The 71,094-nt window shown below is 30.8% G+C and overlaps 8 protein-coding genes and 1 long non-coding RNA gene across 15 annotated transcripts in view; 3 read left to right on the forward strand and 6 right to left on the reverse strand.

The window, feature by feature from the left end:
• LOC105772947 (phosphoinositide phosphatase SAC2) overlaps positions 1-58 on the reverse strand; it is an 8,178-nt gene extending 8,120 nt beyond the window's left edge. For both annotated transcript variants that reach the window (XM_052632729.1, XM_012594472.2), the window contains exon 1: positions 1-58. This exon is cut by the window's left edge and continues 270 nt beyond it. The gene's annotated coding sequence lies outside the window, so the exon portion shown is untranslated.
• A 12,717-nt stretch (positions 59-12,775) lies between these two features.
• Positions 12,776-15,985, reverse strand: LOC105772948 (ethylene-responsive transcription factor RAP2-12). The gene is made up of 2 exons (XM_012594473.2): positions 15,553-15,985; positions 12,776-13,889 (listed from the first exon to the last, which is right to left on the reverse strand). Exons 1-2 carry the CDS (start codon positions 15,845-15,847, stop codon positions 12,994-12,996), a joined length of 1,191 nt encoding a protein of 396 aa, XP_012449927.1. The 5' UTR covers positions 15,848-15,985; the 3' UTR covers positions 12,776-12,993.
• A 2,889-nt stretch (positions 15,986-18,874) lies between these two features.
• Positions 18,875-22,558, reverse strand: LOC105773910 (uncharacterized). The gene is made up of 5 exons (XM_012596108.2): positions 21,996-22,558; positions 20,402-20,554; positions 19,789-19,930; positions 19,415-19,656; positions 18,875-19,296 (listed from the first exon to the last, which is right to left on the reverse strand). Exons 1-5 carry the CDS (start codon positions 22,458-22,460, stop codon positions 19,090-19,092), a joined length of 1,209 nt encoding a protein of 402 aa, XP_012451562.1. The 5' UTR covers positions 22,461-22,558; the 3' UTR covers positions 18,875-19,089.
• Positions 22,559-24,569: 2,011 nt separating this feature from the next.
• On the forward strand, positions 24,570-29,373 carry LOC105774256 (uncharacterized protein C23H3.12c). 3 transcript variants are annotated; one of them, XM_012596679.2, is made up of 8 exons: positions 24,575-25,201; positions 25,292-25,356; positions 25,472-25,570; positions 26,667-26,714; positions 27,621-27,690; positions 27,810-27,881; positions 28,880-28,942; positions 29,031-29,366. In XM_012596679.2, the coding sequence occupies exons 1-8, from the start codon at positions 25,007-25,009 to the stop codon at positions 29,172-29,174; spliced, it is 756 nt and encodes a 251-aa protein (XP_012452133.1). In that variant the 5' UTR covers positions 24,575-25,006; the 3' UTR covers positions 29,175-29,366. The 3 variants fall into 3 exon arrangements, with proteins under 3 accessions (XP_052487899.1, XP_012452134.1, XP_012452133.1); XM_052631939.1 differs by lacking the exons at positions 28,880-28,942; positions 29,031-29,366 and adding an exon at positions 28,423-28,703 and having other exon boundaries at positions 24,570-25,201; XM_012596680.2 differs by lacking the exon at positions 25,292-25,356 and having other exon boundaries at positions 24,571-25,201; positions 25,485-25,570; positions 29,031-29,373.
• Positions 29,374-30,043: 670 nt separating this feature from the next.
• On the reverse strand, positions 30,044-33,658 carry LOC105773952 (26S proteasome regulatory subunit 7A). Its single transcript, XM_012596185.2, has 10 exons — positions 33,493-33,658; positions 33,108-33,189; positions 32,017-32,108; positions 31,848-31,925; positions 31,693-31,754; positions 31,356-31,500; positions 31,035-31,253; positions 30,771-30,952; positions 30,450-30,625; positions 30,044-30,357 (listed from the first exon to the last, which is right to left on the reverse strand). The coding sequence occupies exons 1-10, from the start codon at positions 33,577-33,579 to the stop codon at positions 30,200-30,202; spliced, it is 1,281 nt and encodes a 426-aa protein (XP_012451639.1). The 5' UTR covers positions 33,580-33,658; the 3' UTR covers positions 30,044-30,199.
• A 1,302-nt stretch (positions 33,659-34,960) lies between these two features.
• Positions 34,961-39,102, reverse strand: LOC105773385 (uncharacterized). Of its 3 annotated transcripts, none has more exons than XM_012595221.2 (7): positions 38,945-39,102; positions 38,118-38,304; positions 37,284-37,523; positions 36,997-37,108; positions 36,734-36,908; positions 35,930-36,170; positions 34,961-35,550 (listed from the first exon to the last, which is right to left on the reverse strand). In XM_012595221.2, the coding sequence occupies exons 2-7, from the start codon at positions 38,299-38,301 to the stop codon at positions 35,261-35,263; spliced, it is 1,242 nt and encodes a 413-aa protein (XP_012450675.1). In that variant the 5' UTR covers positions 38,302-38,304; positions 38,945-39,102; the 3' UTR covers positions 34,961-35,260. The 3 variants fall into 3 exon arrangements, with proteins under 3 accessions (XP_012450675.1, XP_052488616.1, XP_012450674.1); XM_052632656.1 differs by having other exon boundaries at positions 34,961-35,544; positions 38,118-38,341; XM_012595220.2 differs by having other exon boundaries at positions 38,118-38,341; positions 38,945-39,101.
• A 1,755-nt stretch (positions 39,103-40,857) lies between these two features.
• Positions 40,858-43,335, forward strand: LOC128041806 (DNA-directed RNA polymerases II, IV and V subunit 12). Its single transcript, XM_052632209.1, has 4 exons — positions 40,858-41,024; positions 41,883-41,956; positions 42,050-42,142; positions 43,035-43,335. The coding sequence occupies exons 2-4, from the start codon at positions 41,917-41,919 to the stop codon at positions 43,055-43,057; spliced, it is 156 nt and encodes a 51-aa protein (XP_052488169.1). The 5' UTR covers positions 40,858-41,024; positions 41,883-41,916; the 3' UTR covers positions 43,058-43,335.
• Positions 43,336-48,574: 5,239 nt separating this feature from the next.
• LOC105774753 (uncharacterized) lies at positions 48,575-49,613 on the forward strand. Its single transcript, XR_001127528.2, has 2 exons — positions 48,575-48,897; positions 49,174-49,613. It is a non-coding gene; the product is annotated as an uncharacterized LOC105774753 (long non-coding RNA).
• A 5,732-nt stretch (positions 49,614-55,345) lies between these two features.
• LOC105774569 (transcription factor JUNGBRUNNEN 1) lies at positions 55,346-58,709 on the reverse strand. 2 transcript variants are annotated; one of them, XM_012597101.2, is made up of 3 exons: positions 58,420-58,709; positions 56,988-57,292; positions 55,346-55,836 (listed from the first exon to the last, which is right to left on the reverse strand). In XM_012597101.2, the coding sequence occupies exons 1-3, from the start codon at positions 58,634-58,636 to the stop codon at positions 55,420-55,422; spliced, it is 939 nt and encodes a 312-aa protein (XP_012452555.1). In that variant the 5' UTR covers positions 58,637-58,709; the 3' UTR covers positions 55,346-55,419. The 2 variants fall into 2 exon arrangements, with proteins under 2 accessions (XP_012452555.1, XP_052488184.1); XM_052632224.1 differs by lacking the exon at positions 55,346-55,836 and adding an exon at positions 56,321-56,495.
• Positions 58,710-71,094: the final 12,385 nt, after the last annotated feature.

A 71,094-nucleotide genomic window follows, 5' to 3' on the forward strand; every position in this document is an offset into this window, starting at 1 on the left:
AGAAGGAGGCAGAGCTCTGATGGAGACTGTAAACTCAGAAAGTAACAAAAAATGATTATGAGAAAATATTATTTTCTGAAATTAATAAAAATAGGAGAAAATATAGGGGTATTCTCGTCAATAGGAATCTCCGTTTTTCGGTTTCTTTTTTTTTTTTTTTCCTTTTTTGTTTGGTTTAATGATTGGTTTGACGAGTAATGACTCGTCAATAGAAATTATTATAACTCGGTTGAAACAGTCCTCATTTTTACATATATTTGGTAAATTTACCGTTGAGACCCCTGTATTAAGAGTTTGATTGAATTTTATCTTTTTTATTTAGAAAATGAGTAAATTAGTCATGTTATATTAAATCAAAGAGCAAACTAGCCCTTATAATTGCAATTTTCATTCATTTCTATTGTTAAAAACCGACATAGTTGATGTAATAACTAGATAATTACATATGGTGTGCCACGTGTATCTCGTATTGATGTATAGGGACCAGTTTTTAATTATAGAGATAAATGAAACTTTTAATGGAAGAATCAATTTGCTCTTTAACCTATAAGAACTAATTTGCTCATTTTCTGAATAGAAAGACAAAATGCAGTCTAACTCCTATGTATTTTTAATTGGTTAAAAAATGCTCCAAATCCTCGTATTCTTCATACATTTGAGATTTAGTCACTCTATTTTTCAGATTTTAATATGCAAATTCAATCATTCTCTTAAATTCGTCGGTCTGACATTTTGGAACAGAAAATTTTTAACGATGTTAACAATTAAGCTCGCAATTTTAAATTCAAAAGGTATAGGGATCAAAATTCAAATATAAGAAGAGTAAAGGGGCTTTTAACCTTTTTAATATTATATATATTTAAATATGTTTCAATAAATATATTATTGATATGATATTTAAAATATTTTTTCGAACTATTAAAATAATTTTTAGAGTAATATGATATTTGAATTTGTATTAACTACTATCTAATTTGAATAAATCTTTAGAAGTTATTTAGTTTAGATAATACTTAAACATAATAATTTGAATTTTTTATTTTAATATTATAAAAATAAAAAATATTTTTTATTTTTAATATATGATGTTGAAATAAAATTTAAAATAATAATTTATAAAAAGTGATTACATCACTAAATAATTGACTCTTAAAACTATTGAAAACTTAAAATTTTAAATTTTAAAAAATAATTAATAATAAATAAGTTGGGAAAATAGTGTTTGAAAGTGAAATCTTTTAAAATAAAACAGAACTATGACTAGCTGGAAAAAGGAAAAAAACTATAATAAATCAATATTTTCAAAACTTTACCTAAAAAGTAAAATTTAATTGATTGCAACATTAATTAAATTTATTGACCATTAAATCATATATGGAATAAAAAATATGTTTAAATCTCCAGTTGATATGTATTTCAGATTCAATCTTTAATTAATCTTGATTCCTTATTTAATATAAAAATATTAAAATTATCATTTAATTTCGAGGAAAATATTAAATTATGTTGATTGATACCAATTAAGAATTTATGATTTTTTAAAATTTAAATTTAAATTATTTTGATTGATATCAATCAAATCATTTAAATTTTATTTAGAATAATACAAAACATTTAAAAATAAGTAAAAAATTTAATAATTATATTTCATACTTAATTTTGAATAATATATTAAAACAAATTTTATAAGTTAAATTTAATAAATATTTTTTTATGTCCAGAACTGCCTTTCATTATAGGTTCTGTTTATATCTATTTTGTTCTTTTTACATAATGCCATACTAATCGAGCTCACATCCTCCAGCATTGACAACAATATCTATATTAATCGAGTTAAGACTAAATCGGTAAACACGATGGGATTTAAATATGAATATTTAAAGACACGAAATCATTGACTTAATATTTATTTTAAACTTACACCAAAAAAATATTTATTTGAGGGTCAACTACAAAAATAGTCACTTTTGTTTGCCTCAGATTACATTTTAGATATTTATATTTGCATGTTACGTTTTAGTCACTTACGTTATTATTTTGTTATGAAATAGTCACTTTGCCGTTAAGTTTCATTACCTCCCTGACGGCAATCTTACGTGGCAGTTTAAATGGGTTTTAAATGTCAACTTGGATGTCCAATTAGGATGAGAATAGTTTTTCAGTCAAAATGGAAAAAGAAAACTAAAAGAAAAAAGAGATGAACTATTTTCTTTTATCGTGTAATTAATTTAAATTTTTTAAGTAATTAAATTTATTTAATTAAAAACCTATTCTCGTCCAAATAGGACATTCAAGTTGGCATTTAAAACTCATTTGGATTGACACGTAGGATTGCTGTTAGAGAGGTAACGGAGCTTAACAACTGAGTGACCACCTTGTAACAAAACAACAATGTAAGTGACTAAAACGTAATATTTCAAACATAAGTGACTAAAATGTAATTTGAGGCAAATAAAAGTGACTATTTTTAAATTTACCCTCTATTTTAAAATAAAAATAATATTTAAATAAAAATTATTAAACCAATTAATAAATTATTTTTAAAATTTGAGGATAGACATGAACAAAAAGCAAAAATGGCTTGTGATGATCTTTGCATGAAAATTAAACAAACCCCTAACATGGGGCTTAGCTATTTCCAACGTCACAACCTTTTTTTTCTTTTTTTTTTCTTTTTTAAATTAAATTACTTTTCTCAGATAAAGACAAATTTTTAATTTTTACACTTTTTTAAAAAAGTTAAATAAAAAAATTACATTTATTAATCTTTATGTTCAATCACAAGAAAGAAATAAAAGAAATAAAAAAAAAGTCGACAGTGAAATAAAATAGACTATGGGGGAAAGCGAAGTGGCCAAAATTCAACGTGGCAATGATCTGTGGCGTAGCTGGGGACAGCTGGCATTATGACGTGTGCAAACGTGGATGTTTTACTTGCGAGGCACGTGATATTGTGCTATTTCTTCTTTGGATTAACTATGCCGGTCGTCCTTAAACTATTGATTATGTTTTAAATTGATCCTTGAATCTTAGAAATGTTTCGATCAAATTCTCAAATTAAAGGTATTATTTCAATTAGATCTTTTCATTAGTTAATTTTATTGGTTTTAGTTGTAAGTGCTTGATTGAATCTAATGTGGCTTTGTTTTTTAAATATGTTGAGGGTCAAGGGAGAAATTAGACATTTTATAATGGTGGGCCGAAATTGAAATGAAAAAAATTGGGAAGGGCCAAAATAGAAATCTTATCATTTTTTTACTTATAACATTACAAATTTTAGTGTCCTAAAAAGTAATTCGACCAAATCAAATAATTCTAAGGCCTCAACTTGCTCCTTTGGTGTCAACTATAACCCATGTTAAAGATTGCTAAGTCAAGTGATAGCATGTTCCTATTAATGATTTATATGTCATAGGTCATTGAGTTGAGTCAGATAATTTGCACATTGTTGAGGGGAATCGACTCTTTTTGGAAAAATCTTCGAAGTATCATTCGTCAGGTAGTTGATACTACCCTCAACAATTGATGGTATTATCTTGTGTTGGGATTTTGCCTCTCGACTTCATAAAGAGCCTTATGGGTTCATAGAGTGGGAGCATATTCGGTTAGTGGAGGTATGTATTTGGAAGAGAGGTAGAATATTAATCATAGAGAATACACGCTTTGGAATTCGAATCACCAACGAAGGCATAAGTAGCCTTTTCCTTGGGAGCATGGTACCACATGGGCAAGCACTACGGAGTACTCTCGCTTGGTGAACTCGTTAGGCCTCTCAAAAGAGTAAGAAGTTAAAATCCCAACCAAAGACAATATCAAACTTGTTAACAGAGGCAAAGCTAGAAAATTTTTCTAGGTGACAAAATTAAGTCGTATAATTTTATGAGATCTAAAATACAATTTCATCACGTTTGGGGGGTCATAGTGTAACTTTACCATGTACTAACTTAAAACTTTTTAAAAAATATTAAAGGGCCAAAACTTAAATTTTCTATTTTAGGGAGGACCGACCTTGCTAGCCCCTTGCTACCACCCCTACTTGTTGGTGCACCCTCAACCTGTGAACTAGTAAGGTTCTTGAAAAAGTCAGGGCATATAAACAAAACACGTATAAATTAATAAATATTTTAAAATATATTAGATCTAAATTGATATTTAACACCAAAGATTACTAATAGACTAATGAAATGAAGGGATTAAATTGAAATATTTTAAAATTTAGGGACTAATTTATAATTTTGACTTAATATAGTTTATAAAGGAAGTTAACCTTTTTGTTGTATTTTTCTTGAGCCGACAGTGACGCCCCTTGTCCACCACGTGATTGGTTTAAATGATTGAAACAAGTTTACAACACAGAGCACGTGCATTGTCGGGTTGTACACTCGCAGGTGTTCTTGGATGCCTAAACTATCGCTTTCTTTTTTACGTTAAAATGCATTTTTAGGATAAATTTCAAAATTGGTCCTCAATTTTCATAAATTTTCATTTTAGGCACAAAAAATAAAAGAATTGCAAAAAGGGTACCATCGACAAACTGTTTTCATTTTGGTCACTTTTCTGTTAATTTGGGGTTAGACAATGTTATATTATTCATTAATTTTAGTCATCTAATTTTAATAAGTTTTCATTTTAATGGCTCATTTTATCTTTTTAATTTTTATTATTTTTAGCTTTTTTGGTAAAGGGGAAATCTAGGTTTTATAGAGATAAACTTGAATTTTTATGAGGAAAAACATGAATTTTTACATGAAAAAGCATTTTATTTTTTTATTTTAGAATTAATTATAGTTTTTAATAAAAGGAAAAACTGGGTTCTATAAGAAATTACTTGATTTTTATAGGAAAAATATTTTATTTTAATTTCCTTTTTTTCCTTCTTTAGAATTAATTTTAGCTTTTTTCAATAAAAATAGAAAATTTTGAGATTTTTACAAGAAAGGAAAAAAATTAAATTTTATTTTGCATCTAAATAACTTGATTTCCATAAATCACAGGTCTCCCCATTTTCCTAAAAAAAAAAAAATCTAAAAGGAAATAATCATTTAATTTTAATATTTTCATTCACCGACGTGATAAAATCTAGTACTAATAATGTTGTTGACTGAAATTGTGTCACAAATTAACTCGACATCAATTTAGGGTTGATGACAATATTATGATAAATAATTGTATTCATTTAGTAATTTTGCTATGATGTATTCATGTGTTTTAATTTCGTTTTACTCACAATTTAATCTATTTTTTATTTTAATATCGTACATATTTTATGTGTTATTATTAGTAGTATTTAGTTTCAAACCATATGTTTCATTATTTATTATATGTTATTTTTAAACACATATTTGTGTTCTAAATACTTGGTTTCCCACGCATACGCATGTGATAGAGTTTCTAGTATATCTAATAATCGAAAGTTTTTTATATAAAAATAATTAAACATTTTAATTGCGTTAATAGTTTGTGAGAATTGGATCAAATCAAAATTTCTTGTATAAAATTGCATGTTAGACCAAAGTTAATGTATAGTTTTGAGATTTATCCCTTTAATAAAATCTTATATACTACAAATATAATATATACTTGTAACGGGATGAACTGGCCAATATATATATGAATTGGATTTTGAATGAACTGTTCGAAACCAATTAAGTTGGACTAAAACCGATTGAATTAATTTTCTCTATTTTTTATTTTTTATGACTTTTAAATAATTAATTTAATTAGAAATGGCACCAATGATTTAAATGATTCCACGACTACCATTACAGAAAACTTGATTGCTTTTACGGATTGAGATCCTCTCCATTACTCTTTTACCAAATGGGAAATTATGGTCATTTTAATTATTAAATATAAATTTTTTTCTCGAAATTATTAAATATAAAATTGTTATTTAATCAAATATTAACATATATAAACATATTGAACTATAAAAACATTTACATTATTATTTAATTATACAAATTTTATTTATTCAAAAATTATAATTACAAAATAACCTCATAAACAACAATATAAATAAATTTTAAATGAAAAATTATGACCCTAAATTTTAATATAAAATCATAAACTATTAAATTCAATTCAATTGACCTCACATTTCTCTCCCTCATATTTTCTCCTTTACTCGTAAATAAGGTAATCTTCGAAACACTAAACTTAATTTGAAGATTTCTACTTGAGCAATGAGATTCTGAGTTATTTGCTTCACTTTCATATTTAATTTTCTGTTTTCGTTATTACTCTACCACCATTTGAAACCCTAAATAGTGTAATTTTTTTTGTACTTTAAATTAATTAGGGTTTCGATTGTTTCTGCGGTCATCTAATTACTATTTTGTGATAACATGAATAAATATCTAATACTTTTCATAATGTTCATTTGTTTAGAATTCTGATTAGAAATAAGGAATCGCACAAGTTGGGGGTGAGATGGTTCCTAATAGATGGCTTGGCGTGGGATCGAGAATGTGGAATTCGAGATATTATGACCCATCCGTGGCTGATGCTAGATTTCCTTTGGCCGGACAGAATCAATCATTTTGTCCCGTAAATGAACAAGCTGCGAGTCATGGTTATCTTCCTCCGCTTCCTTTACAAGAATCGCAGGCAGATGGTAATAATCGGTTGAATCGAGCTATCCAACGGAAGGTTTTACTTGCTTATATCCAGTACAAGAATTCAGCGGCAGTTTCGGGGAATGACGCTCCGGCTTGTTTTGCGAACTATTTGCATTCGACTGTCTGCTGTCGATATGCCTGTAGATGCACGAAATTCTTCTCACTTGCATCCCATTATGACGGCTGTCATGATGCTAGATGTGACATTTGCAACACTGTTGGGTATAGTGCTGTCGTCGATACATTCCATCCTGACTTTGAACATGTAGAAGGAGGTAGTGGAGACTCTGGCCAGCCCACATATGGTAGTTCAGAAGCCATGCAACCTTTGCCGAAGCGTTTGAAGCTGGAAAACCCTACTGCTCCTGTATCTTATAATTCTGAGGTGGGAGTTGAATTGCTACCGAAGGTTTTAGATGATTGGACCATTGCCAACAGGATGGGTATGAATATGGAGCTGAAACTGAATTCCTACCATATCCTACAGAAGATTCTACAAGTGCTAAAGAAATGACTGCTCCTGTATCTTATAATTCTGAGGTGGGAGTTTAATTGCTACCAAAGGTTTTAGATGATTCGACTATTGCCAACAGGATCGGTATGAATATGGAGCTGAACACTGAATTGCTACCATATCCTACAGAAGATTCTACAAGTGCTAAAGAGATGACTGCTCCTGTATTTTATAATTCTGAGGTGGGAGTTGAATTGCTACCAAAGGTTTTAGATGATTCGACTATTGCCAACAGGATGGGAATGAATATGGAGCTGAACACTGAATTCCTACCATATCCTACAGAAGATTCTACAAGTGCTAAAGAGATGAACATTGAATTGTTACCAAAGCCTAGTGAAGATTCTACAGGTCCTAAAGAGATGGAGGAGTGGAGCATGGAATGGATATCAAAGCTTATAGAAGATTCTTCAAATGCTAAAGAGATGGCAGAAAGTTTTCCTGGTCCTCCAGAGGTGGCTATCGCTGGTTATAAAGTGGTGGAAACTGATGGTGTTGGCAGTCATAGAGAAGAGGATATCGGCTTCATAAATGTTATTGATAATGCAAGAGGCCACTTCAACAATGCTTTGCCCAGCTTCTCTGAAGAACTTGCAGCTGGTTGTGAAGAGGGAGAAACATGAGCTTAGTGATCCACATACATTTATATCTTTTTCATGAATAATATTTTAATAGTTTTGTGGTTAAATTTATTAATATAATTATATTTGTAAAATTTTATATCCATTTTATATATCCTTCAAAAATGTCACTTATATATATATACTATTAATAAAATCTCACTCACTTATATATATATACTATTAATAAAATCTCTGAGTGAGTTGGTCGGGGTTTAAATGTATAAATCAAACTTTAATTTGATTCAATCATACATATTTAAAGAAATAAATACATCAATTTATTTTTATATTGAATAAATTAATTACTTACGTATGCAATATGTAAAAACAAAATGATGTTATGTAAGTAATTGCGTTAATAGTTTGTGAGACTTGGATCAAATCAAAATATTTTATTGTATAAAATTATACATTAGACCAAAGTTCATGTCTAATTTTGAGATTTATCCCTTTAATAAAATTTTATATACTACAAATATAATATATACTTGTAACGGGATGAACTGGACAAAATATATTTGAATTAGATTTTGAATGAACCGTTCGAACCAATTAAGTTGGGCCAAAAACCGATTGAATTAATTTTTTTAAATTTATGACTTTTAAATAATTAATTTAACTAGAACCGGACTGATCAATTTAATTGGAACCAATAATTTAAATGATTCAACGACTACCATTATAAAAACTTGATTTCTTTTACGGATTAAGATCCTCTCCATTACTTTTTTACGAAATGAGAAATGGTTGACCATTTTAATTATTAAATATAAATATTTTTTTGAAGTTATTAAATATAAAATTGTTATTTCATCACGTATTAACAAATATAAACATATTTTTTCGAAAGCAACAAAACATATTAAACTATAAAAATATTTACATTATTATTTAATTACATAAAAGTTTTTATTTAAAAATTATAGGTACAAAAGTAACCTCATAAAAAGCAATAAAATAAATATTAAATGAAAAATATCACCCCAAATTTTAATATAAAATCATAAACTACATACATCCTACATATTTTTCTCTCTCGTGTTAAATAAGGTAATCTTCAAAACACTAAGCTTAATTTGAAGATTTCTACTTGATTTTGAGTTATCTGCTTCACTTTCATATTTTATTTTATGTTTTCATTTTTGCTGCTTGTAACTCTCTCTCCTTGTGGTTAAGTTTTTTCTTATCATGACTGTTTACTCCACCGCCGTTTGAAACCCTAAATGGTATTTTTAGAGTTTTGTGTAAATTTTTTTATACTTGAAGTTGACTGGGGTTTCTGTTGTTTTCTCTTTCATCTAATTAATTACCAATTTGTGATCATCTGAATGAATGAATATGAGGTGCTTTTGATAATATTCACTCTTGTAGAATTCGATTGGGTCAAATTAAAATTTCTTGTATAAAATTACACATTAGACCAAAATTAACGTATAATTTTAAGATTTATCCCTTTAATAAAATTTTATATACTACAAATATAATATATACTTGTAACGAGATAAACTAGCCAATATATATTTGAATTGGATTTTGAATAAACCATTCAAATGTACTAATATTGAATGTAATATTCAATATACCATGATGTTAACAGCAATATTAGTACTATGGACAGTACTGTCACATAAAATTTTATTACACATGAAAAAGATATAAGCTTATGTAAAATTACTGAATCAGTACTCCTCAATAATATTTATACACTAATGCAATTTTAAAATTGTGGCTTCTGTTTCTCCCTCTTCACAACCAGCTGCAAGTTCTTCAGAAAAGCTGGGCAAAGCATTGTTGAAGTGGCCTCTTGCTGTATCAATAACATTTATGAAGCCAATATCCTCTTCTCTATGACTGCCAACACCATCAGTTTCCACCACTTTATAACCAGCGATAGCCACCTCTGGAGGACCAGGAAAACTTTCTGCCATCTCTTTAGCGTTTGAAGAATCTTCTATAAGCTTTGATATCCATTCCATGCTCCACTCCTCCATCTCTTTAGGACCTGTAGAATCTTCACTAGGCTTTGGTAACAATTCAATGTTCATCTCTTTAGCACTTGTAGAATCTTCTGTAGGATATGGTAGCAATTCAGTGTTCACCTCCATATTCATACCCATCCTGTTGGCAATGGTCCAATCATCTAAAACCTTCGGTAGCACTTCAACTCCCACCTCAGAATTATAAGATAAAGGAGCAGTAGGATTTTCCAGCTTCAAACGCTTCGGCAAAGGTTGCATGGCTCTGAACTACCATATGTGGGCTGGCCAGAGTCTCCACTACCTCCTTCTACATGTTCAAAGTCAGGATGGAATGTATCGACGACAGCACTATACCCAACAGTGTTGCAAATGTCACATCTAGCATCATGACAGCCGTCATAATGGGATGCAAGTGAGAAGAATTTGGTGCATCTACAGGCATATCGACAGCAGACGGTCGAATGCAAATAGTTCGCAAAACAAGCCGGAGCGTCATTCCCCGAAACTGCCGCTGAATTCTTGTACTGGATATAAGCAAGTAAAAGCTTCCGTTGGATAGCTCGATTCAACCGATTATTACCATCTGCCTGTGATTCTTGTAAAGGAAGCGGAGGAAGATAACCATGACTCGCAGCTTGTTCATTTACGGGACAAAATGATTGATTCTGTCCGGCCAAAGGAACTCTAGCATCAGCCACGGATGCGTCATAATATGTCGAATTCGACATTCTCGATCCCACGCGAAGCCATCTATTAGGAACCATCTCACCCCCAACTTACAGCCCTAGTATCTATTAGGAACCATCTCACCCCCAACTTACAGCCCTAGTCGGAGTACTCCTGATTTCAAATCAGAATTCTAAGCAAAAGGATATTACAAAAAGTATTAGATATTCATTCATGTTATCATAAAAATGGTAATTAGATGAAAGTAAAAACAATGAAACCCTAATTAACTTAAAGCATAAAGAAATTTGCACAAAACCTTAAAAATGTCATTTAGGGTTTCAAATGACGGCGGAGTAAGAACATGGCAGAAATCAAATATAAAAGTGAAACAGATAACTCAAAATCTCATTACTCAATTAGAAATCTTCAAGTTAAGTTTAGTGTTTCAAAGATTACCTTCTTTATGAGATAAGAGAAAATAGGAGAGTGAAATATGAGTTAATTGAATCAAATTTAGTAGTTTATGATTTTATGTTAGAATTTGGGGTCATATTTTCTCATTTAATATTTATTTATATTTTATGACGTTACTTTTGTAATTATAATTTTTGAATAAATAAATTTTATATAACTAAATAATAATTTAAATGTTTTATATAATAATTTCAAAAGAAGAAGTTTATATTTAATAATTAAAAATGGTCGATCATTTCTCATTTGGTAAAAGAGTAACGGAGAGGATCTCAATCCATAAAAGAATTCAAGTTTTAGAAACGGTAGTCATTTAAATTATTGGTTCCAATCCAATTGATCGGTTCGTTTCTAATTAAATTAATCATTTAAAAGTCATAAAAAATTTAAAAAATAGAGAAATTTAATTCAATCGATTTTTAGTCTAACTTAATGAGTTTCAAACAGTTCATTCAAAATCCGATTCAAATATATATTGGTCAGTTCATCTCGTAACAAGTATATTATATTTGTAGTATATAAAATTTTATTAAAGCAATAAATCTCAAAATTATACATGAACTTTGGTCTAATGTGCAATTAAAGGAAAGTATGAATATTAATTTTAAAATGAAATATTTTGTATACTTTCAAAAGAAATTTAAATAGTATGTAAAAAATATTATAAGTATTATTTTGTTAATTATCTATTTAAAATATTATTTTAATTACAAATTTAAAAATATTTATTATTTCATTTTTACTATATATCATTAATTTCGTTTAAGGATAAATTAGTCACTTTATATGTATTCCTTATCTATTCTTTAATAGCATTCTAATCAACCAAACAATGCATCAGTATTTTTTACAAAATTAGCCTGTAATGACTATTAAAAGAATAGGCCTTACAGCCAACCGGACAATTGAATAGTTTTGCCGTGTTGAATAAGGTAGGAATAGCTATCTTATTCATGTAAACCAAATTTTGTAAACATTATCGAATCGAACTCAAACTTAGAGTTGAATTTGATTACCCAATTGAATGGGTAATTTAGATCCTAAGTCACTAAACAACAATTTTCATGTAGGTCGCAATACTTTAATTCATAAATTATATCATTGGAATTTCATACATATTCAACCTCTTTTTAATGGGAAAAATCCGAATTATTTAATGGAATTGGCATTAGTGACTTAATTTGTTCCTAATATATTATTTAATTATGTAAAAGGTTTAATACCCATCTGAAATTTGTGACCTCAAATGTAGAACCACATTATTGAATTAACGTCCAAATCACCAATTTAATTATAAAACCACAAAAATATATATCATTTTTAATAAAATGATTGAAAATTATAAATTCAAAATTACAAAAGTCATGTTATGTGATTTTTTTTTTTGTCTTTGACACTTACTATATTAGACTTTGAAAATGATACATTATTTAAAACTTAATAAGAATAGAGACGATGTATAAATATATCGAAATTTATATATCAACAACGTGCCCGAGCCAAAAAAAACATACAACCCAATGTAAGAGAAAACTCGATCCAACCCGAATCTGAACTCGACCCAACCCAACCCAACCCAAATTAGCCATTTATGGTTTAAGCACTGAGCACGAAAATGACCCAAACCGAAATGACTCGAACCAATGTGAAGACAAAATAACCTGACCTCAAAAACTTGATTGCCAAACTAAAATGACCCACACCCAACCCAAATAGATCATTTATGGTTAAGGCCTAAACCCGAAAATGACCTAAACCAAAAGCCGATTTGATCTGACCCAGATTAACTCGATCCAAAACCAAACCAACCAGCTCGATCAACACTCGAATGTGTAGTCACAAGATCATTACACTTTAAGGATAAAACCCTAACTTTATAAAAAATATGCAAGAAACAAATAGCACAAGGTTAAACATTCATAGGAGTTTCAAAATTTCATCATAAATCACACATAATCAATGTTCTAAGTTCTAACAGTCACTCGAAATTTAAATTCGAATTTTTCGATGTTAGAGATATCAAAATAGAAACAATAGTCAAGCAGTTGCCAGAGGGTCGAAACTCGCTAACACGATGCCTTATTTATGGAAACGGATAATAAGTAAGGAGAGTTTGTTCAGAAAACACCTCCATCTATGGAAGGGAAGTCATCAAAGCTCCAAAAACCCATTTCGTTTCCGCCATCCTGAGTTGCATCTCCATTAAGGAAGTCATCGATCGAAACATCCCAGTTCTCATCAATAAATGGTGTCTGAAAGTAGTTCACATGATTGTCCATAGCTAATAGCTCATCGGATAAACTCTTTACCATATTGTCTCCTCCAGTAGGCATGACATTATTCGAGCTTGGTTTCAACTTCTTTGTAGGGTTTGCGTTGTCCAGAAACTCGTGGACCTCTAGAGTTGGTCCAAGAGAAGATGATATTTCAGGAGTCTTGGCACCCTGTTCACCCCAGACAAGGTCGGAACTGTCGAAGTTGTTACTTCCCTGGTCTGAGTTAAAATACGAAGCGCTATTCTCAGGTTCAGCAAAGGGTTTTAACCCATCATCTACAGCAGCTCTAACAGGGTCTGCATATGCAAACTGATCCATTAGTGACTTCTCTTCTATGAAACCCATGGTATCATAATAGCCCTGCTCATGTTTGTTTGAGTAACTGAAATCTGGGTTGAGACTTGATTGAACAGAACTCAAATTTGACCCAGAAAGAGGTTTCTGGGAATTCATTTTAGCAGCATTCTTTGGAGAGGTACGTGGAGTCTCATCAGGGAAGTTCACCTTTGCTTTCTTACCCCGAATTCTAAGTGCCTCAGCATCATAAGCTCGTGCAGCTTCCTCAGCGGTATTAAAAGTTCCAAGCCACACCCTAACCCCTTTCCTTGGATCACGGATCTCAGCAGCCCATTTACCCCATGGACGCTGGCGAATTCCGCGATACTGGTTCTTCCTCTTTCTTTTTGCAGATTTCTCAGCTTGACCATTGAATTCCACAGATTTTATGGAGTTTGAACCTTCAATATATATATTTAAAAAATCATTATATAACATTAAAACAATGAAAATGTATAAACCACTAAATCACTTTCACCAAGCAATAAAAGAAAATTTATCAATTTCACCATTTGGACATTAGAAAACATGACCCTTCTAAGCTATGTTACTCAGACACAAGTGCAAGTGTATGATTTAGGTATGTGTTCAACACAGATATGGTTAGGTTTTTCTAAATTTATCTACGTATTTAAAGCAACCTTAACAGATCAGATCCCTATTCAAAAAAGTGAATAACCGGAGCAAACTTATTATGATTTCAAATATCAATAGACAAAAAGGAAAGTAGAAATATAAGAACCATACTGATTAAAAGTTAATCTTAACAAATTGTATGTAACAGGAAAGATCCTTTTAAGCTATGTTACTTGGACGCAAGTGTCCCATTTAGGTATGTGTTCAACACAGATATGGTTAGGTTTTTCTAAATTTATCCATGTAAATTGAAGCATCCTTAAAAGATCAGATCCTTACATCCAAATGTTGAACATGAGTACTTCAAAAAAGTGAATAATCGGAGCATCATAGACTCTACGTATTATGGTTTCAAACATCAATAGACAAAAGGAAAGCAGAAATATAAGAACCATACTGACTAAAAGTTAATTTGAACAAATTTGTACGTGACCTGAAAGATTCCAAACAAATAATTTACACAAAATGATGTCAAAAAGGATTGAACAACATAAATTACAATTCCCTATATTAAATTCTCAAGGAAAGATGAAAAGAGAAACAAATGATCGTAACATAAAAATATGCATTGATGCACCTAAAAATGATCATGAGTGCTTACCTATAAATCAGATCATATGTGCTTAACTATGTTACACGAGACTCCCCGTTTTCCACGAGTAATACATATTCAGACTCCGGTTACACAACTCTCCAATAATATGAAAAAGCTTCAAAAAAATTATGCATAGGCGTGACTCGACACTCACCCGAGTTTTTGTTCGAGTAACATAGATGCTTACATAAAAGCTCAACATTATTAGTTACTACAGATCATTACTTGTCTTTTTTTCTAGACAATTTCCAGCTAATAATCAAATCTTTAAGGGCATGAGGGACATTATCAAATAAATAAAAGCATATAAATAGAGCAGGAAAAGGAAATGAAAAAGAAGAAGCAAAAGCTTATATATTTACAACTGAAAAAGAATCCATTGTTTTTAAAGAAAATATTAGTAAAATTTAAGAATATTAGTCAATGCATTCAAAAGGCCTAGTTCAATCTTCAAACAATAAAACAATCCAGGTAAATTTAAGAATTATTCAACAAAATTAAAAAGAAGTAAAATTCATGTAATCCAATATTACCCAATGACCTAACCCAAATAAACCTTCAAAGTTTTCCTGGAAAGTTCACAATAAATTAACTAATTTTGACCCCAAAATTTACATATTTTGCAAAAAAAGGAATAAATTATTAGTGTCATTATTAATATTTTACCATGATAAACAGCAGTAGCCGATGATCTAACACATATGAACCTTCAAAAATTTTCTCCAAAATCAAAGAGAAGAAAAATCGCAATAAATTTAATTTTAACCCAGAAAGTCACATTTTTTGCAAAAACAAAAGGGATAAATTATTAGTATTATTAATAATATTTTTACCATGAGAAACAGCAGGAGAGGGTTTCTCTGTAGCAGAGAAAGCAAAGGACTTAACATCAGCCAAAACATCATCAACATCATCATCGAAGTCATCGACATCAGAATCCTCATCCTTAAACACCTGAAAATCAGCCTCGAAGTCATCTTCAAAGCCGACCGCCGGCTTCTTCGAGTGCTTTCTACCCGACCGCTTTTTAGAGCCGGATTTTTTCAGATCCGGCCACAAATAATTCGCCGTCACCAGTCGCGACCGCGCAGGCGGAATGAAATCGGAGATAATCGCACCTCCACACATGGCGAATTGGATTTAAAGTATGGGATTTACGAGATTTTTTAGAGAAATTTAGAGGGCAAAATTAATTTTTTTCTTAATTGCAAATTTTTCTTTTGGTGATTGGTTTTTGTAGGCGGTGAAACTGAAACGAGGGTATTATTATTATTATTATTATTATAGGGGTTTTAGAGTGGGTTGGTGGCCGCAATGGCCGTAAAAATCGCTGATTTTGTTTGTTATCATGTGGTTTTATTGCGCTTTCAATCCCTCTATTTTTTTCATACTTTTAAAACTGTTTTTTCTCTTGGGTAAACTACATAAGTAGTCACCCAACTATGATTTGTTTCTTTTTTCTTCACCCAACAATGATAAGTTACAAAATTGTCACACGACGATTAGAAATTTTCTTTTTGGATCACCTAACTATGAAAAGTTACAATATAATCACTTAATTATTCAATTTTGTCTCTTTTGGTCACCTAATTATCTTGGGTTTTTTGGTGTTTTCATTTTTACGTTAGCCAGTTGGATGACCAAAAAAGATAAATTTGAATGGTTGAATGACCATTTTGTAACTTTTTATAGTTGGGTGATCAAAAAAGAAAAAAAATCATAGTTGGGTAATCATGTTATAACTTTTCATAATTGAGTAACATCTACTGAAGTTTATAGAATTATCATAATTATTAGAACTACTACTACTATCTATAGTGTCATAGTTTAACATATAATGATAATTAAATAATACAAATAGGTCTTTATGTTTTCATAAAGTTATTCAATTAGTTTTAGATATTCTATTCTTTCATTTTTATCAATGTTTTAGTGAATTTATTCTTCCAATGCTCTATAAGTTGTTTATAGGATTGGAAATCATATTTTGTTTATAAGTATATTTTCTTTTGCTTTTTGATTTTTTGTCTTTTATTTTTGGAAGATGATTCTTTAGAGGAAGTGTCTTATTCTTCTAACAAGGCTAATATTATGTTACTATTTCCATAATATAAAGGTCCTAAGTCTATTTTTCATTCTATATTTTTAATAATAAGAACTTGTTCTAATTTGTTATTAACTTCAGATAAGATATCTTTAGATTCGTTGTTCAAATCTAATTCGTAACTTTCCTAAATTGTTTATTTGTTGTTCTATTTTGCTTGCTTTATTATATAACTTATGAAAATATATAGAAGTAATATATATTAAACTATTAAAACCCTTACTAAGTGATGAAATATTGTTTTCATTCTTAGAGTCAATATGCATAGCATGAATGCAAATTTTATAGACAATCATTTTCTTCTATGAAATTGATTTTAGGTACCTAAATCCGTCTCATTATCTTTATATTTTCTTACTTTAAAATGCCAATAGTCTCACCCAGACATAAACAAGCTATAGTAAGACAAAATAACAAATATATGAGTTTTAAGATAAACCAATATGAAATAAAAGAACTAAAAATAAATGATAAGAACTTACAATGAATATTAATATATTATTTCTCTAAAAAATGTTATACTGACGCTCTGATACTAATTACAGTGGATACGGAGACAATAGATAGTTATACAATTAAAGAAAGAAACTAGTAGATAGTAAGGGAAATGTTTTTACAAAGTAGGGGAGGATGGTGGATGAGAAGTAACTTGGAGAAAATTTTCTAAAACTAACTTCGATGCCTTTCTTAGGCTTCATTTCTTTCTATTTATAGGAGAAATTCTTAACTTTGTTTATTTTCTTTGAATCTCGTAAAGTTTTTTCTGATAAGGATCATATCTCTTCATTGATTTGATGATTTCTTTTTATCTTGATGTGATTGCTTTCACGTTGCTTCCTTTTTTGTCTGGACATAGATCTGGTTACTTTCTCACGTTACTTCCTTTTTTTAATTCTTGAAATTTGATATTGATCAAATCAATCTCTCTTAATAAATAAGGTAATTTAATCATTGCCAATTTTAAAAGTGAGAAATACAAACAATAATTCACAAAGTTTAGTTTTTTCGTCGATTTATCCCACTTTGGGTTGGTATAATAACAAGTTTAATATTCAATGTTTACAAATTCTATCATTTTCATCATGACTCTAGAAATTTCAACAAATGTAGTGCTCATTAGATACCAACAAATTTAGAATCAAGATCAAATTGATGAATATGCAAATGTTTAGAGTTAAATTTTAAAAATTAAGACAAACTTAACAAAATATTTAAACATTGCCGATCGAAAGCAAGATAAATTGACAAAGAGGTGAACACCATGAATAATTATCCTTAATAGCTCACTTTTGAAATTGAAAATAGATTAATATATGAATAATTATTTTGAAAAATATTTGAGCCTAATCCAACATGATTAATACATTATCAATTTAACCAATGAAATTAAAGGGATTATATAAGTTATGAGCTCTAAACTTGACAATTAAATTAAGTCTATTTTATTGTACAATATTCAAACAATCAAACCAATAGTTGAATTGATCAGACTTGATCAATTTAACTACTATATCAACAATAATAAAATAAATAATTAAACTTTTAAAAATAAAAATATTATTAAACCGATTACTAGTTTTTGTCATAATTTTTATTTTTATCAATGTCATATAGATTTCAATTCAATTGGTTCAACCCCTTTGTCTGAATTAATATACTAGTTGATTCAGATGATCCGACCAACCAATCTAATCATGTTCCAAAAACACTCTACACATCATCAAATATTGATAGAATGCAAATCCAAAAACAAAAACGAATCTCCTTGCCAAATTTAAGTACCAAAGTGAACAAAAAGAACACAAATACGAAAGTAAACCTAGTTGACAAATTCAAAACAAAAAATTATATTATCCGTAAATTAACAATTAAAAATTTTATAAACGAATTCAACATTGGTTTTTTGTTTCAATTTTCGTTTTCGGGTTCAATCCCATTGTTCTTAACCCAACCAATTCAATTCCAACAACAGCGCATAATAGATGATTACACTACAAACAATGCTTGTGCTTTACCTTTTCATTGAGCTTTAATTTTTCATTCATTCCATGTAATAAAAAATGGCAATCTTTGCATTCTTCAAAATGTTGTGTATATACACACACACATATATATAAATATAGTTTATTTTTTCCTAAACCAGATGCATGTCATGCAAACTAAGTGATCAAATCGGATTGAAACGAATTTTATAGCATTAAAACACAACACTCTCACTTACTGCATATGGACCTAAACCGTAAGGAGCTTCGTCTGCAATTCGACACTATAAATATAGCTGAATAAGCTCATCGCTAACGACAGAAGGAGTAAGCACACCTAAATCTGTAAAGAGTAGAGTCAGATATTGAGGAGGCGTGTAATCTCGAGCAGATTTTTCGACCTCGACCTTTGATGGAATAGGTACCCCGAAATCAATAGTGCGCAAGGCAGGACCCATATCCTTTTGGTCCAACGGATAAAGTCGGGCAAACTGCAAAAGAAAATAATCAATTCGATATTTGATTCCTTCTTAGGTTTGTTGTCTATATGTAATTTCCTAGTTCAGGTGCTGCCGAGAAAACAAGAAAAAGAAATGAAGCTTTGATTACCTTGTAGCTTTCGGCGGCCACATAAACGGGTTTATTCATGCTATGTGAGACCAACGCAATCTGGTATGTTCCCATCATATTTATAATACCCCCACTTTCAACAACTCCATCAGCTCCAACAAGTACCATGTCTACCTCGTCCATTGTATATGCCACAGCCGAGTCTATTAGAAGCTTTACGGGAACATCAAGCTTGGCCAGCTCATTAGATAAGCGTAATCCTGTTCTGTCGGGCCTTCCTTCTGCATTGATAGCATGGATAAAAGGTAAGACGGACTATTACATAATCGCATCATAAACATATGCAAAAAAGCTGACTCCTTTTACAATGACAGCACATTTGACTTAGTCCTGAGGTATGTAGAAAGTCAAACCTGTGCAGAAAACTCGAAAGTGTTTCTTGTTTTCCGCGGCTGTCTTCAATACTTCTAGGACAACTCTAGAGAAACCGTGTACCAAAATGGTACAACCATCGAATATAAAATCTTGACTTAGCATTGCAATAATCCGACGTGCCTGCAAATTTTTGGCAATAATGTCTTCTGGACAGGAATGATCGAAGTATAATTTATGTGAACAACATGGCAATGAAGGGTAAAAGTATCATGAAAGCCTTTATACTAGGAGTAAGATTGCATTTTGCCTCTACTAAAAATATCAGCAAATTAATCCTCATACATTAGACCAAATAGCAAACTGGTCTTTCTATTTTACTGTTAAAAACTGATCCCTATACGTCAAAATGAGGTACATGTAGCATGCCACGTGCAATTGTTTGGTTATTCCGTTAATTACACCAGTTTTTAACAGCAGAAATGGATAAAATTTTTAATAGCAAGGACCGGTTTGCTCTTTAATCTAACATACATGGACTAATTTGCTCATTGTTTGAGTAAAGGGGGCAAAATGCAATCCGGTTCCTAATAGAGGAACCTTCATGGTACTTTTACCAGTAATGAAGTGGTTAGCCACGATTATTTGAAATACCTTGTAAGATATTTCCCCAAACTTCTCTGCACGTTCAATCAACCGATACCTAGCTGAATTAAAGTCCTCATACTCTAAAGCTGATGTTCGAGTCACATATCGCATGAAGAGATCGCAACCTGCTGTCAAAGAGATTGAGGTCGCGTCCCATGCCTGGAAAGCAAACATCGGGTGAGCAGTGATGCAAACGAAGATACATTTAAACATCAAACTAAATGAAAATGGTTAGCAGATGGCAATTTAAATTTCTCAAGATTAAGTCAGGCAAAAACCGAGCACAATTTGACATTAACTGGGGTAACTTCTACATGTTACCCTCTAACATGCAATGGCAACGGATAAGGACAAAGCATCCTTGTATATTTATCATGCCACCCAATCTTTTCGCTCAAAACCATTATATCATCTTGCCAAGCACCTAATAACTTATCCTTTAAACATTTCAGACATGTTTTCTCATAAATAAACAAATGCTAAACATATAGAAGTAACATAAAAGGATTGCATTCAGGCTCCATCTTTTACGAGTTACATGAACGTTCTTTTGACAAAAAGCATAATATACATATCAAACCAGACTGAAAAACTGAAGCTTATTGCCAATGACTTATGATCCCAGACACCTAAGGACAAGTATGGCTTTATATCAGGATACCTAAGCAATTTATAAACATACTTTCAATAAACAATGTCCACGGGAAACTCAAGAACAAACTCAGAATATGTACTGCAAAAAGCAGCACTATTAGGTTTCTACAATCATAAAGGCATTAGCATTTAATCACATCAATGTCCTCCATAGCAATACCATCAACATTAGACAAGGGAAATTAACTTCTGCCTTTACAGAGCAGCGATGAGTGAAAATTGTTCGCCGGTTATTATGTACAATTACATAGAAATCATCATTGGAACTCTCATATAGTTTAGCTTGAACACGACTCGTGTGAGTAACTTAAAACCACGATGCTCCAAATCTTTACTTTTTCCTGAAATACATGTTTCTGAGACATATTCAGAAATGGGGAATACCATCCTCCAAAGACACAGGAAATCTTGGAAATTTTTTGAAGTATCTGTGTTGGACACATATTCATATCTTACAAGTACAGTAAATCAAAGTACCAAAACATGTTCGAACAACCACAGAGTAGAATAAGCTGTTATATAAAAAAACAGATTAAAAACTGAAACAATCAAGACTAGAGCCGACTAAACGGACTAAAACTCACTAATGGCAACAGCACATGGTTGCTTGGAGAACCGCCCATATAATACGCATTATGGGTCTCGAATCTGGCACTTAGGACATAGGACCTCCGCCTTTGCCAATTGTGCCAGGGCCTCATTAGCTTTAGTAAGCCGGTACTTAAATACACATGATTCTATAAAGATACAAATGTATCCCCATTGAAAATGAACTAACATGTGCTACTAAAAGATCAATAGAAGTATGATAAATGAAATAAATTTTAGTATTTCACTAAGTTTCACAGTATAATCTATCAGTCACCATCAAAGCAATGAAAAATTACTAACATAAAAGGCAAATATTCGGAAAAAAAAAAGCAAAATAAAAAACTAAATGGCTCACTTTAAGCGAATCAGAAGCCTTTTTAAGCTCAATTTCAAGTTCCATCATGGTAGTAGCTTGGCTAGCCCTAATAACAGCAGCGAGAGCGCGAATAGCCGCCACAGCCTCCGCCAAATCCGGCTGTTTCCTCCAGCTATTGAACTCATCAATGACGCTAAAAGTCTTATTATCCCCACCAGTTCCTCCACCAGTCGGAGCGACTCTTCCGTCACTTCCCGACGAGACATCGTCGTTGGTCTGGAGGCTAACGGCAGCCTGGGCCTGGGACAGCCAATCGCTCGTTACGACGGCGTGGTGGGCGGCGCGGGTCTGGTAATAGGCGGAAATGTCAGGTTTAGGGTTTTGGAGAGAATCGGCCATGGAAGGAGGTGGAGATGAGAGCAAGAGCGATTCAGGATTTGGGGGATAGCTGGTGTTTTGCTCTTGCTGTCTGTCGAGAATAAAAGAAGCAGATCTCCACCACATTTAATGAATTTTTTTTATGTGATTCGAGTGTCACTTTCTCGGGAAAAATATTAAGGAATGTGAAGGAAAATAACAAAGGCAAGGTTCCTTGTTTAGCGCTAACAGAGAGAGATTAAGATTATAAATAATGAAATTAATAATTAATTAATCGAAATCAGGCTCTCATATTTATGGCAATAAATAATTAATTATATGTACCAAAGAAAATATTTATATATTTCTAAAAAATAAAATAATTATATAATATGATTATTACATAGCTTAGATTTTAATTTTTTAATTATAAAAATATAAAATAATCAAGATTGTGAAATCATATTGGAATATATATATTAATTTAATTTTTTATATTTATATGCTAAAATTTTACTACAAAATTTGAATATATTAAAAATTTTAAAATAAATAATAATTTTATATATTAAGAATAATTAAAAAATTATTTATAATATTTATTTCCATAAATAAATTTTCATTAAATTATGGGCCTGTATTAATTTAAATATGCTACCTAGAATTATTTGTAAAAATCTTGTAATATATATAATATAAGTATAATTTGATTCTTGGTTGAGTTTTAACTCAATTAGCGGTAAAATTATCATCGAGACCTTATATATTTTTATTCAAAATTTTGATAATTTAGTCATTGTACGTTAGATCAAATAACAAACTAATCATTTCTGTTAAAATTTTTATCTATTTCTACTATTTAAAATTGGTGTGGTTGATAGAACAACTAGACAAATACATGTGGCACACCACGTATATCTCACTCTAAGTTCCGATGTACAATGACTGTTTTTTAACAGGATGACTAATTTACTCTTTAATTTAACGTATATGAATTAATTTACCCATTTTTTGAGGGAAAAAAATACAATTAGACTCCCAATAAAATAACATCTATAGTACTTTTAACTCAATTAGTATTATAATATTGTTATTGTTGTTCCGTAGTGCTAAGAGTTGTTAGTGTCTAAAGTGTCATATGTTCAAAGTCAATAAACCACTCAATGGGTTAGTATTATCTACAAGTTGACCCGAGGCTTTCTCCTGACTCTAATGAAAGATTGAGTATCTAAAAGTATCATATGTGACGTAGGTTCACAAAACGGGAGCACTTCATCGAATCAGACAATGCATGTTGCATGACCACCTACCAAAAAAAATATAAACATCTGCACTTAATAGAGTTTGAACCCAAGCACTTAAATGGCATCAATAACATCTATGGTACCACTTTATCAAAGCCTATCAAGCACAACTTCTCATGTTCCTTTGATAGGTGACCACGTGCCTCACACAAGATTCGATTTGGTGACGTACTCCCATTCTATGAACTTGTCCCAAGTGACATTTCTAAAATCTTAAACTCTCATCAAGGTCGGAAGAGAAAATCTCAGTTCAACCTAAGAACAATACCAACCTATTGATGAGTTGGTGAACACCAAACAAATAACACTTCAAAAGACTTATTCGAAAGGAGTTGATTTTTCCTAACAATTATAGCCCTAGAACAATAAATTAACATCTAAAAATTATTTTATGAAATTAACCCATAAGAAAAATAATAAATAAATAAATATGGATAAACTACAAAAATAGTCACTTTTGTTAAACTATAAAAATAGTTACTTTTGTTTGTCTCAGATTACATTTTAGTCACTTATGTTTGAAATGTTACGTTTTAGTCACTTACATTATCGTTTTGTTACGAAGTGGTCACTTTACCGTTAAGCTCTGTTACCTCCCTAATAGCGGTCCTACCTGGCAGTCTAAATGAGTTTTAAATGTCAATTTAGACGCCCTGTGTGACAGTTCAAATTAAATTTATTTAATTAAAAATCTATTTTCATCCGAGCAAGACATCCAAGTTGGCAACCCATTTGGACTGCCACGTAGTATTGTCATTAGGAAAGTAACAGAGTTTAATGTTAGAGTGACTACAACAAAACGATAATGTAAATGACTAAAATATAATATGAAGCAAACAAAAGTAACTATTCTTTTAATTTACCTAAATAAAAATACACATTGGAGTGATCTAAATTCTAAATTAATTTGACAATAAATCCCATATTCTCTCAACAAAAATTTCAAACTTTGAACTTTTCAATCAAACATAAAAAAAGTAATTGCATTTTTCATTTTTTCTTTTCTCTTTTCTCTTTTTTCTTAAGAAAAATCTTTTGATTTTTGGTTAAAATTAGTTTACGTTTCCCTATCACTAGCATCTTACATTCTCGCCGCTTCTCTCACCAAAATTCTTTTGTGAACATTTTATCGATTTACACTTGTTCATCGAGTGTTTTTATTTCATTACAAACAAAACCCATTTTTTGTTTCTTTGTAAAATTGTTGAATCCTTTGTAAAAACAAAGAGGATCTTTTGATTCTTGTTCTTTAGCTTTTGAATATACAGATCCTTTTGATTCCATCGATTTTTAATACCCCAATACCCAAATAAACAACACTCTTCCAGTCTCTACTCATCGCCATTAAATTCTTCTTCTTCTTTTCTCTTTGACATTTTATCATACATTATGAAGGCAAGATTGGTGGTGTTTCCAATTAAGGGTAAAATCTGGTGTTTTAGCAGATCCATTGATCAATCTGCATCAGCATTTAACTCTGCTAACACTCCTTCCACTGTTAAAGAACTTTGGAAGAAGATTTCATCAAATTCAAAACCCCTCAATGCCAATGCTGAGCTTCTTGTTGATTTCATTTCAAACAAGGTCCTTTTTTTTTTTTTCATTTCATGGTCTCATTAACTTTCAATCTACATTTTAATATGCTTTGATTCCATTTTTTTTCTTTAATCATAGATGAATAATGCTTGGGTTGGTTTGGAAAAGGCCCCTGAGGGTAGTTTCAAGAACAAGCTTCATGGGTATTACTTAAAAATCAAATATGATTAGTATAAATTATTGGGTTTTCTGGCCATAGTTTATTGTTGATCTTTTTTATTTTTTGTGTGTGTGTTTTTTTGGTTTTAACATATGTAGGTTTGGATTGCAGCTTTTAGCTCGAGTTAAGCCATCTGAGATTTTGTTGAAATCTATAAGTAAAGAGGTCACTAATGTTAGGATTACATACCCCCCCAGGTTATTTATTTTCTCCTTTTTTCTAAAAAATTCTATTGCTAAATGTTCTATTTTATACGTTAAATATAGTTATATTTCATAATCTTGCTAATGTTTGTATTCAAATGTTCTCTGGGATCTATATTCAAGGATAAATTCATCTTTCATTACATCTAGATTTGATAATCAGTTCCCTGGTGTAATTTTTTTAGAATAGCTATACTGTTATTGGCATAACCTATGTGCTCCGACTCGGGTATGGGTGTTAGATACGGGTCTGTTCTATATATTATTAAGTGTTCTCGTGCATTTGGAGGGTATTGGGAATTAGAATAGCTATATTGTTATTGGCATAGCCTATGTGCTCCAACTCAGCTACAGGCGTCAGATACAGGTTTTTTCTATATATTATAATTTTGTTTTGTGAATTTGGGGGGTTATATCCCTTTACCCATGTCTGAAAATGTGTTGAACAAGGGTACTTCAAGAAAAACGAAGGAGCATAGCACGTAGGGCATAACATGTTGTACATATTTTCGGCCAATATAACAGCTCATATATAGCAACGCGAATGGAAATTTTGGTACAAAATAGAATAGCTATACTGTTATTGGCATAACTTGAGTACTCAGGTACGGCCATGCCAGTTTGTTCTATATATTATAAGTGTTCTCGTGTATTTGGAGGGTTACATCCGATACCTGTGTCTGAAAACGTGTCGAATAGGGGTACTTCAAGAAAAAGGAAGGATCAAAGCACGTAGGGCATAACATGTTGTACATAAATATCTGGCCAATATAACAGCTCATAAATAGCAAATGCAAGTGGCTTTTTAATAAACAATCGTTTGCAATAATGTAGGTGGTAGTGTCTTTTCTTTTGCTTGTTTTCAATTTTGTAAAATTTCTACTTAAATTGAACTTTTGCAATACCTGAGAATGAACAATGGTAGGCATCCTTCTATGGTTTCTCCCTATGTTGAAATCTAGATGGAATTTAAGCTTCTTTTATGGAAAAATTAGCATTAAAGATCCTTGAGAATACCAGATTTCGGTTTTCAAGTGTCTGGCACTTTGGGTGATTGCTAGTTTGTTCCTAATACTTATAAGTTTTGCAGTTTAAATTCTAGGCTTGTGCGGCGAAGATTACGACATATAGCCATGAGGTAATTGTTTTACTTTCTTTCTATTTGCTTCACCAATATGCAAGAGATTAGAATAGTTTCCCGTGTGCAAACAGGTGTTTCTACACAGAAGGTTTCTATGTTTTTAAAAAATGAACATGAGAATAGTGGTCAAGGTTGTGTAACTTGGTTTATGGCATTTCCGAGGTACCACTTTGGAGTTATTGGGAATGCCCTTCTGCTAGAATCATCATGTATATCTATGGACATCGAGTGTCTCTATACAGTTTTTGCCTCAGTGGACTGTTTATTGATGTCTCGACATTTAACAATCCAATGAAAATAAAAAGATGGTTTTCGACGTTTGATGTTGTTTAATTTATGTTCATATGTTTTTTGTGTATTGTTTGAGTTCCTGCAAGCTATATAGTTCCGACTCTTCGTTTTCCAAATACATGGAAAAACTTTAGCAATAATTAAACATGCTATTTGACACTCATGCCTAAGTTTGAGTAACATAGCATGCGGTAAAAGTACACCATAGAAAGCTCATTGTGATAGGAGTCAGATTGCATTTTGCTCCTCTACTAAAAAAAAAAGCAAATTAGTCTCTATTTATTAGATCAAAAACCAAACTGGTCCTATTAAAATTTACATTCATTTTTATTGTTAAAAACTGATCTCTGTATGTTAACATGAAGTACACGTGGCACGTTACCTATAATTGTCTGGTTATTCTGTTTGCTAGACTAGCTTTTTTAACAATAAAAATGAATGTAACTTTTAACAAAAAAGATTAATTTGACGTATAGGTATTAATTTGCTCATTTTTTAGTAAAGGGGATAAAATGCAATTTGACTCCTAGTAAAAGGGTCTCCATGGTATTTTTACCCATAGCATGCAAGAAACCAATATTATTTTTAAACGTATTGTTCTTTGATTTTCAGGGGTACTGTTATACACAGGAAATACTTTTATGGTTCAGTTACGTTGCTTCCACTGACTACTGCACTTGCTGTACGTATGTGGTTACTTTTGTTATTCCATCATTTACTGTTCAATGACCTTCCTTCTTGACCCTTTTTTTCTCATTCCGGTTTTGTCTCACATCCTTGTTTAATCTTCTTTCTCACCAGGTTCTACCTCTGCCTAACATCCCATTCTTTTGGGTCCTGTTTCGCACTTATTCACATTGGCGAGCTCTCCAGGTGAGGATTACTGTTCCTAGAGATACTTTGGGGTGGTTTAAAAGATACTGTAGTCGAGAGGTTTGTTAATGTGGATAATATTTGAAATGAACAGTTTAGCATAACCTATGTTGGCCGCCCAAGTCATTTTATTCCAACTCTTGTTTTTCTTGAAGTAATTGTGTCCAAGTATAGAGATATGACCCTACAAATGAATGAAAAACATAGAAAAAAGTTGAATACACCCATATTCAACCCTGACAGATGAGTCCGAGTATATGTAGTGCCTAACTCTGATGAGATATTTACAAACACTACTTCTCTATTGAGGTTCCTTGCCTTTTGCTTTCCACTTCTCTTAAGAGCTCGGCATGCTTGCTTAAAGTTTGGAAGAAGATCCAGTTTCGTTTCTAGGTGAACGAGGAAAAAAGGAACCAAAATAGCCCGTTCTTAGTTGTTAGTTGTTAAGCAATAAAGAATTCAGAGTTCCATAGTATGTATACCTTAGTTTTTGGTGTCAAATCTTCGAATTTAATCACCAGTTTTTGAACCTCCCACTCAGGAATGGCAAAACCTGAACTGTCCCATGGATTTAAACCGATGGAGTGGATTTTCTTTTTGAAAAGTGGATATAGGGTGAGCTGGGTCGATTTTTTCTTTTAAGCAATGAGTATGAAGTGGTTATGATAATTATTTGTCCCGCCACGCTCCACTATATAAAACTATCATTTTATCTTTGCATATATATAACTATTAAAATGGTTAAAATGTATTATCATATTATAGAAAAATTCATATATTTCATGTTTAAATATTTACTTAACTTTAAAAATATTAAAAATATCAAAGATATGTAGCAAAAATTAAATTGAAGCGAAATGGGGAGGAGCAGAGATGGATGCATTCAACATCTATGAAAATAGTAATGCCTTGCTCTATTATCATCCCTACTTCCACCTCATATACTTCGTAGGCATACAAAATAATCACCCACTCACCGTTGTTTCCCCATGCTGCAGGGAAGTGAGAAGCTCCTTGAACTAGTCTCAGATTACTCCCGAGCTCAAAACCCCTCTGCCGAGGTTTCCTTTTCCTGTTTCATGCTCTTGATGTGTGAATGTTTCCCATTTTATATGGGAGAATAACATTGTTTATGATTGTGCTGATTAGATGATGGAGGCATCGAAGGAATTGGAGGAGCTTCTTCGCAAAGGATATGAAAATGGCAGCGTTAATGAAAAGGCTATTTCAGATATATGCATCCAGTTTAAGTTGAATAAGATCGATGTTTTGAAGTGGAGAGATTTAGTGTAATTTCACTCATTTCTTCTTCTTGTTATCCATTTGGAATATTTCATTAATTGCAATTTAATATTCTTTTTGCCTAATACTCTAATCTAGTAATATTGTATCAGTGTAAAAATTAAAATAAATTTACGTAATAATGCTAATTGTTGTATCTATGAAGAAAAACATTCGGCAAAATATATATTGATAATGATGGTATTGAATTGAAACTAATACAATTATACATCTTTCTTAATAGTCTGTGATGATAAATCATTAAAATAAATTTCCATTTCAACTTTAACTTTAACTGTGTTTCATAGTTATTTTAATTTTATACTTAAAATAAAATATAAGTAGGTAAGCAATTACTTAAAATAAAATATAAGATTTTAAAAAATATTATATTCATCATTCATCAAACCATCCAAATTAATATCAAACATTATATTAATAATATAAAACATTACATAAAAAATTAAAATTAAAATTAAATCATTTTAGAAAATTAATATTTACTTTTATCAAATAGTAAAATTATATTCAATACTTAAATCTGCTAGTTTACCAATAATTTTTAATATAAATTCAACAATTATAAAATTTAACAGTAAAACTCATTTTTATGAAATAAATTATATTATCTTAACGATGTTTTTATCTATATTCCTAATGAAAGAACATAAATTCAAACATTAAAAACGCAAATCATAGAACCAATTTTATCTTTTCCTATATGAAGAAAGTACACACAACGGAATTTAAACTTCAAATACTGATTTTATAAATACCTACGTTGTCATTTTAACTAAATAATTCATTTTATATCAATTTCTAAGGCAATTCTTAGACTAGGAACTTCATGGTACCAAAAATAAATAATATACGAAATGGAATATGCAAATATGAAATCCCCATTAAAACAAATTTAAAACCAGCACTGTAAATATATATAATTCCAATACACTGAATATATATTATGATTGAATCAAATGCATGTCTTGTAGGAGTTCAGGAACTGCAAATAAATATGGTCTCACCAGTTTCTGGGTTTAATTGTAAACCATGTATTTAGGTGTTGCACTGAACTTTTGATATCCCTTTATGACTTTGTTCACTGCATCAAGGAAGTCTTTTTCCGTCACTGTTTTTCTTCGAGCCCGAATGGCATACATTCCGGCCTCAGTACACACACTTCTTATATCGGCTCCTGTGAATAAAATACCATAAAAATCTCGAAATCACTCTTTGTAAGTAAAACAATATTCGAAACAAGATAAAACTTTGGGAAAAAGATTCTACCTGTGGAATTTGGGCAAAGTCGGGCTAAAAGCTCGAATCTAATATCGCGTTCACAATTCATTGTTCTTGTATGGATTTTGAATATCTGTGTCCGAGACTCTAAATCAGGAAGACCAAACTCAACCTTACGATCCAGTCGTCCAGGACGTAATAATGCAGGGTCTAGTGTGTCTGGCCTGAAAAATGAATGAAATAGAGTACAACAAAAGCAGTAAGCATATCCTGTTCCGAATATTCGAGTCAGGATGGCTTGAAGGAGCAAAAGATGATGCAATGCTTCGTCGAATATAAAGAGTTGAAATCGTAGGTAGCAGCTTTGACCTGTTTGTTGCCATCAGGACTTTGATGTTTCCACGAGCATCAAAGCCATCGAGCTGGTTCACGATTTCAAGCATGGTACGTTGAACCTCATTGTCTCCACCTACACCATCATCAAAACGTGCACCCCCAATCGCATCAACTTCATCAAAGAACACAATGCATGCTTTCTTTGATCGTGCCATCTGCGGTAACGCCAAAATAAAATAAGTAGCGTAGAATAACTTTCAAGAGAAAAGTTAAACAACTACTTTAGCAGGTTATAACCTGAAACAGTTCTCGGACCATTCTAGCTCCTTCACCAACATATTTTTGAACGAGCTCACTTCCAATAACACGAATGAAGCAAGCATCAGTTCTGTTTGCGACGGCTCTTGCAAGAAGTGTCTTACCGGTTCCAGGAGGACCATAGCAAAGAACACCCTTAGGAGGATCGATCCCGAGCTTGACAAATTTCTCAGGATGAAGCATGGGTAGCTCAACAACCTAAAAGAAAAAAGAAAACTCATCAATCCATAGTATGAGAAAGGCTTAAAGTTTTCTATGTGTGTGCGTGTACATATTAAAAGAAGATGGTGCCATACGTACTTCTCGCATCTTTTCGATTTGTTCCTTGCATCCACCAACATCATTATATGTCACATCTGGCTTCTCCTCAACAGTCATCATGGTTACACTTGGGTCAATTTTTGGAGGCAAGGGAATCTGTATCTGATATTTGTTGCGGTCAACCCTGCAAAGGCAACAAATAAATTCAGGTCATGCAAACATACACCTATCTAAAAAATTTCTGAGGTTACAAATGAAGGAGGCAACAATACAACTGCAACGGGAGAAATAAACTATTTTCCGGATATAAAAATCTAGGAAAAGCATAAGAGAGTAACGTTGAAACGTATACACTTTCAACATATTGAAAACTTACCCCACGCGCATGCCTTCTTCAATATCAGTGGGGGAAACTTTGTCACCAAGCCCAACAACAAACTGCAGTTAGAAGCCAAATGCATATCAAATAAAAAATTTCTGATGCCTATCCAGATGGGAAAATATTAAACTCAGAGACGCATAGATACATACCTTGGCAATTTGCTTAACATTTATAACATATTTGGCATCTTCGGTATTTGGATTAATTATCTTCGTGCATCTTGCCACCTGGATGAAAAAATAAAGCCAATACTCAATGACTCGAGAAAGCAACATAAATCCACAATTTTCTTGAAACCATTTTAGTATATCTTAATACCTGAAGTGGTTGCTCCTCCTGCATCATTTGCTTATCGGAGACAAGATCCCATTGGCTAGGCGCAGCTAACCCAGTATCAGATTCCTTGATGCCTATTTAGCAAAGTATACCAGCAAAGAAAAGGGAATCCGTTAGTATGACAGCCACAGCTGCTAAACATAATCACATGATGCTGTGTTCACAGCAGCCAATCAAGAAGTCACAACAGTAAGAAGAGGGATTACGGAAACATATTAATGCTTAAAAATTGTATGCAAAAAGAAAGCTTTTCCTAGTCAAGATTGGTCAAATACTGCAAATTAAGGTTTTTAGAGACAAGCAGGCATGTTCCCTGAAGAGCTAACTTATGCTCCACCAACCACAACCCAATACACAGATTTTTCACATGATAATATAAACTAATATGCCATACAATATATTATATTGCATCATTAATGCTGTAACAAGCACCAAAAGCAAGATTAGTTCTAACTCTTCACTTGGTACCAAACAACAAAATTTATGAAAATATACAGTTCAACCCCAATTCTACACAAGAAAACAGAAAAAAAATAAGGCAAGCAAATGACTTCGTAAAACAGCAACATAAGTAGGGGTGTAAATGAGACACTAGTGTTGGCAAGTTACTCGAATTTGACTCGAAAAAAAACTCGAATTCCAGTTAGTAATTATCAAGCCAAATTTGAGCTTAGTAATACCGCTTAGTAATACTTGGCTTGAACAGCTTGCAAGCCTTATCGAGCTTTTCATTTTAATATATATTTAAATATTATATATTATGTTATTGCCCTTAATATATATTATTAACTCTTAGTTTAATTATCAAGCAAAGCTCGAGCTTGAACACATACAAACTTAACGAAGCTCAAGTTCCAACTCGAGTGCAAAATTGATAAACAAGCTTAATCAAGCTTGATTAGCTCGATTATATCTCGAACTGAGCTCAAGCTTAAAATAAATGTTCGATTGAGCTCAAGCCAAGTATCGAACTTTGAATTTCAAGTCGATCTCAAGCTTGCCAGTATTCAGACTCCACTTGGCTCGATTACAACCCTAATCGTAAGCAGTGAAAGAAGGGAGAAATCATATACCGCATAAATCATTTACATTCTTCGCCATTTCCTTAATCTCCTTTTCAACTTTCTTAATGCTCGTTGAATAAGGACCTAAACCCTGCCACACAAAAAAAAAAACGAAAATTCTCATGTATTTGTCCACATAATCAATACATCTAAAGCAAAAAGGAGCATCAAAAATCAAATCATAGGATCTTCAATAGTATATTTCACTTCATAAACCCTAAAAATTGGCGGTTAATGTTAACAAGCACATCTCAAACATATAAATACACTAAATTAAAGAATTAAAAAAGCGAACTTCCGTATCTGAAACAGATCTGAAATGCGAAAAAGAAACAATAAACCGAAAGATTCAACGAAAAACAACGAGCAGAGAGAAAGAGAGTTCAAAATTTACATAGGTTTTGAGAAGCGCGATATCATCTTCGTCAAGAGGTCTAGGGTTTTTCTCGTCCTTGAACTCATCTTCCGGTTCAGGCGCCATTTTTTTTTTTTTTTTTTGCTTTCTTCTACTTTTCTTGAGCGGAAAGATATCTGAAACTGAGAAAATAAGTAGCTAACAAAATAACCACACCGCCTATATATAATATATATAACAATGGTATAATTTGAAATTCATCCCTCCATTTTACGGAAATTAATAACTTAGTCCCTTTATTTTAATTTGTCTGAATTTGATTTTTTTTAGTTTACGAAAATTTAGAAATTAGTACAAATTCGTAGTTCGAGTTTATGTTAACCGATATTTGGACTAATTTTTAATTTCCATAAAGTATGAAGCCAAATTCTAACAAAATAAATGAACTAATTTCTCAATTTTTGTAAATTAGAATGCAATTTTTGTTAGGAGCCATAAATGAGTTAGAGCTCGGTAAAGAAGCTGTAATCTATACTACTATATATAAAAGGCTAAGGCTTTCCTTAAGAAGCCACCCATCCTTTCCTTTCTTTTTACACTGAGAAAAAATGGCTAAATTTCAGTTTTAACCCCTCTGTTTTTTTATCATTATATAAACATGGCTAAATTTCAGTTTTAATCCCTTTATTTCACTCAAATTTGATATTCAATTTCTACGCTTTGATTTTTACATAATTTAGACTCCTGTCCGTTCTTTTTCTTAATTTTCTTTTGACATGAGAAAACAATGGCTAAATTTCAGTATTAATCCCTCTACCTTTTGAGATTATATAAGAATTGTTAAATTTCAGTTTTAATCCTTATATTTTGTTCAAATTTGAGATTTAATCTCTATATTTTAATATTGACATAATTTTCTTTTGACATGAGAAATAACGGCTAAATTTCAGTTATAATTCATCTACTTTTTAAAGAATATATAAGAATGGTTAAATTTTAAATTTGGTCCCTATAATGTGCTCAATTTTAAGATTTAATCTCTATACTTTGAGTTTGACATAATCCAAATTAAAATGCCGAGGTGAACTTTTAAGAATTTAACAATATTAACAAATGGATCTAAATTTTAAAAATTCAAAAAATAAAGGGATTAAATTCTTAAAAATAAAAGTATGGAGATTAAATTCAAAATATATGAAAGGCACAAGAACTTTGAGCATATTGTAATCTTTAATTTTTTTTACCCTCTAAATTACTCAAAAAAATAAGTAACCAATCTAACACGAAATGTGTGAGGAAACCATAGCCGTTCCGTTCCAACCAACACAAACCATCCCAGTAATAAATCGATGCAACTCTCCCTTTTGCACTAGCTAAAATTTCGATCTATATCAATCGCACTAGTTTATTCTGCTCAATTCCAATTGCACCGACCAAAACATTGTGCATTCATTGATGTATGAATATTTTATATTTGAATATGCATATATTAAATATTTTTTAAAAATACTGATAAATTTGGAACAATACATTGAAATAAACTGATACAAAAGACATTACGTCCACAGGTGCAATACTATCTATCTTGGGTGGAGGTAAACATTTTCTTCAATATTGTGATAATTACATAATGAAAATATTAACAACAAGGAGTGAGAACAAATCCATCACTAATCACACACATATATTCAACTTCTCTTTTGAGACGCACATAATATTTTTTTTAATCCATCTTGGTCAGTCAAATCACACACACACATATAAACTAAATTTATTGCAACAATGGCCAATAACTTACTTTGGAGACCTAAAATTCCCTCTCTGGGAAAAGAATAGGAGCAACTAGAGACCATACATAGAGACCTGCTGTTGCCCACCCAGTTATAATCCGAACCCACACCGATGGCCATCCTACGTCGACTAACTTGCCGCTTTCTCCGACCGAGGTTGACCATCCGGTTAAAAGCATTGCTGAGTACATACTTGCAAGAGAAAAGATTATGTGGAAGAAGGCATATGAATAGGAGACCGGCTTGTTCTTCTCTTTTTCTTCGTGTTCATCTGCCTTGTCCATTGGAAGCAAAGGCTTTCCTGCACCTTCAACCATTCAAATCGAGATGTTAAATTGTACCCTTAAATAGGAAAAAGAACATGCTTAAACATGCTCGACCCTACGTGCTCCTGGTTGCTGCAATAGCAATGCTGTCAATTGAGCTAAAGCTCAATATATGATAATTTTATCTTCTTTCCTTTTTTTTTTCTTTTTTTTTTCGCCATAAAGAACCTCGGGTTAGCTTGCAATAAGAAAGGCAGTAAGGAGCAGAAAAGAAGGGGAGAAGAAAACCCCAAATCTGTAATTTGGAAACCAACCCTTATTCTCATCCCGAAAAATGTGAAATTTGTAAACAAAACTTGCTTAAATTTTAAGAAAAGAACACAAATGAATGGCTATTTTAGTGGTATAAGGTATCAATACCTGCACGAGGCGAGCTTGGTGGGGAGAGTAAAGTTGTTGAAGACCCAGCACGAACAGCAGAGTAGACAACTGACAGGACAGTGGTAAGCAGACCTAAGGTCAAGGTACCAGTTGAAATTGCTTTTGAATGCTTGTGAAGTCCATTGCATTCGTAATCTCTCGGTTCACTTGCAAGTCCACTATAGCATAGGTACATGCAGTACAGTGATATAACTGAAGCTGGCAAAATGCTACCGCCAACCTGTTACATGACAAAAAAGAATAAAGTATTTCATCATGATATACGTATTGGGAATGAACGGAAGCATCTCTATAGTAGTGATGACTTGTGTAAACACAGTGAAATATGTGAGGAGAGTGAGAGATGAGACTTCAATAATTCAATTTTATAGAACACAACAATGAGCATTCTCACAAGGTCAAATAGGAAAATAGTTTGTCCAATCTAAGCCATCTTTGCAATCGACCTATTCTTATGTCGGTTCTATATTATATCCTTTAGTTGCAATAGGTTGATCGATGGAAAATAGAAAATACTTGTTCGAAAAGGTATTTAATCTATCGAACATGGAAAAACTATCAATTATCTAACAGAAGCCATCAACTCGAGCTAAGCCCATCCCAGCTTCCATTAATGATATGCAATCCACAAGAATTCAAGCTGGTCTAAAATTTAGCAAAGGGTGGCCTTGACTTTACTCCAATTAAAATTTTAACTCTTACACATTTTTATTCCACAAAACACTAATAGAATTGATAATGATGGGCTATTATGATTGCGAAGACGTAAAAACAGAAGCTTACCGCAGGATGCAGTGCAACTATGGCAAACAAAAGAACAAGAGTCAAGGTCATAACGATAAAGAAGGTATTGAGTCCACAATCTTGTCCGGATGGAGTGAACCAGTGGAAGAGAAGCCCCGAGAAGCCAAATGTTGCCAAATAACAAACAAGAGAAACAACTAGTAGCGCAACATACCTACAAGAAAAAGCAAGCATGGCACCTGATCTGAAGAATAGAAAGAAGAGATACCATAAAAAAATCATAAAAGAAAAAAAAAACTAACCAGAATTGCTCATCATATCCAACCCATTTGTCATTCCATCCATGAACAAAGTCGAGTAAAAGCACGACTTGAACCAAAAGAAACAGTCCTGCACCAAACTTTGATGCTGACTCTGTAAAAGCAAAATTTAAGTGTCATATTAAGTTAACTATAGGTGCTTTTAGCCCTATTATTTTCTTCTCTAATCGTTTAAATCTTTAATAAAATTCTCTCCTATAGCATGTAAGATACTTCAAAAAGGACCATAGTTTTAATTTAGTAGAATGGTCCACCAAAACATAGCTTACCATAGAAGCTGATAATCTCGTTTGGAACAAAAAACATCAAAATCACTAAAATGAACCAGCAGATAATTTTCATCATCCATCCACCATGGTGCACAGCATCACGAGGATCCCTCTGGTTTTTCACACCAACCATTGAGACAGATAGGATAGTAAAGAACAGAAAGTTTCCCAAGCTAACCCGCAGCACTGCATCCGTTTCAAACCATTCCCTGTCGGGTGTTTTATGGAAATGGTTGATCCCTGAATAAATAACAACAACATATTCACTAGATCAGCAAAATAACTCCAACAAGCTGACCTTCAAACATTATATTAATGAAATATGGGACCCCAAACCAATAACTAAGGACAATCTAAAATGGGGCAGCACAGTAGATGAGAAATAAGGTATGAGTACCAGTTACCACTCGAAGGAAAATGTGGAAAAGGGAAAACTCCAAATTTATCCACGAAACAGGATCGATTCAATAAACCATGGCCCCAAACATGGTGAACGGTGATAAATTTCATGTTCACATGGAAATCTGAGCATTCTTCAGATTCCCTAAAATACTCAATACATCAACAAATCATGTAAAAGAACAATTAGCTCGGAGTGATCCAACACTCATGAGACAAATGACAATAAAACTAAAGCCTAAAGAATTCATCTTCCCTGCCCATTGCATACGCCAATGCTATGATACTATCAACAATTTAGCAGCATCATTTGCTCAGTTAAACATTAACAAAAGTTTTTTTATACTATCAACTCAAAACAGGCTAATTAAGCGAATCACACAATGCAGCAATAATAAATAAATAATAAGGAAGGCACAGTTTAACGAAACATACAAGGGAGCTTCTCCATCAGAGGGGCGGCAACCTCACGAAGGATCCACGAAACAACAAGAGAAAGAGCAAAAAGTCCACAATAAGCGATCCTTGCAGATCTCCGACTAATCCCCGAAACCACCGTTCGGCACGCATCACAGGCGCATGCCGCACAACACGATGCAAGACATGAAGCAGCCCACATCCTCTTCAACCACAACAACAATCAATCAACCAACCAACAACTACAACAAATAAAAGAATCCCTTTATCTAAACATCAAATAAATCATTAAATTCCATAAAAAAAAAAAAACACTGATTGTTGAAGATTCAAACGGGAAAACCCTCAAAGTTGTTTCCAAACTATAAATAAATTAAAAAAAAATCAACCAACAACTACAACAAAAAAAAAGAATACCTTTATCTCAACATTAAATAAATCATTAATTTCCAACGGAAAAAAACCCTAATTGTGGAAGATTCAAACGGGAAAACCCTCAAAATCGTTTCCAAACAATAATTAAATTAAAAAAGCCACATCCTCTTCAACTACAACGACAATCTTTATCTGAACAATAAATAAATTATTAAATTCCAAGGAAAAACCCCCTAATTGTTGAAGATTCAAACGAGAAAACCCTCAAAATCGTTTTCAAACTACAAATAAATTCAAAGCAGCCCAATCAATCAACTAACAACGACAACAAATAAAAAAACCCCTTTATCTGAACATTGAATAAACTATTAAATTCTGCAAAATTAATATATATTTGTTGAATATTCAAATGGGAAAACCCTAAAAATCGTTTTAGAATATATGAAGAAATTTAATTATTCTTTTCTTACCTGAGAAATTCAGCGAGATAATGTAACGCAAAGACGATGATCGGTCTTGGGAGGCACGAAGAATATAGGAGAAAGGACTCGAAAGCTTAAATCACATACGGTTCATTGTATACTAGAGCTCTTGTAATTCACTGATCAAAGCCGTTGGCTCACGTTCCGTCCTTTTAACATGAACGGCATGCATTAATTTGTTCCTTCGGGCCGGGCTTGAGCGGCTAGCCTAGTTATATAAAATTTAGGTTAAATTCTGTTATTAGTTTCTGTACTTTGTAAAAGTTGTGATTTAGTCCATATACTTTAATTTAATCAATTTTAATTCTTGTATTTTTTTGAATTTTGAAAGTTTAGTTCTAATCTAAACAGGGAAAAATTAAAACCATTTGGTTAAATTCAATTACTAGTCTCGTATTATGTTTATAATTATAGATTTAATATATATTCTCCTATTGGATCATTCTAAGTCCCTATACTTTTTAAAATTTGAAATTTTAGTTTTGATGTAAATGATAGTAGGGTGAGCGTTCGATCGAAGCGAGTGAAAATTTTTTGAGTTAATCGAATTGATGAGTTTTATTTTATCATTCTAACTCTATTTGAATTTTTTTCGGATCGAGTTGAGTAAAATGAAGTTTGAGTCGAGTCGAATCAAGTGTAATTGTTTGAGTTAAATTAAAAATTAAACATATCAAATTAAAATATTAGTACAAGATAACTAATTCCATGTTAAAGCACATAAATGTAAAACCATATATATTTGAAAAAATTTCAAAGCAAAATAAAAAATAATGAGCTTGAATTAATTAACTTATTTAAGTCTCCAAAATTATTTTTCTAGAAATTTTTAATTTTTAACTTTATTTATATTTTTTTAGATTTTTTGAGAGAGACCAATTTGTTAATTTTCAAACTAGACAGGAACCAAAAGGGTATTTACACCAATCTATTATTCGAATTATTCAAGCTATTTGAATTGTAAAATTCAACTCGATTCGAACTCAAAACTCAAATTACTTATTCGAGTTTACTTGAATAATTCAAATAACTCAAATAATTTGATTCAATTAACTCAAAATTCGATTTTTTTTCGATTTTTTCGAATCGAAATGAGTTTTGCTCACCCCTAAATGATAAATCGTTAATCTATTAACTAAATTTTTAGTAACATGTGAAAATAATAAGTTGGCATGAGAGGTATGATAATATGTTTGCCTATCATATTTTAGAAATAAAAAATTAATTAATTGTTATTATTTTGTAAGGATTATAACTTTAAATTTTGAAAAAAACTATATAGACTAAATCTATATCTTTAGTAAAGTACAAGGACTAATAGTGAAATTTAACATGAATTTTACTTCTATTAAAAATATATTAAAACGTTAATTGCACTTAACATCCCCAAACTATGATTTCCATTTAAATTTGCTCCTCAAACTTCAAAATGTTCTAGTTATACCCTCCAACTATCAATGTTATATCAATTAAGTCCTTTTATTACTAAAACCGTTAGTTTACTCTCAAATCTTACGTGACATAATTTAAAATAAAATTTTAAATACAAGTAAAACATCCTTGCATAACGTTTAAAAGTTAAAATTAAAAATAGAGTAAAACTAAAAAAGAAGAAGAAGAAGAGTGAACGATAAAACTTTTGTAAAAGTTTCAAAATCTCAAAGCAAATAGTTTTACAATTTTCATTTTTCTTGAAATTTTTCATTTTAAGTTATGTCACATTAGATCCGACATTTCATTTAACGGTTAAACTAATAATTTTAGTAATAGAAGGACCATATCGATATAACATCGATAATGTAGGGATGTAATTAAAATGTTTTAAAGTTTGGAGACTAATTTAGAAGGAAGGTTATAGTTTGAGATGCATGGGGAAATTAACTCTACAAAAAATGTTTTCTTAAATTTCCTTTAAAAGCCCAACTCTCAATTCTCTTTAGACATCCACGCCGCCAAACAAAGCCTCCACCTCTCCTCCTCCTCCTCCTCTTCCTCTTCCTTTGCTGTTCCTAAAATTTCGTTCTCTCTTAGCTGCCTGACCGTCCTATTTTTCCCTCTCTCGTGACTCGTAAGTTCTTTTAATACCCAGCGTCAATTTACTGCTCTTCATCTTCTTTCTCTTCTTGGAATATGATTACTGAATTAAAATTAATTCTTTTTTTTTTAAATTAAGGTTTAGGGTTACTTCTGTTGAATCGATTGCTCTTTTGAACGAATTAGGTTAATGAGTGTAGTATTTACAATACATTAGTAAAAATAAAGAAATTGATGATGAAATTGGGATGATTGGGCACCCAAAGTTTTGGAATCGTACGAGAGAATTAGGGACTTACCTGATATTATTTGGTAGAGTTTTGTTGGATGAGTTTTCTGGTAATGAAGAGTGTTGAGGGGATGCCGAATCCTTTAGAGAAGTTTTTGAAAGCGTCGTCCGTTTGGAGCAGACCGAGCCGACTGATCCATTACGTTGGTATTTTCCCTGGGTCGAGCTGAGGTCATCTCCCAAATCTATGGAGAGCCCGAGGTTTTGCCATTGGTAAGTGACTGTGGATCATGCATGGTCCATTCCAACGAGGCGTTCCCTCTCTCTATAGAGTTGGAAGACGACTCTGGCCTTGACTCCATGAAAATTCTGACCTGTTGAGGGGTCTCCAAAAGAAATCGATCTCTCCTCAATGAAGTGCATAAAATTAGATTATGGAACCTATGTAGGGTAAATTATAGGAAACCATCATCGTTTACGCTGAACTTTCCTCTTTGTTTGCTCTGAAACATTCATCTAATAGTTGTACTTGACATATAGTAGGACATGGATATCAATGTATGTTTCTCCAACTATATTTGAGAACATTAAAACAAAAAAAGTTTTGGGGTATTTGTTCATTTAAATTTGACTTGTGTGAAAATCTCTTTGACCTTTGAGCAGGTTCATCAGGAAAAACTTGTTTGAGTGAGCATCAATGGATCCACAACCTGAACCTGTTACCTATATCTGTGGAGGTTAGTATTATATAGCCTCTTAGCTCTTAAATAAACCCTGAGTTTTGGTAAAGTCTTTTGATTTTTTGTTCTTTTTGGGGTGATGTTATAAAGACTGTGGGCAAGAGAACACATTGAAGCATGGAGATGTGATACAATGCCGGGAATGTGGTTATCGCATTCTTTACAAGAAGCGAACCCGAAGAAGTAATGTTCCTTTCTCACTACTTTTGTCCTTTTCCTTAATTTTACTATTTTTTATAGTAATATTTCTAATGATTTATTGTATTTCATTGCTTATTTGTGTCACTATCAAGAATGAATTTAGGAGATATTTTAGAAGTTCTTTTTTTCAAGGATCAGGAACAGAATAGAACCATAGTCAGTACTAAATTTAACTTAGGTGAAACATAAAACAAAATGTGATATGAGATTATTATTCCGATATTTGACAGTGTTGAACTGAATGCAACTTTTTTCCCGTAATTATGAACTAGATTCAAATAACTTAAAATTTTAGGATCACTCCTCTTATATTAATACAAAATCTCTCATCCTGAAATTAAACAACATCAAGATGGCATGTCAAAGACAATTACATTATGGTCTTCATTCTCTTTTTCCTTTGCTTTTTATACTTTGTGAGAACACACCATTATCGGACATTCAACCGGGACATTATCAAGTATCAACCTTCATCAATCTACATTGATTGTCCATTAGAACTTAATGATTCTCCTCTTTGCTATTGTGAACTTACAGTATCCCAGAGACCGACCAAACATAAAACTTTTGATGCATATTAGACCATACACAAGTTTTCTTTTTTGGTGTGTATCCGTTTAATGTTTGAGTTTTTCTATTAAGTTTCTTGTTAATGCTCGGGATGTGTTCTTTGTTGCCTAATGTTTAGCAATAGGCCCTCAAGTGTGATGTTTCAGTTCTACAATTTTATTCTAGCCAAAAGCAGATCTATAGCTTTGTTTAACATGCGAAACGAATTTCCTCATGGTCCTTTTCACATCTCGAAGAGAGATCAACTTGCTATTTCTTTCATTATTTTGACAATTAATGTTGTAAAACCTTGTGTTTGCTGCAGTTGTTCAGTACGAAGCTCGCTGAAAGTGGTGTTTGGAGAAGGGGAGGGTATGAGCAAACAATCTCTTAGTCAGTAGTTATGTGTTTTGTATATGGTTGATTATATCAAGTGTGGATAGTGAGGATTTGAACACTAAGTTCTGTCCATGGATGCTTTGCCTAGCAACCTAAGTGATGTCTATTGATTTAGAACATCAAAAACAAGTTCATACTTTTAAAGAACTGTCTATGTTATGTTTCTTATTGTGACTGCTTTTAAGTGATTTCTGGTTAAATGGTGAACTTTTAAATCTTTGTTTATATATTTTTAAGTTTTCGACTTGATGTTTGGTTGATAGAAATATGTGAATGATATAAAGGTTGTTAAATCATCTTTTGTGGGTGAAATGTGCTGTTCTTGGTAAAATTTGGCACGGTATTTTTCTCTTGAGATGTAAAAGTTTAAATTCTGGAATTAGTCCTTGTATTGTTATATTTAAGTCACAAATTTAGTTTTTATATTTTAATTTGGTTATTTTAGTTGTAGTTTTGGAATTTTGAGATTTCTAACGATTGTCAAATTCTATTGTTTTTAAAATTTTTGCCAGAGATGTAGATGTGTAACGAGATGTCACTTTATTGGTTTTCATAATATTCATAAAAATTTTGAGGATTAAAAATATCAAATTGGAGAATATGTATAATCTAATGGATTTAATCATTATTGTTCATAATTAATTAATAGTAAAATTTGACTTTGAGTTGGTGAAATATGTTGGGATTAAACCAATGTTGTCTAATTCATTGAAGTGGTTATATTTATACATAATTACATATATTTGCTTAATAATTGTTTTCCTCTGAGAAATGCCTTTTGTTTACTCTGTTTTTTTTTTGGTAGTTTATAGGTTTATGTAAGAGTTCTTTTTTCTTTTGTTCTCTTATCCTAAATCACTGACATTCGGGTGTAAGAGTACAGTACTCCATCAATCATTGTAGGCATAGCGCAGTAGACATCTTCCTCCAATAAATTTCTTATATATATTGGCAGATTTACATGAATAATCAACTGTTTCATTTCGCGTTCAGCTTCTTTAATGATGCGATTTACCATTTTGTTATTGTCTATCAAAATATATCGGAATTTCATGTTCAATCTTTAGAACACTAATCATGTATAAGTTTAATTTCGCCGATTCCCCGTTCTATATTACCTAATTTAGGTGCCTATTGATAGTATATATAATATATTTATCTACGTTTAAATATATCACGGATATAATTTATAAGTGTTTAAAACTTAAATATGTCTATAATTACTTACCATTATTTTATTTCGTTTCATCCCATTTGTTTACTATATACTTTTTGAAAATTATATATGTCGAAACCGCTTTTTTGAAAACAAAAATTTAGTTGTCGACTTTAAAAAACAAAACTGGAGTCGCCACCGATCCTTTATTCAGTGCTTTTTCTATTTCTTGCGTATTTTATCCGTTCATACCATCATCCCTTTTACAGATTTAAAAGGGCCTTTTATAGGCCGAAAAGAAAATAAATCGAGGGGAAAAAAACAATATTGCTTGCTGTTTTTTTCTCTTTGGACTCCTTGAGTCCGTTTTTCAGGTGTTCGTGGAGAGTTTGGCGCGCGTGGAGGCCGAAACGTGCGGCGATCGGGCGTTAGCATGGCGTCGGTCTTATTAGGCTACCGAGGCGATCTGCTAGGGTTTTCCTCTTTTGTTTTTTTTGTGTTTTGGGCTGATGTCTGTGTTGGGCTTAGGTTAGTTTTGTTATTGGGCCATTTATTTGTTGGGCCTTTGACGAGTTTAGGCCTGCTATTAAAAAACTGAAATTGCCTGCTTCGTTTTTTGTTTGGGCCCGGGCAATTTGGGCTTGTACAATATATATACATATTTTAACTTATTTATGAACATAATTTTAGTTTATATCTAGTCTTTGAAATGCCTTCGAATTCTTGATTCAATAACAAAATGAAAGAGAGGTAAGATAAGAAAAAGAAGGATTAGGGGTATAGAATACAAATATCATTGGATAGCTTTGGAAATAATTATTTCTAAAAGTTTTATCGTATGGGTCTAGTTTATCGGTACGGTCCAAAAAACCTAGTTGAATATATTTTAAATCCATTTATTTTTTATAGTATATCTTGTCTTTATCACGCATTATTTTCCTTGGTTAACAAGAATTGTAGTTTTACCAATATCTATAGGTTCTTTACTTTTCTCTCTTCTTAGAGAGAAAATAAGCAAATTAAGTGGTATACAATATGTATATGTAGTTTTGAACTCCTTCTAACAACTTATACATTTTGTTATCATTTTCGATGGACGATCAATTAATCCAACTAGCGGAAGATTATAAATGGATAAATTTATTTATTTTTACTGGAGATTAGGAATACGTATTAGTAATTCAAGTTTCGTATGATGTCAAATGTGATGAATGATGGTAATTTATGTATCATTGTTAAAGTTCCAACAACTTTATCTGTATTATGGGTGTGAAATACTCGCAAAAAAAAACGTATTCTCATTTAGTAGGACAATACTACGTGATTTTGCTTTATAAATTCATTGTCATAATCACAATAAACACATAAATTTCATATTAAAATTAAAATGATTTTTTCTTCAATACTTTTTAAAAATGATTTTTGAATCTGGGCTCCATGCAATTTGGGATTATCATTTCTTAAAATTAGATTGACTTTTCGTGATGTCAAGACATGCTCATATTGAATGGCAAACACTCTTCTCCACTATATGCTAGTTGCTATGGAAAAATCAAAATTATTTTGTTTTTTCTAATAGCCATAATTGTGTACAAGATCTTGTGGACACAGGTTTTTACTTGGGCGAGGAGTTATACAATGTCGATTTCCAATTTGCTTCAACCTAATCCTATGGTCACTACTATGCATTTGTTGCTATTGGGGAGAGGATGGATTAAACTCAACACGGATGGGGCAACGTCATCAAATAGTTCCAACGCATCTATTGGAGGATTGCTTAGAGATTCAGATGCAAATTGGTTGTGTAGTTACTCAATGAAGGTCGGTAAGGACATAATATTTAGGATTGAAGCAATATCTGTTTTAGAAGGACTACGCATAGCATGGGAGAGGGAATTCAGACAATTCGATCTAAGCAAAATAAATGCAGATCAGCTAAGCGAAAGCAATACTAGTGGAGATGACAAGATAAGTGAAACAAACGAGATAATTAGTGTGATGGAGGAGATGGGTGTGAAGGTGGTGCTAAGGAGATTGAACTTTTGGTTGTATTTGGTATTCTTCATCCTTTGACTTCTTTGGCCGCCTCATACCATTAATGGTGGATTGCTTTGTCTCAAGGAAATAATAAATAACTCTCTTTTTGGCAAAATTACCTATCTACTATCTTCAGTCATTGATCATATTACAGAAATGACAATGTGGGGTTAGTTTATTATAGGTTGACCAATGCATGAAAGTAGCATATTTAATTATACTATAAATGGTGAAATTTCAGGAGAAAATACATGATATCAAGACCAGCAGGTAGCATTAATGGTTCCAACAGGAGCAGCCTTCTTCCTATTACTTGTCAACGACAATACCGTCCTATGGCTTTATATCAGCACCGCCAACATTGGAATGTGTACGGGATCAATGACTTCCATATCTGTATCTTTAATGACGGAACTGTTGGGGACGAAAAATTTTGGCGTCAACCATAAAGTTTTGGTGGTCGACATTCCCATCGGATCCTTCCTCTTTAGTTACCTGGCAGCCATTGTTTACCACTAGGAAGGAAATGTAGAGGGGAAATGCTTTGGCATGGAATGCTACAGGGTGTTGACACCATTTTTTTGACAAAACGGGGTCGACTTATATTTTGAAAAAGAAAACGAAAAATGGGAGTCGCCACCAATCTTTTTTGATGAGGTGCGATCGGGTCACCTCGTGGAACGGTTATTTTTAATAATCGATTTAGATTTATTAAAACAATGCTTTTGGTCTGTGAAATTCAGAGAAACAGGTTCGGGAGTCGGTTACGTACGAAGAAGGATTAGCACTCTCGTAACGCCCAAAATTGGTACCTAGTTGATTATTTAGTGTCTTAGTGTCGAGAATTAGAAACTTTAGAGATTTAAAAATACAATCCTTTATTGGAATGCTAAAATATTTCAAAAAAATGGCATATTTCACGCAAATCGAGAAAGAGAATTACGTTCCGTAAGTTAGGACACAATGTCTTGAATTCTCGATACGAGAATAGATGCCAAAGATTTACTCATTTTTGAAAGATGTTTGATTATTTCGGGTTTATAAGAAAAAATCACGTCCCGTAAGTTAGAACACGATCTTTCATTAATTCTCAGGATCATTTAAAAGTTTAAGTTTGAAAGGACTCGTATGTTTAAATTTGTCGAGAAAGTTGAAACCCCGTAAGTTAGGGCACGATCTTTTCGAATCTCAAAATACGAAATTTTACTTATTTTAAAGCCACGATTTACATTGAATAAAATTAATTTAACATAAAATGATAGGAATAAATACAATATTAATATGTGTAACAAAATGATAATGAGCATGATAATACAAGCATAACTAATATGAGCAATAATCAAAAAATAAAGAAAAATAAAATACATAAAAACAAATCAAGTATATATGAAATAATAAGTAAATAAAAAGGAACTAAAGCATTTCCTAAAAATAATGACGAGCACATAAATAAATGAATAAATAAATGTCAAATAAAACGACAATAACAATACGAATAAAAGATAAAATATCTATGTATGTATATCAATATACTTAAGTTATAAGTTATAAAATATGTGAATGTATATATATAAGAACGAATATGCATATCTATGTATATATAAATTATAAAGCGTAAAAACATGATTATGTATATCTGAAAATATGCAGGTATGTATATAAATTATATGAAAATATAAAAACATATAAGTATGTGTATCAATATGTACGGATTGTAAAATATAGTATAAAAGACATGTATATATATAATAAAACTTGGGATTAAAAAGTATACGTAAATATTTAATAATAATAATATTAGTGATGTTATATAATAATAATAGTATTAAAATAATCAATTTAGTAACAAAATAATTAAAATAACATACAGAGGATTAAAATGAAACTGGACAAAATTTTAGGGCAAATTAGTAACACAGAGAAGAAAAAGGACCAAAACGATATGCGTGACAACTAACGAGGCCCAAATGAGCAATAAAACCCAAGTCGTACACGTGTCATTCCCTGGGGGTCAGCATACGAAGGACTAATATTGAAAGAGGATTAAAATTATATGGTGAAATAAGAAAAATAAGAAAAAATAAAAAGAGGACAGGATTGAAAATTGCGAGAGAAATAGAAGGACTCGCCAAGAAAATATCCCGTTAGTATGGAAACACGCGGATCCTTGGGTGTGGGTCGGGTCAGCCTCGGGCCGCGCCAAACGGCGTCGTTTTGGCACTAAAACCCCCCAAGTGAAATGACGTCGTTTTATTAATGCTATAAAAGCCAAATCTCTTCTAATTCTTTCATTTTTCCCTTCCTCAAAACAAAAAAACTAAAAAAGCTCCCAAACCCCCGTTCTCTCCCCAGAACTCGGCCAGAGGTTTAGCCATCGGCCGCCGTGTCAGCCGCCGGCCACCAGCGATGGCGCCGCCGTACACGGTGGCCGGAGAGGGGAGAAATTTCAGATCTAGTCATTTCAACCCTTCTAAGCCCGAATCCGTGTTCAAAATTCCCAAAATGTTAACAAATATGCCCCAAAGTTCAAGAAACCTTTCGGTTTCCGGTCACTGATCATCGGGGGTGACTCCCTCGTCGTTTAAAACATGTACAGGTTTGTCCTTTCTTCTTTCTTTTTCATTTCTACTTCCGTATGTAAATAATAAACACACAAAAAAAAGAAAAAAAATAGATTAAAGATGGAGTGTAAAAGGGTAAATGTAAACCTTTAGGATTTTGATTTATGCTTTCTTGTTCTCAAAATGTTCCAGAAAAAGAAAAATCCCCCCTCTTGAATTACATTTGGTTCGGCCTTTATAGCCGATTATGTTGCTTTTTTTCTACTGTTCTTTTGCCTCTGTTCTCTTCTATCGTTTTGTCTTGTTTGCAGGTTTTGGGCAAGGTCAACGAGTGTTGGAGGGATAACCCAGGCCATTTTGGTGCAAAGCCGATGGTGTCTGTCATGCTTCGGGCGTCGAGTGCGCTGCAAAGGCACGAGGGGAGGTATGGCGCACATGGAGCACTGGTGCCGTTAGGTTGTGGGCTGAATTGGGCTAGGGTTTTGTTATTGGGCCTTTTGGGTTTGAATCGGGTTGGTATTTTGGGCTCAGGTTTGGGTTTCACTTGGGCTATCTGATGTTGGGTCTGTTTGTAGTTGGGTTAGTTGGGCTGCTAGCTTTTTGTTTATTAACCTTAGTTTGGTCCGGTTTGGGTTTTGGGCCCCGGGCTAAAATTGGGCCTTACACAGGGGTACCCTTTGTTTTATTAGGACCTTCCTCGCCTTAATCCTTTATGCTCATAAGGGTAATAGAAGTTAATTATATTTTATTATTTGATATTCATACAAGAAAAGCTATCTAATACTTGAACCTCAGTATCTCTATCCAAAACCGTCTTAGTAAGTTTATTGACAACTTTATTCTTATCTCTCGAAATATGCTTGAAGCACCACTATTCAACATTTTGCAAGCTCAAGTGAATTCTTCTTACCAAGGTTGAGGGTGAGTTCTCCAAGTGATTAGCCTGCAGCGCTTTGACGACCTCCAAGCTATCTGTATGTACCAAAACATTCTTATGTCCCCTCTCCTGAATAATTGCCAATCTGTCAAGGACCCCCTAAAGTTTAACCTCCAAAACTGAATAAATCCCCAAATAACGATTGTATCCAAGGATCCATTCTCCATTTTGTCCACAAATAACTCCACCAGCAGTAGTATAGCCAGACTCCGTCTTAGTAGACCCATCAGTATAGAGATGCACCCACCCAACTCCCTGCCAAAGAACGTCCGTAGTCTAAATCCAACCGCCTAGCCTGAACTCCCATATGAGCTAAGTTATACTGCTTTGCCCAACTCACATATATCTTCATAGTTTTCACAAAACTCCATGTTATTCTTTGAAAGACAAAAAAAATTCTGTTCTTCCATATATGCCAAGCTAGTAAGCCAAAGAGAATAGACCAATGATAAATTTTATTCTTTTATATGTTGATGTAGTAAATATATAAATCTATCATAAAAAATATAAAATATATGTTTATTTTCATAAATTTTTAATATATTTTAATATTTACTATAAATAAATTTTATTATTATAAAATTTATATGAATTAATTATAAATAAGTAGATATATGAACTATATGTAATGTAATTGTTTATTAATAAAATTTTGTTTAACATAAAAAATTAATATATATTATTTAACATGGAATATAATTATTTATTTTACATATATAATTTAATTTAATGTAATACCTTTAATAATCATTTTTATTCTCACATCATCGCTATAGCTATGTTTGAATCTAAACACACACTCCATCACTGTTTTTAATATCACTGTTATCATATCTAATATTATCACTACAAGAACTAATCTTACCGTTTTTCATGCTATATATGTGTTGGTTGTAAACTGTTTGAAAATCTATTTAAATTTTATAACTTAATTTTCCCTCTAAAATAAAATAAATTTTGGTTTCCTCCCTAAATTCATTTATGCATTTTAACTTTAAATTTTTGTTTAAAGTTTAGAATAATGTTTAGCGAGAGGTAAAGTGATGTTTTAAACCTACAATTTTATTCTGGTTAAAAGCAAACTCATAGCAATGAGATCATTGGCGGATCCAGAAATAGGATTTAGGGGATAAGAGTGAAGTTAGAAATTTTTTGAGGGCGTGATGATGATCGAAGATTTGAAGAATGAAGATCGAAGAATAGATGAGAAATTGAGAGGAGAAAACCCGAAAAGAAAGAGAAATTTGAGGACGAAAAACTGTGTGTATTTTTGCTTAACTGCCTCCCCTAAATGGATTGGCTAATAAAGGTAAATAACGGTACCCAGAGACAGCCTGGCCTACCCCCGTACGCACCGTTTCACTAACATCTAAAACAAGTCGCTTAACTCTAGCATTTACCCCCTCCCCAGTACGCATCGTTTCATTAATAATAACCAAAAACACAATGTTTTAACAGAATAACAAACATTAACAGAATTATAAATGAAATCAGGAAATTAGCCGTTGAAGTCTGCTTAATCTTGTATCAGGGCGGAATTAAATTATATATTTTTATGATAATAAAAATGTAATTTCGTCATTTTAGTAGCTTATATCTTTATAATTTTTAGAGAATTAAATCAAATTTTTATCAATTGTGGGGGCCAAAGTGTAATTTTACAATTACTAATTTAAAATTTTTTATATTATAAATGGCCTAAATAAAAAATTTGCCATTATAGAGGAGACTGGGACCCTGTCAACCCCTAAATCCACCCTTAAATGGGACATTTATGCATTTTATTCTTTCATAGATGTCGTAAATATTCATTTCCACAAATGTTAATTACATTTATAATCACGTCACATTAAATGTATCATTTCACCTCATTTTTAGTATTGTTTTAAATTTAATGATGATTAAGTGTTATCTCGGTTTGTATTGTTGTTGTTATAATAATTTAAAGGACGTAAGTTCAAATGTATTTAAATACACAATATCTTCTCTTTTAGGGATTAAGAACATTGTATCTAGAGAAAAAATATATAAATAATGTATTAAAATAAAAAAAAAACAAAAATTAAGATTCGATATAAAAATAGAAGTCATTTTTTTTAAAATTATCACCTATTTTTATTTAATATTTAAAAAAATAATTTTTTTATCAAAACATTTTTCTCATATAAATGAAAACATTAAGGGCTCGCGAGGAGAGCTCGTGAGCTAGGTTCGTATGCATGTTATTGGGGGTTTGTAGGTAGAGGATGTAAAGTCAAACGCGTGGTACGATAAACATATGTTAAGTCTAGAGCAATATATGTGTTGGCGTGCATGGAGCCTACCTAGAATATTATTTTGATGAATGGTAACCGTATCTTATAAATACCCGACTCCCCTCACCATATCTTATAAATACAACGAAAACACTCAACAATTCTGAATGAAGGTGAGTTGTGTTTTTAATTACACTCATTTCGATCTCAATGCATTTTAGATTAGTCAAAGTTTTAGATTCATATTTTAGGTTGGACTTAAACACGCATAAAGTGTGTTAACAATGGCAAAACTAGGGAGGTTGACAGAGGCCCGACACACCTAAAATGAAATTTTTTTCATTTAAGTCCCTTTATAATTTATAAAATTTTAAATTAGTAATGATAAAATTACATTTTGGCTTTCCAAAAATGATAAAAATTTGATTTAATCTTTTAAAAATTATAAAGATATAAGCTATTATAATGGTGAAATTATATTTTTACCATCGTAATTATATACAATTTAATTTCAACCTCAAAAGAATTTTCTACCTTCACCCTATTATTTAAGTTAAATCTATATCTGACTTAACCCGACCAAACAACAGACATAATATTAAGCATGGATTGTTAAGCTGAAATGGGAGACTCATGCCAATCACTTTACCAGCAATGTCAGCATACTTTGTTTGAAAACTTAATCTACTTTATCAGCAGTGTTTCGGTCGGCAAGGTGAGTCGAACTCCATCACCGGCCATGAATTTTAGCAAAATATGTTGTATTCAAACCCGGTTGGTTGCTTAGTCGGCAAGTCACATAAAAAAAAAGTAAAGGTTAAAATAACCTAATGGTCCCTGCACTTTTCAAAAATTAGGAATTAGTTTCTCTATTTTTCGGATTTCAAAATTTAAATTAATGACAATGTCTTTTTTAATTACATGATTATCAAATGAGTAGTTTTTATATTTCAAAATGTCAAAACAATAAATTTAACAAAAAATTTAACTATATTAACAGAGACTAGAGGCACATTTTAACAAAATAATTTTTGTTTGCTTTTTTTCGTAATTTTATATCATATTTAAATAAAATAATTATAAATTATAAATTCAAGGATTAAACACGTATTTAATATAATATTAAAATACAAGTTCATTACCATTCGATTAATATTAATTATTGAATAAATTTTAAATGAATATATTTTTACATAAAATATTTTCTTTTATTCACATTGTGGGTATGACGGAATCTAGTGTAGATAGAAGGATTTACTTGCAATAATAATTAAATTAATTTATTATGAACTATTATTCTATTGATCCTCTTAGTTAAATGTTTTAACTCTACAAGTATGCAGGGACGAAGTTAGAATTTTTTTTAAGGGGTTGAAATTAAATTGTAATTTTTACGATAGTAAAATGCAATTTTATCTTTATAATTTTAAAGGACTAAATCAAAATTTTATCATTTTAGGGAGGTCAAAGTGTAATTTTACATTTTATGGGCGAGCCCTAGCAGCAGTATGATTAAATGAATATCATGTGTTTGTTTTGATTTTTTAGAGGTAATTGCATTAAAATTTCCTAAACTATAGACTTAATTCTAAATTGGTCCCTAAATTTCAAATCATTCTAATTACATTCCTAAACTATCGAGGTTATATCAATTATGTTCTTTTGTTATTAAGATCGTCAATTTAAATGTTAAATGACACGTTAGATCTTATGTGACATAATTTAAAATAAAATTTTAAATAAATATTGTAAAAATAGATGTTTTAAAATTTTAGTTTTGAAGTTTTCAAGCTTTTACGAAGTTTTATTATTCATTCACTTTTAGTTTTTACTTTTAAATGTCATGCGACAACATTCTATTTCTTTCAAATTTTCTTTTTAAATTTAGCTGCATAAGATTTGACATGTTATTTAACAATTAAATTAATAGTTTTAATAACGAAAGGATTTGGTTGATATAATTCGATAATTTAAGATGTAATTAAAATGTTTTGAAATTTGGGGACCAATTTAAAATAAAAATTATAATTTGAGGATGTCTAATGTAATTAACTCTTTTTAATACCGCATAAAGACGTTACCCTTGGTTTTGGTAGTAGTGGACCAAATAAATATATTATTACACGTGAATAACATGTGTTCTTTGTTTAAAGACATTACTCTTTCTAGTCTTGCTAATAGATTTTTATGTCCCTAAAATTTTCAATTAGGTATATTTTGGTACCTGAACTTGATAACTAGGTCCGTTTTAGTTCTTAAAGTTGGATTCCATTAAAAATTGATAGTGCGACACTCTAAGGTTGTGCTATGTCATCAGCTGAAAATTTTTAAAAAAAATTCAGGTGATGATATGGCATAATCTCAAAGTGCCACGTTATCGACTTGTTTACATTTGTTAAGTTTAGGGATCAAAATGGACTTTTTATTTCATTCACTATTATTAAAATTCATGTAACAAATGGTTATAAAATAAGCATAATGCAAAGTTTAGCCCTCAATGTTTATATTTTTTTGTCAATTTGACCCATTTCTTTTAGTTAAATTTAGCCATTAACTATTCAAGAAGAGTCAAATTGTTTCTTTTTTTAAATGAAAATGTTGAATAAAACATTAATTTTAACGATATTGGCATGGTAACCTGTGTGGTAGTCCATATGTACTTCATATTGACATAACACTATTTGTCTCATATGTCACATCAAAAATAATTTAAAATTATAATAAAATATTTAAAAGTCAAAATTCAAAAGCATATATATATATATATATATATATATATATTTAAAAATAGCATGAAGTATAAGTGGATTGCAATGCGAGCTGTTATGTTTAAAAAATTAATATTTTAGTCAATATAGTCATTAAAAAAATAGCAATTCGACTTTTTCTGAAAGGTTGATGGTCAAATTTGGCTCTTTTTAAAAGGTTAAGAGTCAAGTTTAGCTCGTAAAAAAAAAGGCCAATTTAACAAAAGATCTAAACGTTAAAAGCTAAATTTATCATTATACCTTATAAAAATAATTATTTAAACATGAAGCAAGTTAGATACAAATATTTTAATTTTTTAAATTTTCTTTTATACATGTAAATGACTATATAATCTTTCACATATACGAGTCGGTTGAGTATTAACTCGATTGGCATGAGCATTGTTACCCATGCAAGAGAATATGAGTTCGAGTGCGCGCTGAAGTGCATTATCCTCTTATATATTTATGGGTTGGGGAGAAACTATGGGTAGTTCTAAACATTGTGTCACAAAGAGCATATATGAAAAATCATTCACATATATAAAAAAAAATTAAATATATTCATATTAAACACATACAACGATTCGATGAGTTAAAAACTACAATAAAAAAAATCTACCAATCACTATAAAGTAATGAATCACCAAAATTATAATCTACGACTGGCTTGAACTCATCGTTCCATTGTTGTTGTCCAAAGAATAATCCATCGCCATTATTAGGGTTTGAAAAGCTTAAAACTTGAGATGTTCCTTGATGATGATGATGATGATGATCACTTGTAAACGAAAATTGATTTAATTTTCCAGGAAAATTTTCAATTTCTTTCTCACCTAAAAACTCCAAGCTGTTTTCTGATTCTTCAGTACTGCATGTTCTTGAAATTGCTGAAATATTTTGCATATTCCAATTAATATTAATATTATTATCATTATTTTTATTATTGTTATTTTTCTTCTTGTTTTGCCAATCTAATGCATGTTTTCTGCATGTAACATCACGTTTAAAGATTCTGCATACTGTCCAAACTTCCTGCAAAAAATAAAAACAATTTTTTTTATTGTTAATTTAGTATTTCTATTATTCTATACTTTTTTAATTAAATCTCGAATTTACAATCACGATAAACACGATGAGAACAGAAAAAAAAAAAAAACAGGTTCAACACTTGTTTGGGTTCTTGTACTATAGTGAAATTCTTGCTTTTGGGTTATTTTACAATTTTTTTTGGTCGCTTTGTACGTCTATTTTCATTCTGTCTATCACGCTAGTTCTTGACGATTTTTGTTAAAAAAAATCTCTTTGAGGTTGTTTAAGTCAATCAAATGAGAACATGTGGACAATAATAAAAGGGCTAAAGTGAAATTTTCACTATAATACAAGGGCCAAAACACAATATTAAGCCTATTATCAAGGGGTGAATATATGTGGGATTTTTTTTTTTAAATGAAAAAGGTCAATGAAGTTAAAGTGATGGAGGAAATGAAAGTGGGGAAAGAAAAAGTGACTCAAAAAATAGTAAAAGAGTCGGAATTTCACTATAGTATAGGGATCAAAGTGAAATTTACATTATAGTATAGAGCTAACCTGTTTTGGCCCCTGTACTATAGTGAAATTCTTGCTTTGACCCTTTTATTTATTTATCACTTTTCCCCTCTCTTTTCATTCCATCAATCACGTTAGCCCCTTGACTATTTCCGTTAAAAAAACACCATGTAAAAGGACGAAATGAGAAAAAGTTAAAGGCTAACGTGATAGATGAAATGGAAAAATAATGAAAGGAGCAAACTGAGATGGACAAAACGAAAATAGAGGAAGCAAAGTGACCCCCAACCAAAAAAAAAAGAAAAAAGAAAAAGGGTAAACTACAATAGAGGTCATCCGACTATGAAAAGTTATAAAATGATCATTCAACTATTCAATTTTGACTTTTTTAGTCACCAACTAGTTAACGTAAAAATGAAAACACCCAAAAATCCAAGATAGTTGAGTGACCAAAACAGACAAAACTGAGTAGTTAAGTGACCATTTTGTAACTTTTCATAGTTGGGGGTGACTATTAATGTAGCTTACCCCAAAAACAGTAAAAGGACCAAAGTAAAAATTTCACTACAGTAAAGGGGCCAAAATAGAAATTAAACCAAAAAGAAAGCAAAGCAAAGAAAGGGAAACACTGGTCTTACAGCTTCTTCAAAGTTGTCTTTGGCGTGATTTTGATCAAGTGGGAGACGAAATTCATGCATCATCCAATCAGTTTTAGTACCTTTACCAGCACTTCCTCTATAATAAACCAATGATTTCTTCAAACCAATGATGGAGTTATTGTGGTATTCTCCGACACCATAGATTGGTTTGTCGATCCCAGTTGCTTTCCAAAACCCTGAAACTGTAACCCTGTTTGGTCTTATGCTGTTCTTGTACTTCCTCCCTCTCTTGCAAAAGAAATACCATTCTTTCTCTCCCACTGTGCTGCTGATTTTGCTAACCTCTGCAAAATTTTAATCCATTATCATTCTATATGTATGTATGTATGTATGTATATGAAATCATAGGCGAAGCAAGAAAATTGCTTTGAAAATTAGAGATGAATCATAAATTTCGGGAGACGTAATGTAATTTTACCATTATAATAACATGTAATTTCATAAAAATTTAAGGGCTAAATGACAAATCTACTGAGCTACTTCATGAATTTTGCACCCACAAAAATTGGGTGTGTGCAATGGAGAAGGATAGTTGTTGTAAATTTTTGTTTTGTTTTGTTGGCTCGATTTTTTGGAAGTTAAAGTATATTTTATCATTATACTAATTTATGATTTGATAAAGTTTAAAAGGTCTACATAGTAAATATATCATTGGAAGTGGCCAAGGCCAGCTTGCTCCCTTATCTTTGCTTAAGTTAGGGGTTGAGCCTCTCTAAAATGAAATTTTTTTCTATTTAAGTACCTTTTATAATTTATAAAATTTTAAAATTAGTATTGGTGAAATTGTATTTTGACCTCCTCGAAAATAATAAAAATTTAATTTAATCTTTTAAAAATTATAAATATATAAGCTATTAAAACGGTGTGATTATATTTTTACTATTGTAAAATATATAATTTAATTCTAGTCCCCAAAAATTTTATGATTTGGCCCTTGAATAACACATTTAGATGTGCTTAAACCTTAACCTCTAATTTATTATAAGAGTAACGATGCAAATTAAATTAGAACATGAATGTTTTGAACACTCATGCAAATGAGAGAATAGGTAGATGAAACAATCCCAAGCCCCAAATAATCGAAGTAGAACATTGTTCATATACTATATATATATATATATATATGGGTGGATTTAAGGGGGCTAGCAAGGGTCTACTTTCTTAAAATGGAAAAAATTTATTTAGACTTTTTACAATTTATAAAATTTTAAATTAATAATGATAAAATTAAACTTTGGTCCCTTAAAATGATAAAATTTTGATTTAATCCTATAAAAAAATATGTAATTTAATTCTGACCCATATATATATACTCTTTAATCCATTTTTCTTCAAGAATATGAAACAAGAGCGAATCAACTCAACCAAAAATTTTCAAAAAAAGAAAAAAAAAAGAAATGGAAAATCATACTTGGAAGATCCCAAGGATCAAATTTGTAGATATCAACATGCTTGATTAAATCAATGGTGAAGAGCTTCTTCTCCACTTTCCTCTTGAGATAAAACCCTACTAGTTCTTCATCTGTGGGATGAAATCTAAAACCAGGTAGCAATATATCTTCTTCTTCTTCTTCTGCTGCTGCTGCTGTATTACAACTTACCATTTTCTCCATCTCCACATCTTCCATTTTCTTCTCCTTTTGTTATATATATTTTCTCTTTCTTTTTCTTGGGGTGTTTGCCTTTTTATCACTTTGAGAATATAGAAGCATACCTTTATATAATGGTATGAAAATTCTTTTGTTTTTTAGCCTAAGTCATAGTCTCTGACTGAATACCAATGGGGTTTGCTTGCTTGCTTTATTCTTCAATTCTTTATTTTATGTTGAACAACTTTTTTTTGAAGAAAAATGAGGAAATTGTTTCCTTTTAAGAAGTAATGGTTTGTAATTATAAATAATAAATGCATCGTGGAGGTCTCTGTACTAAAGTTAAATTGCATTTTGCTCCCTCAAAAATGGGTAGTTTAATTTCTGTGCGTTAGATCAATTGATCATTCTGTTAAAAATTACTTCTATTTCTATTGTTAAAAATATTCCGTCAGCAATGTCCGTTTTTAATTTTAACAGAAAGGACCAGTTTGCTCTTTGATCGAATATACAGGGATTAATTTACTCAAGTTTTTAGTAAAGTGGATAAAATACAACCTATCTCTTAATATAAGAACCTCCATCGTACTTTTACCATTACAAACCCAATACATCCAAATCATTGTACATTGCCTATGGTTTACGTAAGGGTTTGCTATTGTTATGGTTTAATTCAGATAGGTAATCGAATTTTGGCTTAATTATGGTTTTAATCCTTAATTTATACTAAAATTTTAATATTTAACCTTTTAATTTTAATTTGGCATAATTTGATCTCTCTACTTTTTGTGTATATGTTACTATCATCATTAAAGTGATGATGTGGAATCTTCTTTTATTATATATTATTCAATCACACAAATTAGAATTATATAAAAATTCAATCAATTTGGACCTATTGATAGTATATAAAACAAATGTCGAATTTTTTTTTAACAATCTCGTTATAGATTCTGATCATATCTGTTCTTTTTTATCAGAATGCCTAAAACTACTCATAACCCCTCCCCAATCCATAAATAGGAAGATAATGCGTTTCAGCGCACTCGAACACACGCCCTCCTATATTGACAATAATATTCATGTCAATCAAGCTAAAACTCAATCGAGATTAAACCTTGAATTTTAAATTTTGGTGATCAATTAATTAATAGAAATCAGGTGCTTCACGTTTTCTTTGTGATTAATACATGATTTACACTCCAAATATCAAGGTTTAGTAATTAATGATTGAATTAAATATTGTGAGCATCGGTAATCAACGAAGTATTATTATAATCTTATTCGCTTTGATCCAAAAGATTTTTTATGAGTTTTACGTTAGCTCTTATATTATTAGATAAAATAATATTTAGTCCCTGAATTTGATATTTTTTTTAAATTTGGTCTTTGAATTTTGATAGTTCGGTAAACTACATCTGAGGTCACTAAATTATTAGTATGTTTACGTTTTGGTTACTCGACTTTAAAAAAGTTACAAAATAGTGATTAAACTATTCGAAAGTTTTCATTTAAATCACTAGGCTGTTAAATCATTGTTGTATAACCTTCTCTGTTCGCACCTTCTTCACCAATCGAAAGCTCTCTTCCACAATTTAGTTTTTTTCATGGAATAGCTTTGAACGTCAGGAATCTGAGAACCAAAATCCAAACGGTTTTATTTTTCGATCTTCAACACTGACTGTCAAATCGACTTAGATTTAAGGTATGCACTTCTACTCGTCAATTCGTATCGACCCACCATGCTGATCGTTGAATCATAAGTTGGAGCTCTCTAGCCAGACTTTTTAAAAAATGAAAAACTTAACGACCTAGCGACTTAAACAAAACTTTTGAATAGTTCAGTGACCATTTTATAACTTTTTTAAGTTGAGTGACCAAAAACTTACTAATAGTTTAGTGACCTTCATTGTAATTTATGATGGTTTACATTAGTCCTAGAACTTGACAAGTTTTCTTAATTTGATCCCTGAACTTCAATTCCGATAAGGTATGATCCGGTGACACTCTGAGATTATGCCACATCATTACTTGAATATTAGACATATACATATTTAAAAAAAAAAACAACTAAGTACTAGGACCAACACCAAAAAAAATTAAAATATCAAACTAGGAAAGTTTCCAAATTAGTCCCATTCTAAATATAAACTCAATTTTTAAAGCATTGTCGGCAAAGGTGATGCCATGGACAGTTGGAGTCCTTTTTTAGAAAAAAAAATAATTATAGTTTTGGTCTCTAGCAATTATAATTAATTCAATTTAACCCTTTTTAAAAAATTATTGACTTTTACTTAATTCAAAATTTTATAATTTCATTTTCATCCTACGAAATCTCTTGGTGTGTGTATATTGTAGCAGACCTCAAAAAATTTTAACGTGGGATTGAGGTGTATATATAATATATGTATGACTAGTATAAATGTGAAAGTACTTTTAAGTCCCTCTATAATTATAAGACTGAATCAATTTAGTCCTTTCATTCAATTTAATCATTGTACTACTACAAATAATAAAATAAGACCAAATTGTAATATAATTAACAATTATTGCTGAAAATGACACGAATTTTTATAGTTTAACTCCAAAAAAAAATGCCATTTGCAGAACCATTAAAACATTCAAAATATTAACTTTGTTAAACCGTACATGTTGACTTCGTTGAAATTTGGTCTTATTTAATTCTTTTTATTGCTATAAAGAATAAATCGATCCATTTAATCGTAGATGAATTTCAATAGATTTTTGTCATTTGATTGGAATCCCAAAAGCCATAAAAGTTTGAATGCTTTTACAAAAAGTCATGATTTTTGTTTGAGTTTTGATTCTGTGTTGATCGATATGATACTGATAACTTTAACTTTTCATTAAAGAGTAAAAATTATTATCGGGTTTCGATTTCCAGTATTAGAAAAAAAAAGTCAGTACGTTCATTGATATGATATTAATAAATTTAACTTTCTGTCAAAAATGAAAATTATTGGTTTGGGATGAAAATGAATTTGTGGTTAAAATTGAGATAAGTGATTTTTAAATTAAAGCATAAAATTAGGATAAGATAATGCACTTGAAATACACCAAGACATAAATATAAATACAAAAGATAAGATTAATCAAAGATTCTTGTGGTCCCAAATAATAGAGGTTGGATCAAATTAGGTTTTGGATTATTAAATGTATTAATTTGGTCTTTATTTAGTAAAAAGAATCGAAAAAGTCTAAATTGGAACGAACTTAACATTTACTATATAAAAATGTGTTGAAAATTATTATTTTTAATTGCAATTCAATTCCAAATAAATGATTTCATTTACAGGGCCAAAAAACTTTAAAAATATTAATTTTTTAAACAATAAATGTTAAATCCATTCTGATTTGACCTTATCTGATTCTTTTTAACAGTACAGGGACCTTCTACTACATTCACCTCTCTCTCTCTCTCTAGTAGAGAATATGTTAAACATGCAAAGTTTGGGTGTACATCATGATTTTCGAAACTGGATCGATTAGTCAAACCAATTGAATCGGAAACTGATTAAGATTAGGTCGATTGACCCATGAACCGATTGAATTAGACTAAATTATTGGTTGAACTAGTTTTATTTTTAATAACTTTTTGGTCCGAAATATGACCCATAAATATGTTTGTTATGATAATTATTTTTTTTAATTTTTTGAAATATTTTTAAAACTCATATCTTCATGTTTATGTGATTATGTCAAAATATATATTAAACAATGGACTAAATCAAATAATATAAAAAATTTATAGATAAAAAGAAAAAAAAAAGAGCAAAAATGAGTAAAATTTTTTGTATGTACCTTTCTTTCTTTTCAAAATTTAAACCTTCTAAATGTGAAACATTGAAAATATTTACTCATTCAAATTAAATTAATAATTTTACTTTTAACTTTACCTCTATTTTCTTTTCCTTTGCTTCTAAGAAAGAAGTTTAAGATTCTAGAATTAAATTATTGATATGACTCAATTTAAAACAAAATTATATCTAATCAAAGTTTGTATTTTTCTTATGGAAAAATAATAATTTAGAACCTCATGTGTTAGCCTGATGATCAGGGTGTTCATCGCCCCAGGTGTAGTTTGAGTTCGAGTCGCGCTAGTCGCATCTATTAGGGTTTTGCCCTCCTCTTATAATTCAAAAAAAAATTATTATGCTTATTGTAAGTCCTGGCACAAAGCTTAAAATTGTCCATAATCCTTCTCTAGAGGTGCTCATGGGCGAGGTTTGAGCTTAGGCCCGACTGACCCGAAATATGAGCTTAAAATTTTACCCAAACTAGCCCATTTTTACAAAAAGACTAGCTCAAGCCTATTTTAGGGTTGCCCATTTTTCGAACCTAATATTTTTACTTAAATCTCCTCAAATTTCGGGACTTATCAACAAATTTACCCTTCTCCAACCTATAAATAGGAGGACAACACGCTTTAGCGCACTCGAACCCACGTTCTCGTACATTAGCAATAATACTCATGCCAATCAAGTTAATATTATGATTATTTAATTTTTACTTGCATGCATAATATTCAATTTATTATATAATATGGAAACAAAGGCAATAGACAAAAGAATTCTTGTCATAGATATAAATGTTTATTTTTTTTTATAAAACGTGTTTTTTTAAATATATATATATATATTTATAAATATCAATGAACAATTATTAGCACCCAAAGGTCAAATGTTAACAAATTAAAAAAAATCTCATTACGTCGACAATAAATTATTTTAATTTAAAAGTAGAAAGAAAAATAAATTAGCAAAGCCATGTGTTAAATTAAAAATAATTAATGAATTAAATATTCAAATGTAATTATTTAATTACTTTTAAGTTCAAACTATTGAAGAAAAACAACAAAAGGTTTATGATTAAAATTAATAAATGTTTGATTTTTTATTAAATAAAATAATTAGCAATTAATGAAGCTTTGCCAATAAAAGTCTCAGTGTCAAGTCTCATTTATGGGTCCCATTGAATTTGTCATCTTTTAGTGATATTTTTTTTTGCGAAAAAATATGATAAAAGCTTTCAATGAAGTAAATGTTAAATATATTATATTTTTTAAAAATTAATTAATTAAAATAATTAAAATAATGGTAAATTATCAAAATAGTCACTTTTATTTACTCCAGATTATATTTTAGTCACTCACGTTATCGCGTTGTAACATTTTAGTCGCTTAGTCGTTAATTGTCGTTAACAGTGTAACGGTAAATTGGTGTGGCACGTTAAATCATCATTTCAAACAAAAAAATTCTGATTTTCTAGTCGAGTTAAAGTTTATAATCGAGTTAGGTTCTTTTGAAATAGAGTTTTGGGACGAATCAAGGTGGTTTGATTTTTTTAATTAATCGGTACCTTGAAATAATTATCAAAATGTCTTTTTATATATAGTGTAAATAAATATGATAATAAAATTTAATAATATTATTAAAAATGATATAAAAGAAAAAGAAAAATGATTATTTTGTTTTGATAAAAAAACATTTAAAAAAAATTATGACATATTGGATTCAGTCAGGGTGTAGCTTTAATTTCTCGAGTCAAATTCAAAATAGAAAAATTAATATTTAATTTTAAATCGAAACCAAATTATATTAAAGATATATCATATCGGAGTCATGGCTGACAAAAAGTTGTCTCACCCTACATTATTGTCATCTCTATTTCAAACTTCACTCGGTAAGAGAAAATGGGAACAAATGGAGAAAGGGTTATTTTTTTTATTTTTTATTTTTTTTAATAATTTTATTATAAGTTCGGATCATATCTGCTCTTTTTAACACAATATCTAAAACTACTCATAACCCGTCCCCAACCCTTAAATAGGAGGATAATGCGTTTTAGCGCACTGACAACAATACCCATGTCAATCGAGTTAAGACTCAATCAATTTTACTTTGTATTTTAAAAACTTGAAGAAATGACAAACAAATGATATTTTTTTGTTCTGTAAGTCTAAAAAGGCTTACAAGCTAACGCAAACATGTCAAAGTATTTTGTTTATAATAAGAATTAATGGAAGAAATTTTCTAAGTTCAAACTGACATAGAACTTTGATATGACACATAAATGTCATTGAAAGATATTAAATTTATTTTGATGCAGTTATATAGATATAATTAGTTGCCTTATTTATGTCGATTGAGTCTTAGTTTAATTAGTATTGGTATTGTTGTTAGTGTAGGAGGACGTGGGTTCAAGTGCGTCGAAGCGTAGTGTTTTCTTATTTAAGAGTTAGGGAGGAGTTATGGGTAGTTCTACACGTTGTATTAAAAAGAGCAGAAAAATTAGACTCTTGTTTCCTGGATTCGAAAGAGAGTACTTGGGTTCTCCCAATAACTAAAAAGTGTATCATACCTGAATCTAACCGGGGTTCGGAGTGGTGGAGGAACTGGATCGGAAAAAAGAGGGATTCTAATTGTAAGATATCTAATGAAACTGTCGCTGGAATTGAGATCTCATTCAAAGAGAAAGATATCAAATATCTGGAGTTTCTTTTTGTATATTATATGGATGATTCGGTCCGCAAGGACCATGATTGGGAATTGTTTGATCGTCTTTCTCCGAGTAAGAGGCGAAGCAAAATCAACTTGAACTCGGGACATACATATCAATCCATCGTTAATTATGCCATGTAAGATTTGCATTGAGAAAAGTGAGTTTACATTTTAACCAATTCAATCGGCTTTAACACTAAATGAGAGAAATTGGTTTCCAGAAGAAAAAAAAACGTATTTGGTAACCGATTAAACGACCACAATCTCTTCATTTTTGTCTTTTAATCATAACCGTTGATTTAAAAAGGATCTCACAATATCCCACTATAATAATATCTCACCTTATAGGTTACCATAATTTTTACAATAAAAGTACTATGGAGACCCTTATACTAGAAATCAGATTGCATTTTGCACTATTTACTCAAAAAAATAGACAAATTAGTCCATGTACACTAGATCAAAGAGCAAGCTGATTATTTTCTGTTAAAGATTCCATCTATTTCTACTATTAAAAACTAGCATCACAGACGAAATAATCAGACAGTTAAACGTTACGTGCCCTGTGTACCTTATACTAAAATTTTTAACAAAACGACTAATTTACTTTTTGATCTAATATATAGGAATTAATTTATTAATTTTTTAAATAGAAAGAGTAAATTGTAATCTAACTCTTAAAATCACGATCTCACGTCAATACCATTATTACTTGACACTAATTCCAAAAAAACATTTTCTTCATGCCAAAAGATCTTAGAATGGACCGACCAACCAAAACACAAGGTTTGAAATCTTGACTTTGTATAATTATATTTCTTGTGCCGTCTTTGTTTGACCATATATATTAATTTTTAGTAAATTAATGAACCCAACCATAATTTTTATGTGACGTCAAACCTTTTGTCTAGATTGAATAATTCACATATTTTTATCAATTTTTTTTTGGAACCAAACATATTTTTATTATGTTTGTGTATTTTATATATTTATAAATTACTTGTTTTCAAAGTGAATAAGTGTCGGAATTGAATTATAAATTTTTAAAAAGTTAAAATATAATTTTATCACGTATTATGATTTCATTATTTTAGAAATGGACTAAACATGGGTCGGCCCAACCCGGAGGCTTGTTTGAAAAGCAGGGGTTTGAACAAAAATATAGATCTAAAAAATGAGCTTGAACAAAAATATAAAACCCGTTTTCTGAACGGGCTGGGCCTCAGATTAACTTCTTTTAACTCAATCTCAACCCAAAAAAAAAACCGTTGTTACACTTGTTTTATTATTAATTTTGCTACTATTTTGGAGGTATTTAATTGTTAAGTTACACTTATCTTAGTTATTTAATTTAATTTTTTTCATTTGTTAGGAAATATTTATTTTAATGTTTTTAGTGTATTTGATGTATTATATTTTTAGTTTTTTTACATGAAAAATTTTAATACGGGCGGGCCAAGTCAGGTTTGGACAAAATTTTAGACCCATTTTTTGGGTCGAGCCCAAAAAACAAACCTAAAACTTTTACTTAGCCCGACTCAGCCATGAACAACTCTATTTGGAGGCTGAAGTGTATTTTTATTATATATAAATTTATAATTTAATGATTTTTAAGGGGCTAAAATGCAATTTTACATTTTGGATACCCCTCTTTGCATTTGCCCCTGCTAATTTCTGATTTTACACGTTAAAGTTTTTAATTAGTTTTGTAAAATATAGTATTCATAATTACTGTAATTAGAGTAAAATAATATTACTTAATCGAATTGTTAAATATAATTAAAATTTATTAAGTTTTTGAATTTTTTTAATATTATAATAAAAATTGAAATAAAAAATAAAATTATTTTTAACATTTTAGAAAGAATTGTTCAAAAATTTGATTAAGAGGGGCTTTTCCATAAATCCCACCTTCAAATAAACTCAAGTCTAAGTTTTGTGAACCAGTTTAAGCCCAAATTTTGATTTGGAAAAAGTTTAGAAATTGAGGTGAAGTACTCTTGTAGTTTTCGATGTTTTTTAAGTAAAGTTTCGATTTTAATTATTGTAAATAAAAATAAATTTAGAGAGCTTTCTTCTCGTTTGAGGTTTGAAATGGCTCGACTGTTAAAAAAAGTCTTAAACTTTTCGATTTAGAGTACCAAGTTAAGATGTCAAATTCAAATAAAAAATGAATATTTAAGCTTTTTTATGTTAGGCATGATACTAATTAATGGATCAAATTTTAACGAACAAACTCGGAAATGAACTCAAAAATTTGTTCGTGTTCATAAAGATAAGCTCACTTTCTCTTTGCTCTATTATCAATGGGGTATTCCCCAACTCAACTCAAGATCACCCTCTACATGGGAATTATAAGTCTATATTTTACCTTAAATTCCCTATTTTGCCTTATAAGTCACCTTTCGACTACTTTAGTGCCCCTGCTTAAGTTACAAACTTGAGCTACCAAGTTTGGCAATTAACATGGTATAATCTGACAATTTAAACTACATACCGTTTGGGTTTTCTTAGTGATGTGGGATGCGAGTTAGGCTGCATTTAAAATTTGTTATTAATTTTTATATTTTGTGAAAGCTATAGATTTAGTTTGTAATTTTAGTTTTTGTATTTTTAAATTGGATAATTTTAATTCTAACCTAAATGGTAACAGTTAAATTCAATTCCTAATATTGTACCATGCATATAATTGTAGATTTAGCCCATATTTCTCAATTAGATCATTCTAAATCTTTATACTTTTAGAATTTTGAAATTTCAATCTTGTTACAAATAACCGTCTACATTACAGTCAATTAAACAACTATTTTAAAATTGAAAAATATAAAGACAAAAATGACTAAATTCAAATATAGGGATTAAATTTATAACTTTTGCAAAATACATGTACCAATCCACAAACTTGAGCTACCAAGTTCGGCAATGGGATGCGATTTATTAATATTTAATTATAAAAAATTAATAAAATACTAGTTAATATTATATATATTTTTATAAGGAAAATATTTCATATCTTGCTAGTAGAGTTTTTAGACTTCACAAGTAGGGTTAGGGAATAGAGGTGTTCATGGGCCGGGTTCGAGTTGGGCCTAAGCATGATATTAACATATTTTATGCTTGCTCAAGCCTAGCCTGACCCGAAAAATGAGATTAAAATTTTGCTCAAACCAACCCTTATTTACAAAATACTAACCCAAGCTCATTTTAGGTATGCCTATATTATTTTTTTTTATTTTTTTAAATACTTATATTATATTATATTTTTATATAGTCATCTTAACAATTATTTTAATGTTTACATTAGAGTAGTATTATATATTTAGTGTTGGTTTAATTTTTAATATATTTTAAATTACATAATATATAAAAATAACATAACATAAAGTATTATAAACTTTAAAATGGGTCGGACCGAGCTCAAGCCTTGAATGTTCAAGCCCTACACATATTTTAAACGGGCCTAATTTTTTTGCCCAAGTTCATTTTTCGAACCTAATATTTTTACCCAAACCCTCCCAAATTTCGAGTGGGCCTTCAAGCCTACACGAGTAGCCCAACCCATTATCAAGTCTATCAGGGGATAACAAGTGTCTCATACAGGTATAATAAAATATTAAATAAATATAAAAAAGGGGACACATGGCAATTTCTTAAAGCTGCTTGTAGAATAAAAAAACATGTTATCAATGTACCAAATGCTAAATCTTTTTTATAATCAAATTTAGAATTTTTTAATTATTTAAATTAAATTGGTGTTGTAAAAAGTTTAGCTCAAAAATTTAATTCAAAAAAGAATAAGAGCCAAATTTATAAAAGACGTACACATGTTGAGTGCTAAAGTTATCATTATACCTAAATTATACAGTAATCAAACAATCAAATCTAGTTTAATTCTGAACTATATTTTATGAAAGGTAAATTACATTAGTAGTCTCCAACTATTAGTAAATTTTGTTTTTGGTCACCCAGCTATTCAATTTTGTTTTTTTTTTTGGCCAGTTTTAAAAATTGTCATGGTAGCAACTTTAACCCTCAACATTTATACATTGTGTCAATTTGGTATTGATTCTAAAAAAGCTAACCCTTAATATTTTCACGTAATTCAGTCTTTTTTTGCAATTTTGCTTTTCTTTGTGGCTATTTCACCTAAAAAGCTAAAAAATAAATTTATCAGTTAAATTTGATTGAAATACATATAAAAAATGGAAACAGCAAAATTCCAAGATGTTCATTTTCATATGTTCTCATTCTTTTAAAATTAACCCTCAATGTCACAAAGAATAGCAAAACTACAAAAAGAAGATCAAATTACACAATGTGTAAATGTTGAGGTTAATTTTTTAGAATCAAGACTAAATTGTGACTCTTTCGCCTAGAAAAGCTAACAAAGAAAATTTATTAGCTAATTTTGATTGAAAATATACAAAAATAGAAACACCAAAAATTCAAGATATTAGTTTCCATCTTTTCTCATTCTTTTAAAATTAACATACAGATGTCACAAAGAAAAATAAAACTAAAAAATACCAAATTAAAAATGTGTAAATGTTGAGGATTATTTTTTAGAATTAAGATTGAATTAACATAATTTATAAATATTCAAGGTTAAAGTCACTATTATGCCAATGTTAAAAGCTACCAATGTTAGGTGGTGATAAACTTACGAAAAAGGGAAAAAATTATCAGCTAAATTTGATTGGAAATATACAAAAAATAGAAACATCCAAGATATTGTTTTCTTCTTTTCTCATTCTTTTAAAATTAAGACTAAATTGACATAATTTATAAGTATTGAGGATTAAAATTGCTATTATGTCAATTTTAAAAGCTACCCCTGCTAGATAGTGATGGTGGTAAATTTATGAAAAAGGAAGTCGTTAGATTACAGAGCTGGGACAATAGAAGGAAGTGTTGCTCTAAGAAGCCAACAATGCTTCACCCTGTTCCATTTAATTTAGGGGATCATCATGAAGATGCCCTAAGGCTTGCAAACTTGAGCTATGACCTTAAACACTACCTTTTAACTACCTTAATGCTCCTATTTAGGTTACAAACTTGAGCTACCAAGTTTGGCAATTAATCATTTCATGATCACACTATTTAAACAACATACCTTTAAGTTTTGACGCTATTTATTAATATTTAATATATGATACAAAAAGAAAAGGTGTATTAAATAAATTTTAATAAAATCCTTATCCAAGTCCTACCAAATCGAGCCAGGTGAGTTGTCTAAACAATATATTTTTTCTCAATTATCTTCTTAGAAAATGTCTTCGAATCCCTTTCGGGTATGAAAACTCTAAAATGCAAGTCTCCAAGTGGTTGTTGAGTACAAGAACTTCAATTGGATAAAAATTAGACGAATAAAATTGATGAAGATGAATCAACTTCTGTTTGTTAAATGATGCAAAACTATCATTCTAGTATAAGCAAGATAAACATAATAGCCAGGGGAGAGCAATCGGTTTAATCGGTCAGTTTAGTCGCTTTTTTCGAACCAACTTTAACATGAGAAGACCGATCCAACTGAATTTAGTTGAAAATTTTGACCTAACCAAATCGACTTTGATTCGGTCAACTGCAAAAAAAAAAAAAACAAATGGGTAGTTTTGAAAACTATGTAAAAGAAATGGCGGTTACGATGGCGAAAGAAAAAGGTAAGGGCAACGAGAGAGAGAGAGGATGATAGCAACTACAAAAAGAAAGAAAAGAGATGGTCAAAGTCAAAATTTCAAAAAAAAAAATTACTTGCCCACGTGGAACATTAAGAAAATTAGTTGAAAAAAACAAAAAAAAATCCACGTTAGTAATCTGTTAAAATTCAAGCGACATATAACGTTCAATGATCAAATTGTTTCATTTTGAAAATAGAATTAAGCCAATAGTTTAGTGACCATTTTTGTACTTTCCCCCTTAAAAAATTAGGACAAAAACTAAAATGTCAGGTATTTCAACGACTAAAGCTAGGAGAAA

This window comes from Gossypium raimondii, chromosome 6 (genome assembly GCF_025698545.1).
Source record: "Gossypium raimondii isolate GPD5lz chromosome 6, ASM2569854v1, whole genome shotgun sequence".
Taxonomy (NCBI): Eukaryota; Viridiplantae; Streptophyta; class Magnoliopsida; order Malvales; family Malvaceae; genus Gossypium; species Gossypium raimondii.

Coding starts and splice junctions, on each gene's coding strand:
- LOC105772948 (XM_012594473.2), bottom strand. CDS start 15,847: ATGTGTGGAGGTGCGATTATCTCCGATTTCATTCCGCCTGCGCGGTCG. Junction 13,890..15,552: donor CTCTCCTGCTGTTTCTCATG/GTAAAAATATTA, acceptor TATATATTGAAG/GTTCAAACTCCATAAAATCT.
- LOC105773910 (XM_012596108.2), bottom strand. CDS start 22,460: ATGTGGTGGAGATCTGCTTCTTTTATTCTCGACAGACAGCAAGAGCAA. Junction 19,931..20,401: donor TTGGGGAAATATCTTACAAG/GTATTTCAAATA, acceptor AAAAATTTGCAG/GCACGTCGGATTATTGCAAT. Junction 19,297..19,414: donor TGGCCGCCGAAAGCTACAAG/GTAATCAAAGCT, acceptor TTTCTTTTGCAG/TTTGCCCGACTTTATCCGTT.
- LOC105774256 (XM_012596679.2), top strand. CDS start 25,007: ATGAAGGCAAGATTGGTGGTGTTTCCAATTAAGGGTAAAATCTGGTGT. Junction 26,715..27,620: donor TTACGACATATAGCCATGAG/GTAATTGTTTTA, acceptor TTTGATTTTCAG/GGGTACTGTTATACACAGGA. Junction 27,882..28,879: donor CACATTGGCGAGCTCTCCAG/GTGAGGATTACT, acceptor CCCATGCTGCAG/GGAAGTGAGAAGCTCCTTGA.
- LOC105773952 (XM_012596185.2), bottom strand. CDS start 33,579: ATGGCGCCTGAACCGGAAGATGAGTTCAAGGACGAGAAAAACCCTAGA. Junction 31,926..32,016: donor AGGAGGAGCAACCACTTCAG/GTATTAAGATAT, acceptor TTTTTCATCCAG/GTGGCAAGATGCACGAAGAT. Junction 30,358..30,449: donor ACTTTGCCCAAATTCCACAG/GTAGAATCTTTT, acceptor TTTTATTCACAG/GAGCCGATATAAGAAGTGTG.
- LOC105773385 (XM_012595221.2), bottom strand. CDS start 38,301: ATGTGGGCTGCTTCATGTCTTGCATCGTGTTGTGCGGCATGCGCCTGT. Junction 36,909..36,996: donor GGATATGATGAGCAATTCTG/GTTAGTTTTTTT, acceptor TTTTTCTTGTAG/GTATGTTGCGCTACTAGTTG. Junction 36,171..36,733: donor TAGTTGCACTGCATCCTGCG/GTAAGCTTCTGT, acceptor GTCATGTAACAG/GTTGGCGGTAGCATTTTGCC.
- LOC128041806 (XM_052632209.1), top strand. CDS start 41,917: ATGGATCCACAACCTGAACCTGTTACCTATATCTGTGGAG. Junction 41,957..42,049: donor TGTTACCTATATCTGTGGAG/GTTAGTATTATA, acceptor GATGTTATAAAG/ACTGTGGGCAAGAGAACACA. Junction 42,143..43,034: donor CAAGAAGCGAACCCGAAGAA/GTAATGTTCCTT, acceptor TGTTTGCTGCAG/TTGTTCAGTACGAAGCTCGC.
- LOC105774569 (XM_012597101.2), bottom strand. CDS start 58,636: ATGGAAGATGTGGAGATGGAGAAAATGGTAAGTTGTAATACAGCAGCA. Junction 57,293..58,419: donor TGATCCTTGGGATCTTCCAA/GTATGATTTTCC, acceptor AAAATTTTGCAG/AGGTTAGCAAAATCAGCAGC. Junction 55,837..56,987: donor AAGACAACTTTGAAGAAGCT/GTAAGACCAGTG, acceptor TATTTTTTGCAG/GAAGTTTGGACAGTATGCAG.